Source organism: Capra hircus, chromosome 6 (genome assembly GCF_001704415.2).
Source record: "Capra hircus breed San Clemente chromosome 6, ASM170441v1, whole genome shotgun sequence".
Classification (NCBI taxonomy): Eukaryota; Metazoa; Chordata; class Mammalia; order Artiodactyla; family Bovidae; genus Capra; species Capra hircus.
Window position 1 is genome coordinate 117,086,893 of NC_030813.1, and position 68,224 is coordinate 117,155,116.

Here is a 68,224-nt window from a genome sequence, read left to right on the forward strand (position 1 = left end):
TCCGGTTTTGGGCGCCGGATCTCGGGGTGCAGGAGGGCAACACAAAAGAGAGTACTCGGGCCAGTTCCCTCCATGGGAGCGGATGCGCTGGGCGCCGCGTTCGCGTGCGGGGACTGGAGAGCCCACAGAAAGGTCCCCAGTCAGACCCCAGAATATACGTCTTCTGTAGGGTATGGGCCAGAGGCCCGGGGCAGGAGGAATGGGCGCTGGTCGCCAGATGGGCGGCCGAAGAGGCTGAGAGCAGGAGAACAAGCAGCGGCAGCAGCCGCGGTAACACAGCCATTGCTACCCTGTGCTCTCTTCTGGGAGACCGCGGCGACGCCGGGCCTTTATAGCGGCCCGTGCGTCACTGGCTTCTCTGTGACGTCACGTGTAACTCCAGCCAGTCGCCAGGCGGCTTTCATCGCTGAGTAGAGCGGACCAGTTGCGGGGAGGTTCTCAGCATCTCCCTCCAATCTGGCCCCGCCCCGCTCCGCCCCCACCCCTGCCCATGGTCCCTGAGGCCCTGGGGGGCGGGGCGGTGCATCTGTGACCCTGTCGGGGGATGGCGCTCCAGCGGTTGCCCTGGTGACCTTAAACCTGCCTGGATCCTGGTGCCCCATTTGGTGTCTCAGCTTCCTATAGCCTCTGGTAGCGGAGGGAGGACAGGCGGTCCGCCAAACAGAGGTGGTGTGCAGGGGGCTGGGCTGCAAGAGACGTAGAGGAATGGAGGAGGTGAGATGCTGGGCAGGGAGCCGGGACTCCCGCCGGAGGGTCCGGGCAAGAGGAATCCGGCGGCCCATCTGATCCGGCGGGTGGGTGTTCCCTAGACGGATCCCAGCACGCCCGTGCAGGTCAGTCTGTGTGCCACTGGCACAGCGAGGCCGAACATACTGAATCCTCGGAATCCGCAGCAGAGAAAGGTTACTTGCTGCACGATGCGAGGAGACGCGAGGCTCCCACCTTAAAAGCCACAAACTCCCCAAAGGTTTCAGCATAGCCCTGTCCTGAGAAAAGGGAGGGAAGGCGTGGTGAGTCTTGCCAACTTCTTGGTGTCAGATTCTTTGTTCTTGAGGTCAGGTCAAGGTCAGATAACAGTGTTCCTGCCGGGAGCCAGTGTGAGGAATCCCGCCCGTGACAAGGTCATGAGGAAGGAAGCTGACATACGCAAGGCGTGCTCAGACTTCAGGGACCTGCTATCTCAAATGGGAGTGTTACTTTTTAGCCCTGATGTAAAGTGACCTCTCAGATGTTGCAGATGGGCTATAATCCATCAAAAGGATTGGGTAAACAACAGACAGGAATAATTGAGCCAATTTGCCCAACTCCTCGCAAGCTACGTGCTGGATTGGGATATCCAAATTTATAATGGAGGCCATTGTTTTTGCTGCCGACCCCATTACATGAAAATCTCAAGATCCGGTGTGGATAGAACAATGGCCTCTGCCTAAAAAAAAAAAAAAAATTACTGACATATTAATTTAAAAAATTCATTCAAGTATACTGATTTATTAAATTGTTTAGTAAAGAGCCATCAAAAATTGTAATTCCATATAACAAAACAACTTGATGCTTTTCAAATGTTTGATGATTTGCAGATTGCTATAGGAAATTATTGTGGTCAAATCTTGCATCATATACCCTCACGTGCTTTGTTAATTCAAAAATTAAAAAAGGAAAAATTAAGTATAGTTTTCCCCCATCAGATTTTACAACGTGCTCTTTCTGTAATAAATCAAATGCTGATTCATCTGGAACAGTAAGATGTAAAACCATTGATGAAGTGGAAAGATCTCCTCACCAGATAACGAAAAGATCCCGACCCAGAATTTACTGCGGGTCGAGGAAGTGTTTATATTTTTTCCACAGGGTGCAGATTCGTCAATTTGGATCCCGGACAGACTGACTCGCCACAAAAGAAAAAGGGAACTTCTCTGCCGCCACCGCCACGGGAAACAGCCGTGCACTGAAAGCCGCAGGCGGGGCCAGCCTGACTGACTGACGGGACCCAGTGCTCCGCCAGCGTCCGTCTGCGAAACTATGGGATAGAGACTTGATGCGGAAAGGAGATGTATGGGAACTGTATACTATTTGCTCAAATTTTCGTGTAGCTTGGCTGCCACGCGCGATGGCAGAAGAGGCAAAACAAACATCAAGATCCCGGCGGGACTGACAGCTGCTGCAGCGCAAACTCCAACCAGAAAATGACTCTACTCACTCTATTTTGGCTTGTCTATCCTCTCCTTATGTTTTTCTTTTCACCAAAGATTCCAGAAAACTTAACGCACCTAATGTAGCGACTTGTGAGCCATGGATGCTTTCATCTTGCTTAACTCCTCAAAATAATGTCTGCTCTTCTGTGGTTTTAAAGATGTCCTGTAACTGTAACCACTTATTGGTATGATAATCATGTTCTTGCTGTGTTACAACAACTGTATGGCGGCAATCATTGACTCAACAAGCGTAAATGCCCAATATGTTAAAAAATCAAGTTTTAGGTGTTTTGGAACAGCTCAGATATTGGTTTAGACTTAGGGAAACTGCATAATCAGATTCAGACCTTGGAACACTCCCGATTAGATTTTACCACCGCAGGAGAAGCCAATGACTTTCTCCACACTTTCTCTAACTTCATTTCTGAAAAGACTGTTCTGTCTACTCTTTATAATCTTGCTCCTCATAATCATACTTCCCTGTATTGTCTAGATTCTTCGGCAGAGCATTCGGAATCTCGAGACCGAACTGCACCTGATTTTAAACATAAATAATTAATTATTTAAAATTAAAAAGGGTGAGATGCCGGGAGCCAGTGTGAGGAATCCCGCCCGTGACAAGGTCCTGAGGAAGGAAGCTGACATACGCAAGGCGTGCTCAGACTTCAGGGGCCCCTCTGGAAATTCCTAAGCATGTACCCCAACAAAAATCTGCCGGCTTTTGTGCTCTGCTTTTCCACTCTTCTGACATTTTCTGGAAAAGTCAATTCAGGGCTTTAGTCTTCTGCATTTGAAAGAGTGTTTCAATCCAAAAACCCCTCCGATGGCTTTCTAGCCTGCCTGCAGAACTCGTACAGCTGCGCGTGTGATTGTTTGAGGCCTCCTGACCGCAGGAGGCACAGGAAGCTTAAAACATCCTAGGAATGTAGGGGCTTCCGAGGAGTCAAAATCTTTAGAATAGGACTGATTAAAAGTTTCATTTGTTGAGTCAATGCTTGCTGCCAAATTTTCGTATCCTTTATTTTTAGATACAGTTGGTATATAGAAAAACGAGTAGTAGACCTGGTATTAGCAACATTAGATCTTTGAGTTAAGTACCTTCTTTGTTATAACCCACTGCACCTTTGTTCTATAGAGATGTAACTTTAATGCTTTAAGGAGATGCAGATTAAAGAAAAACACTTCAGGGGAAACAAAATTAACATTCATTAAGGAAGAGAGCCAAAAAGTGTTAACAAGCCTCTTGGCCAGAAGATAATGTAAATCACCTGAGACCTTCTATATACAAAATGATGTACAGAAAGAGTCTGGGCTGCGAACGCTACATAATTTTGTGTTATCCATTGATCTCCATGTTTTATCAAAAGTATAAAAGGCCTTCTGAACAATAAAGGATGGGGCCAGGGGCCAGTTTCTCGGACCAGTTTCTCGGACCAGTTTATCGAACTAGTCTCTCGGCCTGGTTTCTTGGGACTCTGGCTCCCCCCGTGTCTTTCTCTCTCTTTCTTCTTCTCTCCATTTCCTTCTCTCTGCTCTTTACTTTAACTTCAGGCTGAATCTCCACCTGGGGCACGGAGGCTCGCCAGGTCTACTTACTTGCCCTGGCTGTTAAGACCCGCACGAAAGGGAGCTTAAGGCGAGGCACCCTTAGATATTCAAGCGGGCGCCGGTGGCCCAACGTAGATGGTGCAGATTCCTTGTCTGGAATTTTATTGGTCTTCCACGTAATCCAAGTTATTCAGCCCTCTTCCTCCACTTAATCTTCCTACTACGCTACAGTTTCTTAATCTAATCTTATATTAATAAATGAACAAGTCTTTCCACGCCAACGCCGTCCACCCTTCGAATTCCCTGGATCCACCGGGGCTGGACCCCGGCATCTTCCTGTAAATGTCTCCTGAATGAATACCATTTTCTGTTCTGACGAGAAAAGACAAGGCCCAGCTTGCCCCCTCCAAGGCCCAGGTCCTGGCTAAGGGCTGGGGGGGGTGGGGGTGCGCTCCCTGCTCGGCCAGTCTCACTGCCCAGGAGTCTTCTCCAGCACCCAGTCTGGGTCCTCCCACGAGCACCCAGGCCGGGCTGAGGAGGCAGGTCTCGGCTGGTGGTGCCCTTGGAGCCAGGCCCCCGGACCCTGTGCACTGTCCTCTCTGAGGCAGCTGGGCGCCCAGGACCCAGCTGGTCGCCGGTCTCCTCAGGGCCTCCAAGCAGCAGGGGCGCAGGCTCCTGGCAAACTGCAGCTGCCCTTAGGTCCCAGCGTGGGGACTGGGAGCCCTTCACTGTGGCCTCTCGGCCTGGGCCCGGCCAGCGGGCAGCACTGGCGAGGGCTGTGGAGCCCAGCAGGACAGAGCCCTGGCCGGTCCCCCACCCCCATCCACTGGCGAGCGCCAGGTGAGCAGGAGGGCTCCGGGGTGAAGGCTGGGGTCCGCCTCTTACCTCCCTCTCTGCCTGACTACCACCACAAGTGTCCGTGAAGGTGTGGACAAGACGGAGCCTGCTCACTTGCCAGCGGGCCGGGCCGCTGCTCTGGAAGCCAGACTGGCAGGCTGCTCACCACGTCACACCGGAACCAGCAATCGCTCCCGGCGGAAACCCCCAAGAGCCTCCCAGAGAACCCAATTCAGTGTGGTCTGTCCCGCTTTACCGTGGGAAGCCAGTCCTGGAGGGTGGCCGGGGCCGGGCCTGGGGGCTACCAGACCGCCCAGTCCCGCTCGGAAAGACGGGTCCTGGTGCACAGCTGGCGGGACCACAGTCAGCGTGTCAGGACGTTTGGCTGTTGCTGCCGAGATCGTCCACAGCCACGCCTCATCAGTTCTGGAGCATGGATGGAAGCCACGTGCCCACAGGCTCTGTGCCCATGACAGAGAACCCTGGCCGGGGGAGAGGCCTCGAGCCGCGGGGCCACCACGCTCAGCCCCCACGCAGACGCCTGGCCAGGCTGCGGCTTCCCCGGGCTCCAAGCACCTCCCTTCCCAGGACTGGAGTCTGGGCTGAGTGGACAGCCGGGTGGCGGCCCCCACCCTGAACCTCCACATCCTTCTTCCTGGGACTGCCTTGGGCCCCGCCCCAGGGTGCGCTGAGCGCGGGCCATCCGAGCCGCGGACCCCCCCCCCGGAGTTCTGTCCCCACGAGCCCAGGGCAGCCGGCGCCCCGACCTGTCTCCAGCCTGGCCTTGCCCACCCCCCCCACCACATTTGCTCCCCGGAGGTCTGCGTGAGCCTGGCACCTGCTGCCACAGTGTCGAGGTCCAAACCCAAGTTCTGCCACCGACTGGCTGGGATGCCTGTGCCAGAAAGGGTCTCCGTTGGAACCCCCGGGTGGGGCTCCCCTCTGCTGCTTTCCCTCCCGTCAGAGTGGCACCCGGCACTGGCCGTGAGCCCGGGGATCTGCAGTTCCGAGCCGGCTGGCTGCAGGGCGAGGACACGTGTGGGCTGGAGCAGCCCTTGACCCGGCCCAACCATCACAGGACAATGTCTTACACAGAAAACTGTTTATTCAGGCCAGCTCCTTCCCGGGGTTGGGGGGACACAGACAACCTGTCCTGGGGCACAGGCTTCCAGGAGGCCCCGGAAGTTGAGGAAGAAGCCCTTCAGTTCTCGGACCCATGCCTCCTGCTGCCCCAGGTGTTCGGCTTCTTTTTTAAGAGACTCCACCTCCTCCTCCAGCTGGGAGAACCTGTCCCTGAGTAGCTCCAGCTCATCCCAGGAACCATGTGTGCCTGTGGGCGGGGGCTCTCCTGGGACACGGCCTCGGGTGCCCTGCTCACCTTCAGATATTCCTCCAGAGAGGCTTATCATCCTCTCCTGCTGGAGGGCAGGGTGTCCCTCTCGCCCTCTGGAGACAACTATCAACAACACATAAAAAACGAAGAGCCTGCTTAAACTGGTCCCAGGCCAGCGGTCTCCAGGCCTGGGGCCCATCAGCGCCTCGGCACTGAGACACACCAGGTGGACCACACCCTGCACAGGCCCAAGCGCTGGCCAGGAGACGCTGGCGTTTCCGACTCTGTCTCCCACGGATGCAGCCGCCACCCAAGCCTACAAAAACAGCCTCCAGGCCAGACCTGGCGGTGGTAGGCCGAGGTACGCCGGGAACCGGGGTCTCGGGGTGGTCCCACCCAGGTGAGGACGCCCTGCTCCTCTGGATGGAGGTGGCCTTCCCATCCCCATTTCCTGGCCTCCCGCCAGGCTCATGATCATCCAAGTCGGTTTGGGGTTGCCCTCTGTTCTGCAGCGAGCTGGAGGCCCGGAGTCTTTTGAGGGCGCTCTGCGGCCGGGTGCGGAGCCAGTGTGCGACCCCGGAGGCCTGAGGGTCCCCTGTGTCCGGTTCTCGGCGCCCGATCTCGGGCTGCGGGAGGGAAGACAAAGCACAGGAGTCGTGCCAGCTCTGTTGACTGGAGCGGGTCGCCGGGCGCCCCGTGCCGGTGCGGGGACTGGAGAGCCCACAGAGGCCGTACAGTGGACCGCATCGTGAAGGTCGACTCAACGGTATGGGCCAGAGGCCCGGGGCAGGAGGAATAGGTCCCAGCGTGGGGACTGGGGAGCCCTTCACTGCGGCCTCTCGGCCTGAGCCCAGCCAGCGGGCAGCACCTGAGAGGGCTGTGGCGCCCAGCAGGACAGAGCCCTGGCCGGTCCCCCCACCCCCATCCACTGGCCTGAGGCCGGGTGAGCCGGAGGGCTCCGGGGTGAAGGCTGGGGTCCGCCTCTTTCCTCCCTCTCTGCTTGACTACCACCACGCCCCTGGTGGTGGCCTAACCAGCGTTTAACCACCACCCTTCTCAGTAGTGGCTGCCTGGTGACTGCTGCCTGGTGACCACAGGAGCTGTACTGGCCGCTGCGCCCGTGCCTGACCCCCCACACGCTTGTCCTCCTCGGCCGCGCACTCGTCCTTGGAGATGTCAGCCCCGCTCGCTGGCACCGCGACCCTCCTGTCTGTATTTCCCGCCAGACAGTCTGTCTCCTACTGAGCTTCTGGCGCTCGAGCGTCTCGCCTCTCGTTGCAAACCCTGCTGCTATCTGCCCAGCAGCTGGTTCTTCTCTGCCGAATACAGTAAACAGTAATACGAGAGGAGCGCTGTCCTGGCCTCCTGATGAAGTGGGCTCACCGAAAGGAGGCCCATGCCCGGGGCTGAATCTTGACTGGAGGAAAGCAGGCATGGCCCGCTCTTTCCTCTGCTGGAATGGTGGGGGTGGGGAGAACCCAGGACCCAGCTCTGCCCAGTGGAGCTGAGAGGAGCCCTGTTTGGGAGGCAGGTGGCATTTGGGAAAGTTTCACATCTCCTTTAAGGAAGGTGGGGGCGGGGGGGGGGGCGGTGGAAATCCATCGTCACTGTCTTCCTTCAATCCGGGAGGGGGAGTGTGATGGGAGCAGATGTAGCAGTCACAGCGAGGCCGAGACGAAAGCGCTAAGGAGAGTCCCAGAAGGTCTGGCTCTAAGGCCTGCCCTTGCTGACCAAGTAAGCTAATCAGCCCCACAGCCTCCAGACTCGACTCTTGTGGGCAAGATCGTCACCGCCTGCACTGAAGCCATGTTGGGCCAGAAGTTCTGTTATGGGATCCATTTCACTCCTTAATTCAGAATAATTAAGTATCTTATTAAATATTTCTTGTGCTGATTTCACATTCTAACCAGCAAAATCTGACATGCACAGAGACAATGAGGGCCAGTGGAGAGGATGAAGGCGCCAGGAAGAGGCCCCGGAGTGGACAGACTGTGGACAGAGCCTGAGGACACGCAGGCCTGGGGCACCTCGACAGCCCTGCAGTCCACCCCAGTGGGCCGTGCGCAGCCTGCTAGCGGGTGGGAGAGACATTGGGGATGGCTAGGCGGCCTGGAGGTGGTGCTGGGGTGGTGCACCCTGGGAGAGAGACTGGGGAGGGTCACCAGGCGGCCCTGGAGACCAGCCCAAAGGCAGAAGAGGGGCAGCCTCAGGGCCGACCCTTCAGGGCACAGGTGAGGATCTCCTTGGAAATAAGCCCTTTCCAAGTCCACCCTATGGGAAAGAAATGCATACAAGCAAAATGGCTGTCTGGGGAGGCCTTACAAATAGCTGAGAAAAGAAGAGAAGCAAAAAGCAAAGGAGAAAAGGAAAGATACAAGCATCTGAATGCAGAGCAAGGAGCGATAAGAAAGCCTTCCTCAGTGATCAGTGCGAAGAAATCGAGGAAACAACAGAATGGGAAAGACTAGAGACCTCCTCCAGAAAATCAGAGATACCAAGGGAACATTTCATGCAAAGATGGGCTCAATAAAGGACAGAAATGGTATGGGCCTAACAGAAGCAGAAGATATTAAGAAGAGGGGGCAAGAATACACAGAAGATCTGTACAAAAAAGATCTTCACGATCAAGAGAATCACGATGGTGTGATCACTCACCTAGAGCCAGAGATCCTGGAATGTGAAGTCAAGTGGGCCTTAGGAAGCATCACTACGAACAAAGCGAGTGGAGGTGATGGAATTCCAGTGGAGCTCTTTCAAATCCTGAAAGATGATGCTGTGAAAGTGCTGCACTCATTATGCCAGCAAATTTGGAAAACTCAGCAGTGGCCACAGGACCGGAAAAGGTCAGTTTTCATTCCAATCCCAAAGAAAGGCAATGTCAAAGAATGCTCAAACTACCGCACAGTCACACTCATCTCACACGCTAGTAAAGTAATGCTCCAAATTCTCCAAGCCAGGCTTCAGCAGTTCAGGAACCGTGAACTTCCAGATGTTCAAGCTGGTTTTTTTTTTTTTTAGAAAAGGCAGAGGAACCAGAGATCAAATTGCCAACATCCACTGGATCATCGAAAAAGCAAGAGAATTCCAGAAAAACATCCATTTCTGCTTTATTGACTATGCCAAAGCCTTTGACTGTGTGGATCACAATAACCTGTGGAAAATTCTGAAAGAGATGGGAATACCAGACCACCTGACCTGCCTCTTGAGAAACCTGTATGCAGGTCAGGAAGCAACAGTTAGAAATGGACATGGAACAACAGACTGGTTCCAAATAGGAAAAGGAGTACATCAAGGCTGTAAGCCCTGGGGTCCGTGTTCCACTCCGGACGGCAGCAGCTTTCCACAGGACTCAGGTAGAAGGACACGGATGGGCCAGAAATGCCGGATAACCATCTGGAAGGAAAGCGGAAGTTTATCTTAGCAGAACCTAGGAGTTGAGAACGGGAGCAGAGATCGGCAGTGGCCGTGTGAAAGGCCTCCTGGAGGAGCGGGGACGCAGGGGACAGCACTTTCCAGGGACGTCATCTGGATGTGGGCCCTGCTGGGAGCGGCCGGCAGACTCTGGCTCATCCGCCCCTGTCTGCCCACCCGAGGAAGAGACCCTTTCCCAAGCCCCGATGCCCACTGGTGCCCACCCCCCACCCCCAGGCCCGGGGAGCTGGTGGCGTCCCCAGCTCCTGCGTGGTCAGCACCTTCGGTGGCCTTGGTTCCTCGGGTGCTCAGCGCCTCCCAGAAGGCTCAGCTCTCATCTCACTGAACAATCTAAGCTTCAAATGGGGAAGTGAGGGTCTAAGGGCCGGGGAATCTTCATCGACCCTCCCAGCAAGGGTCTGCGGGGGAGACAGCAGCTCTCCCAAGCCTGTGGGAGCGCTTCCGTGCCCGACAGGGTAGGGGCGGGGGAACCCAGGGTCTCCCCCCATTCATTCCCGAGTCACGGCCACAGCCATCCCCAGGCACCGCCACCGCCCGTTTCCTGAGAAGGAGAAGCAACTTCTGTGCCATGAGAAAGCTTCCTCGCCCCTTAGCCCCCCAGCAGACCAACTGCAACGGCACCCAGTGCTGCTGGAGGCCTCTTCCACCCTCCTCCCTTTTGGCCAAACCCTGACCTGCCATCTGGCCCCCTGGTCAGAGGCCCTGTGTCCTCAGCCCACCTGGGCCCCTCAGGATGGACTGTGACGGAAAGAGGAGGCCGCTTTCTGGGAGGGCCAGCCCCGAGGAAGGCTGGGAAGGCAACAGGAGCTGCGTAGAGGGCTCTGCAGGTGGGCGGGTCCCCAGGTGGGCGAGCGAGCGGCTGCAGCGGACGGTGGGGCGGCTCAGAGGGTGTCTGTGCCAGGTGTGGGGGTGAGGGAGAGCGGAGCCTCGGGCAGGAAGGGCCCGAGGAGCGCCAGGCCAGCTGGTGTCTGTGCACCTGCCCCCGGCAGGAGCGGTCTTCCTTCAGGGGGCCGAGGGGAGCAGGTCTGGAGAGGCGGCCAGTACACAGCAGCCGGGGACCCTTGCGGTTGCAGGCATGCCTGGGCCACAAGGGCTGCCATTCTAGGGCCACTCTGCACCCGACTCGACCCCCATGCCCGAAACACCGTGTCAGCAGGAGGAGTTCTGTCTGCACAACCAGAGCAGCGTGGCGTTCCGAAGAATCCATTGCCCACAGAGACCACGCTCTTTTCCGCTCAGCCAGGTTGGTTGGAAGGCGTGGCTGAGGGGCCAGGGTGCCAGCACGAGCACGCAGAGGCGCTTTTCTGGAACCCAGTGCTTGGGGACAAACAGGTGAGAAGGCGAGAAGGGCGAGTCCCAGAGCAGCCGTCTCCAGCAGCGCTGCAGGGCGGGCAGCGCGCGCGCAGGGCCCAGAGGAGCGGGGTCCTCTGGAACTCCAAGCCGCGACCCGCCGGCTAGAGGGGCCGCTGGCTGCGCAGGGGACAGAGGACAGCAGAGCGGAGAGGCGGGGCGGCCCTCAGCCTCGCCTGCTGAGGCCCTGCTGCCCGGCCCTCGAGGCCCTCCGCAGAGGGACGTTCGGCATGCCCCGAGTGCTCCCGGAGCTGCGCTTTCCTGGCCTCCTTCCTGCCCTCGTCGGCACCTGGCATCATGGGGTCTGCTCTCTGCACCCCCAGGCTCTCTCTCTTGTTGCCGGCCACGAGCCCAGCCACTGGAGCGGCCCCAGCATCTGGGAAGCGCTCAGTTCACATTTCTGAATGCGTGGAGTGTGACAGCAATTCCCAGCCAAAGGGCCACTGGAGGTCCAAGTCCCAGCCAAAGGGCCACTGGAGGTCCAAGTCCATCGCCCACAAACGGATGGTAGCCTCACTGGCAGCAGACTTCTCGCACCGCCAAGCAGCAGCTCCAGACGCTGCGGGGAAAGAGCATGCGGCTGGAGTCCTGTGCCCAGCCGAGGGGCCCTTCAGGGCCGGCCAGGAGACGCCAGTTTCCCGCATGCAAGGGTTCCGAACGCTTACGCTCAAGCTCCCTGAAAGAACCGTCGAAGCAAAAAGAAAACCAAGTCTTGGATGCAAGGAGCAACAATGAGCAACTAAATCGCTGATGTTTACGGCTGTGTCTAAGGCACCTTAGTGAGCTGGAGGGCTTTACAAATAAAGTCTTAAACAATTGTCCACGCCTTTAAAGATGATGACTTTGATTTTAATAATGATAATGATTCTACATGATATCAACACAGAAAGGGCACTCGAGCAGAGGTCCTGGGGGCAGCCCCACGTGCACAGAAAGCCCTGTGAGCAGGGCGCCCCCGGAGCGCCCTGCGGCGCTGAGCTGAGGGCACGCGGCCAGCGCACACCCGCAGACTTCTCCACACCTGGCATCTCCACCAGCTCTGACGCACGGGCTCATTGTTATGCTCCCCAAGTGCGGTACCCTGGACTTGTGGAAGCGAGCCCGAGCCCTCCAGCCCACGTGCAGTAAGCCCATCCACGGCCCCAGTCGCAGTGAAGGAGAGTGCAGCGTTTGTCGTCGGGTGCCCAGCACGGAGCCCACCAAGGGGAGTGGGCAGCCTGGGGGTGGGGGCTGCAGGCTGCCTGCTGAGCCTCTGCAGGTTCTCGGATTGGCTGCGGGTGAGGCAACCGGGAGACGTTCCCGGAATCTCAGAGATCAGGTTTCCTGTTCCAAGGGGCCTGGGGTCTGCGGTGCATCTCCTGGTCGGCAGGGTGTGTCACGTCTCCCACTGGGCGGGGCGTTCAGCGTGGGCATGACGGCTCAGAGACAGGGCTCAGGACGCTAGCTGCAGCCTTGGAGGAAGAACCCGAGGTCCTCGGCTTCACGCCCAAACTGCTCTTCTTTTGCCTTGCTGACTGTTTTCGTTTCTGCATCTGTCACTTCAGTTAAATTTGCTCTTTGAAATCCAGGGAAGGCCTAGGAGGCTGAGGCTTGTCTGTAAACAAGAGGCAGGCTGGGGACGTGGCCCCCCCAAGGCCCTGCAGGAGCCTGCTCGGATACGCTAGGGAACCAGCACACCAGTTCAAGATGGTTTTCTCTCAAGATTTTTGAATCAATGAAATGGTACAAAACAACACTTAGCCGTGAGAAAGAGGGGCTTCTGGAGGGCCTTCTGTGGGCCCTGGATCCCGAAGGGCCTGCGGTCCTGCCCGGCAGCAGGCTCCACACCTGCAGCTCCCAGGTCTGTCCGTGTTCTTTAAATCTGCTCAGATAGTGCTGTTCTTAATAAAAAATTATGCAAACTTATGATAGCAACCCAGGAAATCGAGAAGTACCAAACTTCCAAAAGCAGCTGCCAGCTCCTCACCCTCCGTCCACCTCTCACCTCGTGAAGGTCCTTTTGGACGGCACTTCCTGATGTTCAAGCTGGTTTCAGAAAAGGCAGAGGAACCAGAGATCAAATTGCCAACATCCGCTGGATCATGGAAAAAGCAAGAGTGTTCCAGAAAAACATCTATTTCTGCTTTATTGACTATGCCAAAGCCTCTGACTGTGTGGATCACAATAAACTGTGGAAAATTCTGAAAGAGATGGGAATACCAGACCACCAGACCTGCCTCTTGAGAAATCTGTATGCAGGTCAGGAAGCAACACTTAGAAGTGGACATGGAACAACAGACTGGTTCCAAACAGGAAAAGGAGTATGTCAAGGCTGTATACTGTCACCCTGCTTATTTAACTTCTATGCAGAGTACATCAGGAGAAACGCTGGGCTGGAAGAAGCACAAGCTGGAATCAAGATTGCTGGGAGAAACAGCAATCACCTCAGATATGCAGATGACACCACCCTTATGGCAGAAAGTTAAGAGGAGCTAAAAAGCCTCTTGATGAAAGTGAAAGAGGAGAGTGAAAAAGTAGGCATAAAGCTCAACGTTCAGAAAACGAAGATCATGGCATCCGGTCCCATCACTTCATGGCAGATAGATGGGGAAACAGTGGAAACAGTGCCAGCCTTTATTTTTTGGGCTCCAAACTCACTGCAGATGGTGACTGCAGCCATGAAATTAAAAGACGCTTACTCCTTGGAAGGAAAGTTACGACCAACGCAGACAGCATATTGGAAAGCAGAGACATGACTTTGCCCACAAAGGTCCATCTGGTCAAGGCTATGGTTTTCCCAGTGGTCACGTAGGGATGTGAGAGTTGGACTGTGAAGAAGGCTGAAAGCCAAAGAAGTGATGCTTTTGACCGGAGGTCGAGGCCCCCAGCGGCTCCGGGGCAGCCCTTCCTGCCCTCTGGCTTCCAGGTGCCCGGCGGCCTGGGGCGGTCCTGGGCCGGCCCTGGGCCGGCCGCCACGGCCCTGCTCTCCCCGCCTCCCTCGCCAGGGGCTTCTCTGCGCCTGCGTGCGCGTTCCCTTCTGCTCACGAGGCCGTCTGCTGGCGGGGCTCGAGCCCACCTAAGGACCTCGCTCCAACTTGCCATCTGCAGAGACTCCCGCGTCCGCAGCAGGCTGCGCCCGCCAGAGGGCGCAGGGTGGGACATGCCTCTGGGCAGGACCCCGGTGCCTGCGCACCGGTCGTTCTGGGTCTCTCTCGGAGCGAGCTCCCGGTGGGAGCCAGGGCCCTCCGTGCGGCCCGGAGCCCGCCCCCGCCCCGCCCCCGCCCCCCCCCCGCCGGCGGCCCGCGCTCCTTCTCAGTTGCCTGCGCCGGTGCCGCCCCCCCACCCGACGTGGCCGCTCTCTGCCTTTGGTTCTGTGCCTGAGGGTTCGCAGCACAGTCTGCTCCCGATGACTCCCGGGCCCGGAGATCCTGAGCGGATCCAGGCCTGCAGGAGCGCCCTGCGGCCCGGGGGAGAACCGGCTTCCCGCCCCCGGTGGGTCTGGGGGTTCCGGCGGCACCTGTGCTGGGAGAGGAGCTCTGCTCGCTGAGCCGAGGCCCTGGCGACTCGAGTCGGCGGGGCTCTGAGCAGGCCCCGCTTCGGCTGCCACCGCCCAGTTCTCGGCAAACACCCCCTCACGGGGAAGCGCAGTCTTTCCTTCCCTGCGGATGAGCCCTGCTGAAGGAGGTCCAGCTGTTGCTGTGGGGACAGCGCTTGCTCTTCCGCCCTGCAGGCAGGACCGTCCCGAGTCAACTGTCTTCAGGGCCGCAGTGCTGGGGCACTCATACCCCCCAGACTCCTGTCACAGCGGGAGGGGGAGGAAAAGGAGGCCGGAAGGCAGGAGGCAGAGGGGGAGGAGGGTGGCAGGAGGGGACATACTTAGCATGATTTTTGTAAAAAGTGAAAACGGAGTAGCTGTGGTCCAGGTTGCAGGAGGAAATGGCAACCCGCTGCAGTATTCTTGCCTGGAGAATCCCATGGACAGAGGAGCCTGGCGGGCTGCAGCCCACGGGGTCACAAAGGGTCAGACACGACTGAAGCGTCTGAGCACAGCGCGGCCCGGGGTCCAGGCGCCCACAGCGCGGCCCGGGGTCTGGTGTGGGTGTGCTGCAGACACTTCCTGCATCGCTGAGTGCGTGCAGTTCTCTGCACTGCATCAAACTCAAGAACCCCACCAGCCCTTTTCAAAACAACACCCGTGAGCAGCGGCCAGCTGCAACCTTGGGCTTCACAGTCCCCCACCCACACTCACTTAGCTTCTTCCAGCTCCGGCCCGGATCCTGGGGAAGCGTGTTCTGCCAGCAAGCCACGTGCTGTCTCGCTGAGCCCGCAGCTGTAGGCCGCAGCTCACAGTTCCAGTGCTTGGACCTGGGCCGCAAACCCCAAGCAAACTCCGAATAAATGCCTCCTTACGACAACCAGGCCTTCTTTCTTGGGAACCAGAGGGAAGAAACAAGCAACCGTTAGGGCTTTTGGTCCTGGGGGACTGACAGCTCTGGCTCCGTCCTGCCTTCCTTTTGGCACTGGGCTCTTTGCCATGGACATGTGTGACCCTGGGTGGGGTTGAGATTTGATGTCAGGTGATGAAGGAAGTGCATCAGAGAGGCCCCTCCTCCCCTTCGCACCCTGACCCTGGCCCCGGCAGGACCCCATGGTCCACACACTTGTGATCTGTGACGAAAACAACCTATGGGGGTGGGGACGGGACTAGGCAGGAGCACAGTTTTGTGAGCTATTGAGACTGTGCACATTAACTCAGACTAGATTGCTGTAAATTAAGATGCTGCTTGTGACGCACGGAACAGCCAAGAAGATAACAAAAAGCGTATGTCTATGTCCCCTCCTCCCCAGACCGAAACTACCTAAGACAAAGAGAAAGCAAGCAGCAGAGCTGGCGGGAGGAAGTCCTTGTGTATCAGTGATCACACTAAATATAAATGTGCTGAATTCTCTAAGAAAATAGGCCCCCAAAGTGGAAACCGCTCAGATGTCTATCAACTGAGGAAGATAACAAAATGTACGTCTATACAGTAGAATTTTATCCAGCCAAAAAAAGGAGTGATACACTGACGTACGCCACAACACGGATGAGCCGTGAGCACATCCTGCTAAGTGAGGAGAAACAGACGCAAAGAGCTCGGCACTGCAGGACTCCACTCAGACAAGGTATTACACAGGCCACGAAACCACAGAGCCTGGACTCGGTTATTGGGCCATAAAGAAGGCTGAGCACCGAGAAGCTGATGCTTGTGAACTGTGGTGTTGGAGAAGACTCTTTAGAGTGCCTTGGACTGCAAGGAGATCCAACCAGTCCTTCCTAAAGGAGATCAGTCCTGACTATCCACTGGAAGGACTGATGCTGAAGCTGAAGCTCCAATACTTTGGCCACCTCATGCAAAGAGCCAGCTCACTAGAAAAGACTGTGATGCTGGGAAAGATTGAGGGCAGGAGGAGAAGGGGACGACAGAGGATGAGATGGTTGGAGGGCATCAGCAACTCAACAGACATGAGTTTCACCAAGTTCTGGGAGATGGTGAAGGACAGGGCAGCCTGGTGTGCTACAGTCCACGGGGCCCCAGAGTCCACGGAGCCCATGGGGTCAGACGCAATTGAGCGAACAACACCATCACGACTATAAGCAAGTTCACGGAGATACTCACCTGTAGAGCGATCTGAAGTCGTCAGGGTCTGCGAGCTAGGGGAGATGCGGAGAGCCTGCTGCACAGACACAGGGCTCCTCATCAGCTCTGTCCGCTTGCTCAGTCATGTCTGACTCCTGGCGACCCCATGGACTGCAGCACGCCATGCTCCCTCGCCTCTCACCAGCGCCCGGAGCTTGCGCAAAGTCATGTCCACTGAGTCGCAGATGCCATCCAACCACCTCCTCCTGCCTCCAGTCTTTCCCAGCTTCAGGCTCTTTCCTAGTGAGTCAGCTCTTCGCATCAGGTGGCCAAAGCTTTGGAGCTTCAGCTTCAGCATCAGTGCTTCCAATGAATATTCAGGACTGATCTCCTTCAGGATGGACTGGCTGGATCTCCTTGCAGTCCAGGGGACTCTCGCGAGTCTTCTCCAACCACAGCTCAGAAGCATCAGCTTCTCAGACAGACGTGTCTGAGACCAGGGGAAGCACCACAGCTGTGCGGCCCCTTCCCCCACCTGCTGGCTCTCCATCCTCACCCTGTGCTCAGCCCCTGGCTTATGCTAATCAAACTAACAAAAATTAAACACAAAGAAAGAATATTAAAAGCAGCAAGTGAAAAGCAACAAGTAACATACAAGGGAAACCCCATACAATTAACAGCTGATCTTTCAGCAGAAACTCTGCAGGCCAGAGGGGACTGGCAGGATGTGTTTAAATACTGAAAGGGGAAAACCTACAACCAAGATTACTCTAACTTGCAAGGATCTCATTCAAGATTCATGGAGAAATCAAAAGCTTTTCAGACAAGCAAAAGTTAAGAGAATACAGCAGCACCAAACCAGCTTTACAACAAATGTTAAAGGGACTTATATAGTCAGGAGACACAAGAGAAGAAAAAGACCTACAAAAACAAGTGCAAAACCATTAAGAAAGCTGCAATATGAACACATATATTAATAATTACTTTAAATGTAAATGGATTAAATGCTCCAACCAAAATACACAGACTGGCTGAAGATAAAAACAAGACCCAAATATATGCCGTCTACAAGAAACCCACTTTAGACCTAAAGACGCATATAGACCGAAAGTGAGAGGGTGAGAAAATATATTCCATGCAAATGGAAAGCAAAAGAAAGCTGGAGAAGCAATCCTCATATCAGGCAAAATAGACCTTAAAATAAAGACTATTACAAGAGATAAAGAAGGACACTACAAAGTGATCAAGAGATCAATCCAAAAGGAAGACATAACAATTGTAAATATCTATGCACCAGGTCATGGCATCCGGCCCCATCACTTCATGGCAAGTAGATGGGGAAACAGTGGAAACAGTGTCAGACTTTATTTTTGGGGGCTTCAAAATCACTGCAGTTGGTGACAGCAGCCATGAAATTAAAAGACGCTTGTTCCTTGGAAGAAAATTTATGACCAACCAAGACAGCATATTCAAAAGCAGAGACATTATTTTGCCAACAAAGATCTATATAGTCAAGGCTATGATTTTTTCCAGTGGTCATGTATGGATGTGAGATTTGGACTATAAAGAAAGCTGAGCACCAAAGAATTGATGCTTTTGAACTGTGGTGTTGGAGAAGACTCTTGACAGTCCCTTGGACAGCAAGGAGATCCAACCAGTCCATCCTAAAGGAGATCAGTCCTGAATATTCACTGGAAGGGCTGATGTTGAAGCTGAAACTCCAATACTTTGGCCACCTGATGCGAAGAACTGACTCATTGTAAAAGGCCGTGATGCTGGGAAAGATTGAAGGCAGGAGAAGGGGACAACAGAGGATGAGATGGTTGGATGGCATCACCGACTCAATGGACATTCTTTGGAGGGAATGGGATTTCTTTGGAGGGAACGATGCTAACTAAAGCTGAAGCTCCAGTACTTTGGCCACCTCATGCGAAGAGTTGACTCATTGGAAAAGACTTTGATGCTGGGAGGGATTGGGGGCAGGAGGAGAAGGGGACGACCGAGGCTGAGATGGCTGGATGGCATCACTGACTCCATGGACTTGAGTCTGAGTGAACTCCGGGAGTTGGTGATGGACAGGGAGGCCTGGTGTGCTGCGATTCATGGGGTTGCAAAGAGTCGGACACGACTGAGCGACTGCGCTGAACTGAACTGAGCTGAGCGGACATAGAAGGAGTAATTGAGTGTGCTGCTGCTGCTGCTGAGTCGCTCCAGTCGTGTCCTACTCTGTGTGACCCCAGAGACGGCAGCCCACCAGGCGCCCCCATCCCTGGGATTCTCCAGACAAGAACACTGGAGTGGGTTGCCATTTCCTTCCTACAATAATGGTAGGAGACTCTAACACCCCACTCACACCAATGGACAGATCATCAAAACAAAATTACTAAGGAAAAACAGTCTTAAATGATACATTAGATGAGACGGATCTCATCGATATCTTCAAGCCTTTCCATCCAAATGCAAATGAATCCACCTTCTTCTCAAGTGCACATGGAACATTCTCCAGGATAGACCATACTTGGGTCACAAATCAAACCTTAGTAAATTTAAGAAAATTGAAATAGTATCAAGCATCTTTTCTGACCACAATGCTTTTGCATTGTGCAAAATTGAAATAGTATCGATGCATCTTTCCTGACCACTTTTGATATCAATTACAAGAAAAAACTGTAAAAAAAAAAAAAAACCACATGGAGATTAAATAATACATTTCTAAATAACAACCAGGTTACTGAAAAAATCAAAAGGGCAATCAGAAAATGCCTAGAAACACATGGCAAGGAAAACACAACAAGTCAAAACCTGTGGGACGCAGCAGAAGCAGCCCTAAGAGGGAAGTTTACAGCAACACGATCCCACCTTTGGAAACAAGAAAAGCGTCAGACAGACAAGCTAACCTCACACCGAAAACAACTGGCAAAAGGAGAACAAGCACCCCCAAAAATTAGCAGAAGGAAAGAAATCATAAAGATCTGAGCAGGAGTAAATGGAAAAGAAATGAAAGAAACCATAGTTGAGGTTAATAAAAGTGAAAGCTGGTTCTTCGAGAAGGTAAACAAAATTGACAAACCTTTAGCCAGACTCATCAAGAAAAAATGAGAAGAATCAAATCAACAAAATTAGAAATTAAAAAGGAGAGGTTACAACAGACAATGAAATTCAAAGGACGATAAGAGACTCTTTGGAGAAGGAAACGGCCCCCACCCCAGCACTCTTGCCTGGAAAATCCCATGGATGGAGGAGCCCGGCAGGCTACAGTCCATGGGGTCGCAAAGAGTCGGACACGACTGAGCGACTTCACTTCACTTCTTCACATGTCTACTGGCATGTAATCCCTACTCTCAAGAAAATCATGGGGAATTTTATATTTTTGTTTTGCCGTTACTGGGTCTATTTTCTTTGATAATGGTGTCTATTAATAGGATATCTATTTCAAGGAAAGTACAAAATACCATTTCATCTCAGACCTTCAGTTTTAGCCAGATCAAGAAGCCAAGGCCAAGATGTGCTAAATATTTCAAGGCTTCATAATTCCTTGGCAAAACTTTAAAGTTTGATGATCCATTATCAAAATGACCTCCATCATTTGTTTAGTTATAAATAGGGAATCTATATTGTAGAGGAGTCAAAAGACCAGCCCATATATATATGGCTAGTGAGTGAGAATCAGATACTTTCCAAGCAAATTTGTTTCAGAGATCTAACAGCTGACTTGTTCACAAAACAAAACTTTCTGTACACATTATCTTGTATTCTGATTTAAAATATCTCAGAATTCACTTGACTAAGAAAATTCTTAGCACACTATAAATAAATTTGTATATAAATAAAAAAATGAGGCTATTATGAACAACTATATGACAATAAAATGGATAACCTGGCAGAAATGGACAGATTCTTAGGAAAGTGCAGTCTCTCCCACGACTGAACCAGGAAGAAATAGAGATTATGATGACCCAACTACTAGCATTGAAATAAAAACTGATAAAAAATCTCCCAAAAAACAAAAGCCCAGGACATGATGGCTTCACAGTTGAATTCTATCAAACATTTAGAGAAGATCTAATGCCTATTCTTCTAAGAATCTTTCAAAACATTGCAGAGGAAGGAACACTTCCAAACTCATTCTACGAGGCCACCAGCACCCTGATACCAAAACCAGACAAAGACAACACACACACAGAAGAAACCAACAGGCCAATATCACTGACGAACATAGATGCAAAAATCCTCGACAAAATTCTAGCAAACAGAATTCAACAACACATTAAAAAGCTCATACACCATGACCAAGTTGGGTTTATTCCAGGGATGCAAGGATTCTTTAATATATGCAAATCAATCAATGTGATACATCATATTAACAAATTGAAAGATTAAAAACCAAATGATAATCTCAATAGATGCAGAAAAAGCCTTTGATAAAATTCAGCACCCATTTTTGATTAAAACTCTTCAAAAAATGGGCCTAGAGGGAACCTACCTACACAATAAAGGCCATATATGACAAGCCCACAGCAAACACTATTCTCAATAGTGAAAAACCGAAAGCATTCCCCCTGAGATCAGGAACAAGACAAGAGCGTCCACTCCCACCACTCTTATTCAACGTAGTTTTGGAAGTCCTAGCTACAGCATTCAGAGAAGAAAAAGAAATACAAGGAATCTAGACTGGAAAAGAAAAAGCAAAGCTCTCACTGTTTGCAGATGACATGATGCTGTACACAGAACACCCTAAGGACACCATCAGAAAGTTACTAGAGCTCATCAGTGAATTTAGCAAAGTCACAGGATACAAAACCAATACACAGAAATCACTCGCGCTCCTATATACGAACAAGGAAAAGTCAGAAAGAGAAACTAAAGAGTCGATCCTGTTCACCACTGCAACAAAAAGAATAAGACATCTAGGAAGAAACCCACCTAGGGAGACAAAAGAGCTGTGCACAGAAAATTATGACCCTGATTAAAGAAATGAAAGACAAGATAAACAGATGGAGAGAGATTCCATGTTCCTGGGCAGGAAGAGTCAATACTGTGAAAACGACTATACTACCGAACGCAATCTACAGATTCAACGCGACCCCTATCAAATTACCAGTGGCACTTTTCACAGAACTAGAACAAAAAATTTCACAGTGCATGTGGAAACACAAAAGACCCTGAATAGCCAAAGCAGTGTTGAGAAAGAATGGAGCTGGAGGAAGCAACCTTCCTGACTTCAGATTATACTACAAAGCTACAGCCATCAAGACAGTATGGTACTGGCACAAAAACAGAAATATAGACCAACAGAATCAGATAGAAAGCCCAGAAATAAACCCATGCACCTATGGGTACCTTATTTTTGACAAAGGAGGCAAGAATATAAAATGGGGCAAAGACAGCCTCTCCAATAAGTGGTACTTGGAAAACTGGACAGCCACATGTGAAAGAATGAAATTAGAGCACTTCCTAACACCATACACAAAGACGAACTAATTGGATTAACAACCTAAATGTAAGACCAGAAACTATAAAACTCTTAAAGGGAAACATAGGCAGAACACTCGATGACATAAATCAAAGCAAGATCCTCTATGACCCACGTCCTAGAGTAATGGAAATGAAAGCAAAAGTAAACAAGTGGGACCTGATTAAACTTAAAAGATTTTGCACAGCAAAGGAAACTATAAGGAAGGTGAAAAGACAATCCTCAGAATGGGAGAAAATAATAGCAAATGAAACAACTGACAAAGGGTTAATCTCCGAAATATACAAGCAGCTCATACAACTCAATACCAGAAAAACAGACAACCCGATCCAAGGTGGGAAAAAGACATGTCTCCAAAGAAGACATACAGATGGCTAACAGACACCTGAAAAGACGCTCAGCATCACTCGTTATCAGAGAAGTGCAAATCAAAACTACCATGAGATATCACTTCACAGTGGTCAGAATCAGCTCAGTTCAGTTCACTCGCTCAGTTGTGTCCGACTCTTTGCGACCCCATGAATCGCAGCACGCCAGGCCTCCCTGTCCATCACCAACTCCCGGAGTTCACTCAAACTCACGTCCATCGAGTCGGTGATACCATCCAGCCATCTCATCCTTGGTCATCCCCTTCTCCTCCTGGTCAGAATGGCCATCATCAAAAAGTCTACAAACAATAAATGCTGGAGAGGTTGTGGAGAAAAAAGAACCCTCTTTCACTGTTGGTGGCAATGTAAATTGATACAACCACTATGGAAGACAGGATGGAGCATCCTTTAAAAGCTAGGAATAAACCACTCTATGCCCCAGCAATCCCACTCCTAGGCATACATCCTGAGGAAACAACATGGAAAAGGATACGTACCCCAATGTTCACTGCAGCGCTATTCACAATAGCTAGAGTGTCGAAGCAACCTAGATGTCCATTGGCGAATGAATGGATAAAGAAGCTTTGGTACGTATACACAGTGGAATGTTACTCGGCCATAGAAGGAACACATTTGAGTCAGTTCTAATGAGGTGGATGAACCTAGAGCCCATTACAGAGGATGAAGTAAGTCAGAAAGAGTAAGATGAATATCGTATACTAATGCATACATGCGAACCTAGAAAGATGGTACCGAATAACTTATTTGCAGGGCAGCACAGGAGAGGACAGACTTATGGACACACGGAGAGGGCAGGAGAGGGTGAGCTGTATGGACAGAGTAACACGGAAGCTCACGCCACCATGTGTAAAACAGACAGCCAATGGGAATTTGCTGTATGTCTTAGGGAACTCAAACAGGGGCTCTGTATCAACCTAGAGGGGTGGGAAGGGGAGGGAGCTGGGAGGCAGGTTCAAGAGGGAGGGGACATATGTATGGCTGATTCATGTTGAAGTTTGACAGAAAACAACAAAATTCTATTAAGCAGTTATCCTTCAATTAAAAAACAAATCAATTTTTTAAAAAAGCAACAACTCTTCAGCTCTCAGCTTTCTTTATGATCCAACTCTCACATGCGTACATGACTACTGGAAAAACCATAGCTTTGACCATATGGACCTTTGTTGGCAAAGTAACATCTCTGCTTTCTAATCTGCTGTCTAGATTGGCCATAGCTGTTCTTTCCAGGAGCAGGCATCTTTTAATGTCACGGCTGCAGTCACCGTCACCAGTGATTTGGGAGCCGAAGAAGAGAAAGTCAGCCACTGTTTCCTCTGTTTCCCCATCTGTTTTCCATGAAGTGATGGGACCGGATGCCATGATCTTCGTTTTCTGAATGTTGAGCTTTAAGCCAACTTTTTCACTCTCCTCTCTCACTTTCATCAAAAGGCTCTTCAGATCTTCTTTGCTTTCTGCCATAAGGGTGGTGTCATCTGCATATCTGAGGGTATTGATATTTCTTCCAGCAACCTTGACTTCAGCTTGCACTTCTTCCAGCCCAGCATTTCTCATGATGTACTCTGCATAGAAGTTAAACGAGCAGGGTGACAGTACACAGCCCTGACGTACTCCTTTCCCAGTTTGGAACCAGTCCATTGTTCCATGTCGGATTCTAACTGTTGCTTCTTGATCTGCATACAGGTTTCTCAGGAGGCAGGTAAGGTGGTCTGGTATTCCCTTCTCTTGAAGAATTTTCCACAGTTTGTTGTGACTCACACAGTCAAAGGTTTTGGTGTAGTCAAAGAAGCAGGTTGTTTTTCTGGAACTCTCTTGCTTTTTCTGTGATCCAATGGATGTTGGCGATTTGATCTCTGGTTCCTCTGCCTTTTCTAAATCCAGCTTGAACATCTGGAAGTTCTCGGTTCACATACTGTTGAAGCCTAGCTTGGAGAATTTTGAGCATCGCTTTGCTAGCGTGTGAGATGAGTGCAATTGTGAGGTAGTTTGAGCATTCTTTGGCATTGCCTTTATTTGGGATTGGAATGAAAGCTGACCTTTTCCAGTCCTGTGGCCACTGCTGAGTTTTCCAAATGTGCTGGGATATTGAGTGCAGCACTTTCACAGCATCATCTTTTTGGATTTGAGATATCTCAGCTGGAATCCCATCACCTCCGCTAGCCTTGTTCGTAGTGACGGTTCCTAAAGCCGACTTGACTTTGCACTCCAGGATGTCTGGCTCCGGGTGACTGATTGTGCCATCGTGGTTACCTGGATCACTGAGATCTTCTGTGTATAGCTCTGTGTATCCTTGCCATCTCTTCTTCGTGTCTTCTGCTTCTTTTCAGTCCTGTTTCTGCCCTTTTTGTGCCCATTTTTGCGTGAGGTGTTCCCTTGGTGTCTCTAATTTTCCTGAAGAGACCTCGTCTTTCCCATTCTGTTGGTCGATTCCTCTTTCTGCACACTGATTTCTTCTCTCTCTGTGCTCTTCTTTGGAACTCTGCATTGAGATGGGCGTATCTTTCCGCTTCTCCTTTGCCTTATGCCTCTCTTCTTTTCTCAGCTATTTATAAGGCCTCCTCAGACAGCCGTTTTGCTTTCTCTGCATTTCTTTTTCTTGGGATGGTTTTGGTCACCACCTCCTGCACAATGTTATGAATGTCCACCCATAATTCTTCACACACTCTGTCTACCAGATCTGATTCTTTGAATCTATTTCTCACTTCCACTGTATAATCATACGGGATTTGATTTAGGTCATACCTGAGTCATCTAGTGGTTTTCCCTACCTTCTTTCGTTTAAGGCTGAATTTTGCGATGGGGAGTTCACGGTCTGAGCCACAGTCAGCTCTTAGGGTCTAGTGGTTTTCCCTACTTTCTTTCGTTTAAGGCTGAATTTTGCGATGGGGAGTTCACGGTCTGAGCCACAGTCAGCTCTTAGGGTCTAGTGGTTTTCCCTACTTTCTTTCGTTTAAGGCTGAATTTTGCGATGGGAGTTCACGGTTTGAGCCACAGTCAGCTCTTAGGGTGATGAAAATGGTCTAGAGTTGCAGAGTGTGATAGTTGCATAGCACCAAATGTACCAGAAGCCCCTGAATTGTCCACTTCAAGATGATTGAATTTTCTATTATGTGGATTTCCTCTTCATGGAAAAAAAAATGTTTGTTAGGTTTTATGAACGTTTCTTGCATTTATTGTGATGATTCAGTGAAAATTTTTCATTCATTGTTAACGTGTTCAACGTTAATGTTTTCTAATGATACATCACTCTTACTTCCCTGAAATAAACTTAATTTGGTGCAATTATTTTTGATACATATTGATAGATTTGATTTGTTAATGTTTTATTTGACAATCTCATATTTCTGTTTCTCAATATGACTAGTCTGTATTTTTAACAATTTCATCGTAACATCTGGATTTGATGTCTCAAGATTATTTGGGTAGCCTTCCTACTTCTTAATTACCTGAAATACTTTTACAAGATTTGGATTACCTACTTGTTAAATGTTTGATAGAACTTTTCTTTAAGCCATCTGCATTTCTGAATGGGGGTAGCTCTTTACACTGGTAATTCACTTTCTTTGCCGTTATTGGGCTATTTGGGCATTCTATTGTTTCTTGAGTTTTCTGCTTTGTGTTAGTGGTTTTCTGGCCTCATGGCTTGCAAGATCTTACCTCCTCAACCAGGGAGGGGACCCACATCCCGTGTTGGAAGTGCGCAGTCTTGAACCACTGGATCGCTAGGGAATCCCCTGACTGAGGGAGTTTTGATAAGTTTAATTTTTAAGAGAATATTTTGTATTTGATTTAAGCTTTGAATGTGTTGGCGAAGTCAGTTGCAGTGTCTCCTTTTGACTTTAAAATCGGGTTTGTCTGTGGTTGCATCTCACTGTCCATGCCTAGTATTGTTTAGCGCAGGCTTATTTCCTCATTTCTTCTTCAATCTTGCCACACTCTGACTTTGTAGCTCGTATTAGTTGTCAATTGTTGTGTAATGAGGTTACATCCAAACCCAGTGACAGAAAATCAGTAACTGGGATTAGGCAACAGCTGGACTTGGTTTTCTTCATCCACTCTGGCAAGTGATTTTAAAAAAGTGGCCAGTTTTCTCTGTTTAGTTTTGATGTGATTGTTGCTTGCTCTTGTTCAGTCCCTAAGTCATGTCTTTTTGTGACCCGTGGACTGCAGCACACCACGCTTCCCTGTCCTTCACCATCTCCCAGAGTTTGCTCAAACTCACGTCTGTTTAGTCAATGAGGCCATCCAGTCATCTCATCCTGTCGTCCCCTTCTCCTGACCTCAATCTTTCCCAGAATCAGGGTCTTTTCCAATGAGTCAGCTCTTTGCACCAGATGGCCAAAGTACTGGAGCTTCGGTTACAGTATCAGTTCTTCCAACGGACAGTCCGTGTTAGTTTCCTTTAGCATTGACTGGTTGGATCTCCTTGCAGTGCGAGGAAGTCTCAAGTCTTCTCCAGCACCACAGTTCGAAAGCATCAATTCTTCAGAGCTCAGCCCTCTTTACGGTCCGACCGCAACAGTTCAGCTCGCTCGGTGGGACACGACTGAGCGACCGAGTGTGCAGCTCCAGCAGGGCCTGAGCCCCTGGCCTCAGCAGCCCAGGCCCACGGGCCTCCTGCTTTGTGTTCCTCCAGAGGGTGTCCCCCGTGAGGGCCCTGTCTCAGGCGGGCCGGTGTGGGTGTCAGGACCGACGCGCTAAGGTTCTGAGAGCGGCTTTCCGGGCCTGCGGCGGCTTCCTCATGGGTCGGCTCCATGTCTTGTCTCTGCAAGTCCTGCGGCAGCAGGTCTGGGGAGGCTTGTCACGGGTAACGCCGGAGCTGCAAGTCTCTTTGCTTTACTTCTGAGATCACTCTCTGGTCTTACCTTCAGCACGCTCACAGTTGCCCTCTGTATTGGCTTTCTAGCATTGCCATATCAAAGCACCGCAGACTGGCTGGCTTACAGAACGGACGTTTGGCGGCTCGGTTCTTGAGGCCACGGGGGCGGCACGGGGCGCCTACTGAGCTGTGAGGGGGGAACTCCGTCCTGGTTTCTCCCTTCACCCTGAGGGATGCTGGAAGCCCTCAGCTTCACTGATCTCTGCCCACATCCTCTCCTCTTATGAGGATACCGGTCACGGTCAGGGCCCACCTTGCTGACCTCACCTCTCTCCAGACAAGGAAACACTTGGTGGTATACGGGGTCGGGGCCACAGCACGTGACCAGCAGGGCTGGGGCACAGTTCCATCCGTAAGTGTCCCTGTCATCCGGACTCAGCAAATAACTCACGAGTTCCAGGCTTTTGCTGAACTCACCCACGGGACGCATCTCAAGAGGACCTGCACGGCAGGACCCCTTCTCCCTCACCACCCAAGACGGCATCCTCACACTCAAGGAGAGCCTCCTCAGCCAGGAGCTGGGCAGGTGGCTTGCTGTGTGTGGGCCCTCCACATGCCTCGCACACCAGGGCGTTAGAAGCAGCTTTGGGGCAGCACGCCGTGTCTCATGGAGTCCTAGCCAGCCTGCCAGACCACCGACATTTACCTCGCTTATGATCGAGGAGATGGGACCTGGTCTGGCAGGGGAGAGCACCACCCCATGGCCACAGCTCCCGTCCACCGCCTTGGTGCCCCCCACAGCTGGCAGTCCCCCTGATGGGAGATGTCATGAGCCTCCTCCTCTCACAGCCCAAACCTCGAGGCTCGTACACAAGCTCTGGGGCGCTTTTCAGGCTGGACCACGAGTACTGCGGCATCTGTCCGTCTCTGCTTCAAGTGCGCCCGCGGCTGGCTTTGTTAACCTGGCCGGCGCCTGGTTGGCAGCCTGGTGCTCCCTTCCAGCAGCTCATCGAAGTTTCCAGGCCCCGCTTCAGCGGACCATGCGGTGATGCTGAGGTGGTACGGACCAAGACACCTGAAGCTTGGGATGCAGTGACGGGCCCGGGGGGAGGCGCTGGCCTTGGAAGGTTGCTCAGGCAGTGGGAGCGAGGAAGCGAGGTTCCTCCCGGTTGGTTCCAGTGTGAAGGGACCCGAGAGGGAGTGTGGCTCCCACACACGGCCGGTGCAAGTGTTTACGTTGAATTCAGGGTCATGAACGTGGCATGTCCACGCCGACCACGAGATCCACCTAGGCCTCACAATCACAGCTCTGGGCACACGCGGTGGGGAGCCTGGGGCTTTGGGGCCGGAGCCCCGGTGCAAGGAGGGGTGCTTGGGACAGAGGGCGGGGGCAGGAGCGCACTCCTGGGCGCAGGACACGTGGGGGGACACGCGCCCGTCTCAGCTGGACCTGGCCCCTGGCGCTGGGGCTGCAGCACAGAGCCCTGGCGGAAGGGCCCCTCCTGCGGGAGTCCAAAGTCCACTCAGGCTGTGGGAGCCTCTGCTCTCTGCCGCCCTCTCCCCACTGCATGTCCGGGGCTGCGGTTTCTCCCCCACTGACCTGCTGGCCCTCCAGCTTCTGGTGGAGGTAGACGGCCGCCTGACCCCAGGGTCCCAGCCCCAAGTCCTCGAGGCCCCACCACCTGCAGCCACGGCCAGCCTCTCCCGCTGCTCTGGACTTCTCCTGGAGGGCCGGGAGGTGCCCCTGCCCTGTGCACTGTCCCTCCTGTCCAGGAGCAGGAGCCAGGCCCAGGCGCCTGCCCTTGCAAGCACGGTTTCCTGCCTCTCCCAGCCGTGCCCTGCCTCCTCTTCTGCACTGCCTTCCCAAGATCCCTGCGGGGCTGCCCCTTCCCTGCCTTAGACGCCAGACCTGCTCCCTCCTCCCACTTGCCACAACCCTCTGCACAGCCGTTTCTGCTGCCTGCCCGCGCCCAAGCAGACCCTCAGGCACACTGACCTCAGTGGTGGTGAAAGTGGGGAGCGGCCCGTGTGCCCTGATGCCAGCGAGGGCAGCCAGAGCCACTCCTGTTCAGCCAGAAGCTGCTTCTGAGGCTGCCTTTCAGGCCTGCCAGGGAAACAGCTTTCCTGGGGGGCACCCATGATGTGCCTGCTGAGCCCAGGGAGAGTGGATAGCCCACAGCAGTGATGGACACGGGGCACATGGCTGGTGTCCACGCTGCCCACTATTTTAAAAATTCTGCAGGATCTGAACAACATTCAGAGTGACTCAGAGACAGTACCTTTTCTTGTTCACAGAAAGTAAAATATTAACTTTAGGCGTTAGAAAAATTCTAGCATTCCTTAAGAAGCCCGGACTGCAGGGGCAGCCCCTCTGGAGACCTGGTGGGGGGATCTGGTCTCTTCCCGAAAGAACCAACACATTCCAGTCTCCTTGGGCCCATCTCTGCAGAGGGCTCAGTTAGGGAGGCAGAGCTGAAGCCCCAGGACGTACTCTGGGTGCACACGCAGGCCCAGCTGAAGGGCTGGGGCTCCTCCCAGGCCCCCCTTCCAGGGGGTGAGTCCTCCCGGGACGGGGCTTCACCAGGAGGTGCCAGCAGAGCTGGTCGGGTGGGTGGGTGCTCTGTCCTAGGTCCAGGCTTGCCCTGTGCTGTGGGGAGACAGGGGTGAGCTTCTACCGGCCTCCTTGCCCGCCACCCCGGCCTTGGTCTGCAGGGCAGTTCTCTGCAGGTGATTCCGGATCCTTAGGGCCATGCTCGAAGGTAGGGAGGGGTCAGGGGCGTTGGCGCATCAGAGGCGGGAGCCTGCAGCCTGGGTGCCCTGGACTGGTCCTGAGGATGCAGGGAATACGTGTGGGACAGGCATGTGTGGAGAGCTGGTCAGTTCCTCCCACGCCTCCATCCAGCGGTCTCCCACCTCGAATGCAGAAGGGCAGGGGTGCAAACACCCTGTCCTCAGGGCACTCACAGGGCAGCGGGAAGGAGGCTCAGACAAAGCTGAGTTCAACAGCAGGCATGGGGCATGGAGGAGAAACCGACCACGGGAAGCGGGCAACTGGAAGGCATCAGAAACAGCAGATGCGGCAGTGGGGAGGAGGACGCCAGGATGGAGCACGAGGCAGGCGCGGAAGGAAGGCTGGGGGAGAGGCAGGGGGCGGCCGGGGCTCTCTGACCCACCCCGTGCGATGAGAAGCCAGCAGGGCTCTGAGCAGGGTATGGCGGAATCCGATTTCCGTTCTCACGCTCACTGCGCAGCTTGCTGGGCTGGAGAGGGGCAGGTGACCCTGGGCTGGGGCGCGGGGCGGGAAGGAGAACCCTGGTCTCGGACAGCAGGGGCTGGAGGAGTCGCCTCAGGGGCCCCATCCTGTTAACTGAGAGAGCCAGAGGGGTGTGCGGGCCAGACACGTGCCCAGGTCTGGGGGTCCGGGCTTTCCCTCGTGAGTGGTTTTGTCTGTGTTCAGGAAAGTTCTCTGAGACTTGCTGAATGTTCGTTTAACCCTGTTTTCCCATTTCCCCTAAATGTTCTAATTAACCCAATTTGGGAGGTAATCTCACAGGTGAGTACCAAGCACGAATTTAAAACCATCTGTTCTGTGGCTAGATGCCCAGTTCCCCTATCGACGCTTATCAAACCCACCCACACTTTCTCACTGGCTTGTGGATGTGCAGGATGTTGGAGGCCAGCTGCGCTCAGCACGGTTCCTCGCGTTTCACCAGCCCACTGCTGTCCTGCTCAGCGTGCTTTTCACCTGTGAAGACAGGGGCACTGCCCGTCTTCAAGGCCACCTGCCAGCATTCCCACTGCCAGGATACCCCTGCTCCAGACATCACGGTCTCCCAGGGTCAGCCTCCTTCCTTGCCCATGACCGGAGCACCTTGACCTTGGGGCCTGGCGACCTCCCACCCTGGAGAGCCCTCCTGACCCTCGAGTGCCAGGACCCCTCGGGAGTTCTGGAACGAAGCACAGGTCGCTCGCTGGGGCTGGGGGTGGGGTGGGGGAGGTCGGATTTACACCGACTTCGGCCACATACCTGGCCGCTTCCCAGGGACCACTTCCACCGCCCCGGTTCCGGGGGAGCTGCCCCGCCCAGGCCTGTGCCCTCCTCGGTCCCCGGATCTCAAGCACAAGGGCCGGTTATCTCAGAGGAACCTCCGGGGGCGGCGCCGCTGCCTCCCCCGACCTCGTGGCCCCAAGGAGCCCAAAGGACCCTTAAAACCCGGGGTCGCAGACGCCGCTCGCTCGGCGGCCGGCGCGTGGGTGCGGGGATGGGAGCACGCGGGAAGGTGCACGAGGGGCTCAGCGGGCTCCAGGCCGGGGGGCCGCGGCGAGAGCGCGCGCGGGGCCCGCGGGGCGCCCGGCAGGTGCGGCCGGCGGGGCGGGGCGGGGCGCCGGGCCCGGGGGGCGGGCGGGCGCGGCCTGCAGCCGCCCGCGTGGTCTGCGCGGCGCCCGCTCCTGGAAACAGGAGGCCGCCGCGCCGGAAGCCCCGCCCGCGCGCGCGCCCTGTCCCCGCCCGGTGGAGCGGCTGCTGGCGCGGCGCGGCGGCTCGGCACGGCGGCGCCCGGGCGCAGGCAAGCGGGCGGAGCGGCGGACGGCGCCCAGGCCGCGCCACGCGCCGGGCTCGCGGCGGAGCGCGCCGGACTGGTCGGGGCCCGCGGCCGCCCGCACCTTTCCATGGGCAGCTCGCACTTGCTCAACAAGGGCCTGCCGCTCGGTAAGGCCGCGCGCGCGCGCATTTCCGGCCGCGGGGGCGGGGCGGGGCGGGGCGGGGCCGCGGGGGCGGGCGGGGCGGGCGCGGGCGCCGGCTTTGTGTTCGAGTGCGCGTGCGCGCCGGCGTCCGCGCGCCGGGGGCCAGGGCCGCGGGGGGCGCCGTGCGCATGCGCGGGCTGCTGCGTGCGAGTGCGCAGCTCCCCCGCCCGTGGGTGGCGCCGTGCGCGTGCGCGTGCTGCTGCGTACGTGCGCGCGCCGGCGTCCGGGGGCGGGGCCGGGGTCAGGGCCGCGGGGGCCGCCGCGCGCGTGCGCGGGCTGCTGTGCGCGAGTGCGCGTGCGCCGCCGCCCCGCCCGCCCGCCCGCGCAGGTGACACAAAGGGGTGCGGGGCCCTCAGGACCGTGGCGGCCGGGACTCCGCGCCCGAGGCGGGGGCCCTGCCGGCCTGTCCGCCCTGCGGTCCCGGCTGGCGGGGCTCCTGCCGGCGGGGCCCCGCAGGGAGGCCGGGCGCGCCGGTGGCCCCGAGTCCTCTGGGGCTGGGCCTTCCGGGGCTTTGCGCCCCCGTGCACTGCGGACCCGCTGTGGAAACGTCCGACGGCGCGCGGCGGCGGGGGTGACACCCGCCCCGGGCCCGTGTCCGCCCGAGCGACCGGACGGTTGTGGCCGCGTCCGTCTCACCCTGTCCCCTCCTTGCTCTGTCAAGTGTGGGGAGCAGGCACGCTCCGTGCCCGGGCGGCGCCCCGAGCCTGCGACCGGGGGCGGCCCGCGGTGGGGCTTTGCTGGCCGCCGCCGGCGGGCCGGGCCGTGTCCGCCTGTCACTGCCCCCGAGCAGGCCCAGCTCCCCCGGCTGGGCCCCCCTCGCGGTGGGGGCGCGTCCGGGCCCCGGGCTCCGAGGTCTGTGGACGCAGGAGCGGCCGTGGGTTCGGGCGGGGCTCCCTCTGGCCGGTGCCTGCCTGCCGCGGAGGGCCCCCCGGCCCTGGGCTTGCCGGGAGGGCGGCCTGTGGCGGGCAGCCTCCTTTCCGGTGATGCTCTTCTCTGTGGTTGGTTAGGACAGGCTCGCTGTTGGGGCGTGCGATGGGATTGGTTTTCTTCCGAGTCCGCCCCAGGAGTGATACCACCCCTCCCGCTTCTCTGGATGACTGGACAGTTGGGTCGCACATGAGGGGTCCAGAGTGAGGTCTGCAGGTCTTATCCCATGGGGGCACCTTCTCCCTCTCCAAGATCCCCCCACCCAAGTCTCAAATATATGTACGCAGAGGCAGACAGATACTCAGGAGAAAGCTTGCCTCCAGCAGTGTGGACGCGCGGGTGCCCTGTGGGTTAGCGCCTCCTGTCCATTCTCGCACGGGGCGGCATCTCTGAGCCTCTGGACGAGTGGCCGCAGCCGGCAAGAGCGCAGGCCTGGCCCTCAGGGAGCCCAGGCTGAGCCCCTGCCTGGTGCATGGTCGTGGATGCCTCGTGCTCTCTGCGCTGTGGCTGTAGAGGGGCTGGAGCGTGAGAAGTGGGGCCCGGTGACTGAGCGGGTGCCACCTGTCAGGTGGAGGGGCAGGGCGGGGGGTGGGGAGGGTGCTAGGCCCTGGAGGCAGGGGGCAAGGCTCAGGACCGGGGTCCCTGTGCAGACTGTCCCTCCGGAAGGCAGGAGGGTGGCGCGCAGGGCCACGGTTCGTTTCACAGTGAACCTGCCCCTCTCTGTCCCCTGATTCGGGTGAAGCTCTTCCCGGGACTCTTGAGCATCATGGAGGTAGCAGGGCACCCGTACACAGGTGGGCGCGAGTGAGGACGGTGGGGGAGGCGGATTCGAGTGGCGAGGAGTCTTCGTGACACACACGTGCCTCTCGTCACGGCTTTTACCTAGCACGTGTGCGCGGCGCCTTTTGGTTTCTGAGGAGCTGAGAGGACCCTGCGGTGTGAGGCTGACTCTGGGAGGGTGGTCCTGCTGCAGGTGCTCTGAAGCCCTGTGTGCCTGGGGGAGCCCCCTGGCCTTGCCTCCAGGGGCTCAACATCCACCACAGCCAGACCCGCCCTGTCAGTGTGGCCAGACCCCTGCTCAGACGGCTGTGCTGGGGGCGGGGGTGAGCTGGAGAAGGTGTGGCTGCTGCCGGCTCTTCCGACAGAGTGACACGGGGGTGGGCAGGGGGCCTTGGTGTGTCAGCTGTGACTCGTGGTCAGCCAAAGGGCACATCCTGACCGATGGGCCGGCTTTGCAGAGGAGGATGGGAAGGTACCAGGGGCAGTGACGTGTGCGCTTCCTGCTGAGGAGGCGTGTGCAAGGGACTGCGGTGACCAGGGGGCCGCAGTGTGCAGGCCGGAAGCCTGGTGGAGTGTGGGGGCCGTGGGGCCGGGGAGATGGCTGGAGGGCTGGACGTGGGGTCAGGGACCCTGTTCGTGGCTGCAGAGTTTGGAAGTTGAGTTTGAGGCGGCAGTTCTGGGGCTGGAGCGGAAGCAGAGGCTGTTCGGCGGTGAGCTCTGGGAGTGTCCGCTTTGCGATGCTCCGTAGCCCTGCACCAGGCGGTGTGAGCCAGCGCGTGCCCCTGAGCCAGTGCTGCGGGTGCGCTGAGGCCTAGCCCCGGGCTCTCAGGAACCCGGGGCGTTCTGCAGATGCAGGGATGTGCTGTGACCAGTCTGGGGGCTCAGCGACTCTGGTGACCCTGGAGTCTGCCAGCCACAGCCCCGGTCTCTCCTGGAGCAGCCGCACCCTGGGGAGCTGTGCGCGAGGGTACAGCCCAGGCGCGTGGTGGCTGGGGGGGCGCAGGGCCGTGCGCACGGTGTGTGGCACGGGCGGGAGTGAGCGCGAGATGGTGCAGAGTGTCTGTCCCCCACGCAGCTCCCCGCTGCCGGCAGTGCCCCTCAGCGCGGCTGTCAAGTCACAGCCCGTGTCCTCAGCCTCCCCCTCTGGTCCCTTCCATCCCCGCTTGCTGCTATGTGGTGTCGCTCCAGGGCGCCATCTGCCTGTCCTGGGGTCTGGGAGGGGTGTTGACGCAGGTGCCTGCTGGGCCTTCGCCAGTGCCCTCCATCCTGGTGGGCCCGAACTAGGCAGCGGCTGGCGTCGACGTCCGCCTTGGCCCTGCAGGTGCAGTCATCCCTCTCTCCCAGCATTTGCCTGGGAGCCGGGGGAGCTCAGGGCTGTGTCCAGCTCTCAGAGGGCCTTCCTCTCTCACCGGCCGCTGCGTCCCCCTCACTGTGCCGCTGGATGCAGGCGTGCACGCTGGGCACTGCCCCCCGTGATTGGCTCCTGGTTCCCGTGGCCACGCTGCCCATGAAGCCTGTCCTCTGCCATGGGGCCAGCGTGGTTCCTGTGTCAGGCTGGTCATCAGAAGTCCCTGCCTCCCCATGTACTCACCGAGTGCCCCCAGAAGCCCAGCCCGGCAGAGCTTGTGTCCTGGTCTCAGGACCCCAAAGGTCGACTGGCACCCATGTCCATCCCTGAGCAAAACCAGAGAGGGCAGGAGGGGACCAGGGAGGCTGGTGGGGGGTGAGACTGGGAGGAAAAGGAGAGTGAAGTCTAGTGGGGAGGCTGCGGACCAGCAGGTGCGGCCCCTCCCCCTCCAGCAGGTGTGGCCCTCCCCCAGCAGGTGCGGCCCCTCCCCCTCCAGCAAGTGTGGCCCTCCCCCCGAAGCATGTGCTGCCCCACCCAGCAGGTGCAGCCCCTCCCCCTCCAGCAGGTGTGGCCCTCCCCCAGCAGGTGCGGCCCCTCCCCCTCCAGCAAGTGTGGCCCTCCCCCCGAAGCATGTGCTGCCCCACCCAGCAGGTGCAGCCCCTCCCCCTCCAGCAGGTGTGGCCCTCCCCCAGCAGGCGTGCCTGTCTCCATGCCTCTCCTCCCACCTCCGGCACACCTACCCCGAGCGCCCACAGCACCTCCGTGGGGTCAGCAGCTGCAGGGAGGGAGGGGAGGGGGCCGGGCCCCTCTGCCCAGGGCCCCCCTCTGCCCAGAGCCCTGGGTCTGGAGCTGACCGGGATGGCATGTGGTACCTGGGAACCTGGGGCTGTCAGGAGGTGACCCACCTGCTCCTCGCAGCCCTGCCACTGAGGGGACGGAGCCTCTCCCCTGGCAGGTGCCCTGACTGTCAGCCACCTGCCTCCAAGATGGGCCCTCCCCACGGTCACTGGAGTCACCCAGGGGCAGGGGGATCCCCATCGCTTCTGTCCCCAGAGCTGCTTTGAAAGGAGCCAGCTGTGCGTCAGCTCCAGACAGGGCCCGGTTTCTGCAGAGGGTGAGGGGCAGGTGTGTCTGCAGTCTGCAGGGTGAGGGCCCTCTGGCTGAGACCCCTTCCCCTCTGTCACTCCCACCCCTGCTCCCCTGGGGGGAGGAGTGCAGACCCCCATGTCTCCCCTGACATGGATGGCTCGAGGGCAGGAGCCCCTGAGCCTCGTCCAGTCAGAGTGGGGTCGGGGGCCCGGCAGGACAGCCCTGCACCCACAGGGGGCATGGGACGTGTCTGGGTGCCACCACGGGGCCATGCCTGCTGGCCACGGGCCTCGGTCCCTGCGGGCGTCCTCCACCCTCCTTAAAGGGGCGCCATTTGCCTGGAGGCCGGGAGGCGCCTGTGCAGGGCAGGGGTGGCGCGGGGCCCTGAGGCTAACTGTTGGTCCGCCCTGGGCGTGACCGCGACCCCCCAGGCTGTCCCTGCAGCCCCGAGTCGGGCTCTGCTGCGGGTGTGCTGAGCAGTGAGGTCACTTACGGGCTGCTGCGTGCCTGTTTCTAGAAGCCAGGCGGGGCTTAGCATTTTCACCCCACGAGTGTGCCCAGCGCTAGCCTGGAAGTTTCTCGACCATGGTCTTGCGTTACCTCCAGCACGACTGGACAGTCGAATGCCCGTCTTGGCCGCTGGACCTTGCCGTCTTGCCCACAGGGCCCTGGGACTGGCGCAGAGCAGACTCATGGGGTCTATCTGCCGTGCCCGCCAGAGGGCGCCTCCAGTGTGTGGGTTGGGCTACCTGGGCCTTCCACCTGTCCAGACTGGCACTGGAGCCCCCAGGCCCACAGAGGGTGGGCACCCCCTGCCCCGTGGGGAGGGACGTGCCGGTCCCTGGCTGCTCGGCACGGCAGAGTTTCCTTTTGAGGCCCTTTTCACAGCGGGTGGCCCGGCGGTGGGCACAAGAGCCCAGGGTCCCGGCTGCCGTACCAGGGCCGGAAGGGCGTGGCATGGGGCCTCGCTTGAGGGGCGGAGCCCAGCCCTAGGTGGGCAGGGCGCTGGTGCCTGGGGGCCCATGAGTGACCGCGTAGGCCTGTCAGACGCCCCCCACCCGCTTCCTGTTTCTCTGGGGTTTAGGGCGGAGGTTGGGGGAAGCCTCCTGCCAGGAGGCCGGCTGTAACTCCTCTGGAGTCCCATCACCTGCACACGCAGGTTTCCGTGGGCAGAGGGCCGCACAGAGGCTAGCCCCACTTGGCCGTGCAGAGGTGACTGCCGGGGTCCAGCCCCGGTGGATCCAGGGAATTCGAAGGGTGGACGGCGTTGGCGTGGAAAGACTTGTTTGTTTATTAATGTAAGATTAGATTAAGAAACTATAGTGTAGTAAGAAGATTAAGTGGAGGAAGAGGGCTGAATAGCTTGGTTTACGCGGAAGGCCAATAAAATTCCAGACAAGGAATTTGCACCATCTACGTTGGGCCACCGGCGCCCACTTGAATATCTAAGGGTGCCTCGCCTTAAGCTCCCTTTCGTGCGGGTCTTAACAGCCGGGGCAAGTAAGTAGACCTGGCGAGCCTCCGCGCCCCAGATGGAGATTCAGCCTGAAGTTAAAGTAAAGAGCAGAGAGAGGGAAGGGGAGAGAAGAGGAGAGAGAGAGACATGGGGGGAGCCAGAGTCCCAAGAAACCAGGCCGAGAGACTAGTTCGAGAAACTGGTCCGAGAAACTGGCCCCCGGCCCCTGGCCCCCATCCTTTATTGTTCAGAAGGCCTTTTATACTTTTGATAAAACACGGAGATCAATGGGTAATACAAAATTATGTAGCGTTCGCAACCCAGATTCTTTCCGCATATCATTTTGTATACAAAAGGTCTCAGGTGATTTACATTATCTTCTGGCCACGAGGCTTGTTAACACTTTTCGGCTCTCTTCCTTAATGAATGTTAATTTTGTTTCCCCTGAAGTGTTTTTCTTTAATCTGCATCTCCTTAAAGCATTAAAGTTACATCTCTATAGAACAAAGGTGCAGTGGGATATAACAAAGAAGGTACTTAACTCAAAGATCTAATGTTGCTAATACCAGGTCTACTACTTGTTTTTCTATATACCAACTATATCTAAAAATAAAGGATATGAAAATTTGGCAGCAAGCATTGACCCAAAAAATGAAACCTTTAATCAGTCCTATTCTAAAGATTTTGACTCCTCAGAAGCTCCTACATTCCTAGGATGTTTTAAGCTTCCTGTGCCTCCTGCGGTCAGGAGGCCTCAAACAATCACATGCGCAGCTGTACGAGTCCTGCAGGCAGGCTAGAAAGCCATCGGAGGGGTTTTTGGATTGAAACACTCTTTCAAATGCAGAAGACTAAAGCCCTGAATTGACTTTTTCCAGAAAATGTCAGAAGAGTGGAAAAGCAGAGCACCAAAGCCGGCAGATTTTTGTTGGGGTACATGCTTAGGAATTTCCAGAGGGGTCCCTGAAGTCTGAGCACGCCTTGCGTATGTCAGCTTCCTGCCTCATGACCTTGTCACGGGCGGGATTCCTCACACTGGCTCCCGGCAGGTGACTGCTGTGGCTTGTCCCCTGCTGCCCCTGCAGTCTGGGCTGTCTGAGTGCCCTCTCCTGGCCCTGCCCATTGGGGCACAGGGGTGGGCCAGGGGGCCATTGCACTCGGCAGAACACCCCCCACCCCTGGTTGTGATACGTTGTTGGGCATGAAGCTGGGGCCCCAAGGCAGCTCTGCTAAGCCAGGGAGACCCCCAAGGGGGGCCAGCGTCCCTGGCGGCTGGCTCGCCACCTGGCCGGGCATCCCCCGCCCGTCAATGTCCCTGAGCGCCTTCTGAGAGGCTGAGGCCTGGGGGCTGGCAGTGAGGTTGCTGCGGTTCGGTGGGGTGACGTCCTGTCCCGGGGCCGTGTCTGCGGTGTTGGGGGGTACTTGCTGTCTGGCGGCTAGTTGAGGATGGTTTTCACGGAGTGAAGTTCAAGCAGAGGAGCGTCGCTGTTGGCGCCATGGAAACGTCAGTTTCCTGCGTTCTGTGGTTCAGAGAGGAGCACCACTGCTCTGTATGGAGGGAACCCAGTGAGTGTCTGAGGCTCCGGTAGCGCAGCTCTGGGGCACCGAAGTCCTTTCACGACGGGGCTACCGTCCACGCTGTGGGGACTGGGGCCCAAGGCGTCATGACCCCCGCTCATGGGCATGTGGAAGGTGGCAAGCAGAACCCAGATGCCAGGGGGCTTCAACCCTCACGGCCACGTGGGGGTGACCCTCAGGCCACACAGGAGCTGGTGATGGGATTGGCTTGGGTGCTGGCCGCCCGTTGAGTGGTGGGCCTGGAGAGAAGCAGCCTGCCGATGGAGGGGCTGTTGGAAGTGGGCTGCCTCTGCCCTGTATTCTGGCTTTATGGCCTGAGCCTGGTCTGCTGGCCAGGACTTCTTGGGAGGAGCCGGATCAGGAAGGATTCGGGCAACCCAAGGTGTGGGTCGTGGCTGGGTTGTCCTGCCCTCAGGAGGGCTGTGCGCAGATGGGAGTTGGGGCAGGGGACCTCTGGACGTCACTGTCCGCGGGTCCCAGGAGTCTGTGGGGCTGGCCTCCTGCAGCCCGACACAGCTGTGCAGCCCAGGGTAGGGTGAGAAGGAGGCCTGCTTGGCGCTCCCTGTGGACACAGGCCCTTTTCCTGGCAGCCGCTTTGAGGGGCACAGGGCGCCTGGGCCTTGGGAGGCCCCTGCCCCGTAGCAGGTGCCCGTGGTCTGCCCCATGCTGGGGTGGCCTCACCCCAAGAGGGTGAACCGGGCGCTCGGGGTGGGGGCTGGGCGGTCTGTGCTCACCCCAGCCCCCGATCCTCAGCCCACATCCCTGATGGCGTGTGACCCGCGTGAGGGCCCCGTCATGGCCCAGCCACTGTCCAGGGTCGTCCTTCCCCCTGGAGCTGTCTGGGGAAGACCACCTCTAGATCTAGCCCCGGCCGCAGGATGCTGCCCAAGGGGGCCAATGCGTGCACTGGCCTGGGGAGCCCCCGCCTCCAGGCCTGCAAAGGGGTGTCCAGGTTGGGGTCTGCGTTCCAGGGGCCTCTCCCCAGCAGCCTCCACGGAAGCCCAGTCTGTTTGCCCCATCCCAGGCTCAGGAAGCGATGGGCCCCACAGACGTGTTCCCTGGGCCGTCCACCCTCCACCTCTCCCAGCTCACGCACAGGGTGACGTCTGGGGGGTCCCGGGCATGTGGGTGCGACCTTTGGGGTGAGCCTCTTGCCTCTGAGTCGTGGCCGTGGCCCGGCCGGTCACCCCCACACCAGGTCCCGCCCGGTGGCCGTGGGTCGAGGATGCGGGAAGCCGGGCTCAGGAGTCCGGTCGGCCCTTGGTGGCGCTTAACGTGTCTCTTGTGTTTGATTTTTAGTCAGACTTTGACCCCGCGCGGGCTTCCGTGGTCGCTGTGGACGGGCGCCTGGGAGCTTTGGTTCAAGACAGTTAAAGACGTGGGATGAGGATGCAGTGACAGGCTGCGGTTCTGCCGGGGGACTCTGAAGACAGCCGCTTTGGACAGTTGAATTCATGGTCGCGGGAGCCGCGCCCATACTGAGCGATGGCAGGTTGGTTTGGGCTCGGGAACGCGAGGCTGCCCAAGGAGGAGAGCCGCCCGGTCCCCGAGCGTGAGGGGTCAGGCCAGGGGCCCTCACCTTGGCCCTGGGCTTTGCTTCTGGAAAGGGTCCCGGGGGAGGTGCCGGCCAGGCTGCAGGAGGTAGCAGGCTTCTCTGGACCTCCCTGCAGACTCACTGTGGCCGGGGGTCACAGCTGCCCCGGCACTGCCAGTTGGTGTCCTCTGGCGGGGCCCCCGTCCGTGCCCCCCGGTCAGTGTCCTCTGGCGGGGCCCCCGTCCGTGCCCCCCGGTCAGTGTCCTCTGTCGGGGCCCCCGTCCGTGCCCCCCGGTCAGTGTCCTCTGGCGGGGCCCCCGTCCGTGCCCCCCTGGTCGGTGTCTGTCAGGGCCCCGGTCTGTGTGCCCCGCCGGCTGGTTCACTCAAGGCTCCATGAGCGCCTTCTGGCTAAGAGGCCCCTGGACCCGAGGGCGTAGTTCTCAGGGCTGCGTGGGTCGAGGTTTGCGAAGTTGAAGCTGAACGCAGCCGTGGGTGGGCGTGTGCCACGCCGATGTGGGTGCTGTTCCCGAGTGAGACGCTCTGTTCTTGCGGGGGGGTGGGGGGTGGCTGGAGAGACCAGGGCGGCAGTGACTGTGTCCCCCGCGGACGGAGGGGCCTGGCGCTCTGCTGGAGGCCCAGGGCCGGGTCCGATGCAGGCCGTGGAAGCGGCCGCCTCGCGTGTCTGCTCGCCCTCCCGTGTGCACCTGGGCCTCAGGAGGAAGGAGGGAGTTTCTGACAGCCCTTCCGGCTCTCGTTTCCGGAGGTGAGGGGCTCAGGCTGCCTTCCCGCGTCTTAACACCCTGCTGCCTTTGCTGTTCCCTGCTAATCAGACGTGCGGGCAGAGGTTGTTCCGGCTGCAGCCGGCTGGGTTGGGTTCGGGGCAGCAAAGCTGCAGCCTGGTCCGAGAGAGAAACGTGAGGCACGCCCGTGAGCCCCCGTGTTCCGGCCTGCGTGTCTGACGCCGGCTGCAGTGCAGAGGACCTGGGGCTCTGTGTCCCGGCCCTGATTTGTGGCGGGGCGTCACTGCTGCCAGTGGTCCCTCAGGTGGCAGTGAGCTGTACCGACCGCCCCTGGCTTTTTTTAGTTTATTTTTGACAAAGATCCCGGTGGCTGGATGCACACAGCTGGAAGTCCTCGGGTGGGCTGCGAGAGGTCCGAGGCGGGTGGGCTGAGGCCCCGGCAGGGAGCTGAGCGTCTGGGCCTGTCGTTGCAGGCGTCCGACCCCCGATCATGAACGGGCCCATGCACCCCCGGCCCCTGGTGGCGCTGCTGGACGGCCGGGACTGCACGGTGGAGATGCCCATCCTGAAGGACGTGGCGACCGTGGCCTTCTGTGACGCGCAGTCCACACAGGAGATCCACGAGAAGGTATGCTGGTGGGCGGGGAGCAGCTGCCTCCTGGGCTGCCGGGGGGCATGGGGGCGTCTCTGTTGTAACCAGGTCTTCCCCAGAAAGTGGCACCTCAGACTCAGCTGCGGTGGACGGTGCTGGCAGGGGGCAGGCGGTGCCCCCGCCCGGCCCGCACTGATGACAGCGGAGGCGGTTGCTGGGGTGCCCTGATGCCCCGATCCTGTGCCGTGTGGCTGCAGCTCTCACGACTCGAGTCCCGGAAGCTCCAGGCTCCGCGGGACGGGAGTACGTTAATCTGGTTTCTGTCTAACAGCCAGCTAGACGTCAGACCGCCTTTTCCTGAGTCAGGTGAGGAAGCTGGACGAAGGTTTATAAAACCCCGGCACTTTGGAGAGCCGCAGTGTTGGGAGAGGCCCAGATGCTGCAGGGTGAGCTTAGGCGGTGGCCAGGCCACGCCTGCCGGCCTGGCACGCCTGTTGGGCTGGCAGCAGCGGCTGAGAGGGGCGGCTTTGGCACCTCGTGAGCCGGTGAGCATGGCGCCCCTCCGGACCCCGGCGCTGGGCTGGGCCAGACCCGCCCTCACGTGTCCACATCTGGCCTGGACCGCCCACAGCCTTGAACGCTGGTGATCGAGGCCCCCGCCCTGTGCCTGGGAGGCTAGCAGGAGGGAGGGGACGGTTCTCTGTGGGGAGAGGCTGTCAGCCTGGGCCCCAAGTCATCGTGCAGGACACGGCTAGTGCACCACCCAGCGCGCAGACGAAGACAGCCGGGCCTCGGGCGGGGAGAAGTGAGTGAGGGCGTCCCTGTGGCTCAGACAGGAAGGGACCGCCTGAACGCAGGAGGCCCGGGCCCAATCCCTGGGCCAGGAAGAGCCCCAGAGAAGGGCATGGCAGCCCACTCCAGCGTTCCTGCCTGGAGAGTCCTGTGGGCAGAGGAGCCTGCGGGGCCACAGTCCCCGGGGGTGCAGAGTCAGACACGACTGAGCGACTAACACTCCACTTTCACTTTCTCGGCTTCCCAGATGGCATTAGTGATGAAGAATCCGCCTGCCAGCGCAGGAGGCATTAAGAGACACGGGTTTAATCCCTGGGTCAGGGAGAGCCCCGGAGAAGGGCATAGCAGCCCACTCCAGTGTTCCTGCCTGGAGAGTCCCGTGGGCAGAGGAGCCTGCGGGGCCACAGTCCATGGGGGCGCAGAGTCAGACACGACTGAGCGAATTAAAACTAAACAAACCTGAGTGGAAGAGAGACAGTTGATAGGGGCCCCACAAGGCCAGTGGGCGGCTGCTGCCACAGCCACGATGTGGAAACCAGCCTGAGAATCCAGGAGGAGCCGAGAGCACAAAAGGTGTCGGGAAGATCTGGAGCGAAACAGCAGCGCTGGCGTGAGAGAGCGGAGCATTCGCTGGCCGCGTGGGTGGCCTAGGGTGGGAAGGCAGCAGCCCGGGCAGAGGCTCTGGGTGGGGGCCCGAGGCAGGAGCCAGCCTCCTGCGGGAGCCTCAGGGACCCAGGGCGGTGACGGGCCAGGAGCAGAGCCGACGGAGGGGGCGGAGCCCGGTGCTGACGGGGGCACGGACTGCAGGTGAGAGAAGCGTCACGGTCCCCGGACCCTAGGGGGTTGGGCCCCCGAGCCGAGCAGGCCCGGGCTGCCCGCCCGGCGAGCCCCCGGCCAGTGTTTCTCCTCGAGAGGCAAGCCCCATGGCCACCCTAACCTGCCTGAGAGCCCCCAGCGGCTTCGTGCCTCGTGGCTGGAACCAGACGGAGCCCAGCCACCCTCGGCCCGGGACCCAGGCCTGCGGCGTCTGCTCGGCCAGCAGCAGGAAGAGCGAGCCGGGCTCTGGCCTTGGCCGGCAGGGGCGGCCAATCATCACCCTGGCCCGTCTCCGTGACCGGGAGGCCGAGGTGCCGGGTTCACGTGCTGACGGGAGGGCGTTTCTCTGTGGCGACAGCAGTTCTGCGTGGAGGCGGCGGCTCCTCCGATAGAACGTGACCCGTGGGCAGCTTCCTGTGAGTCTTACGCTGTTTCAAACTGAAAAGATCCGTTTAGAAAGACCAGTAGAGGTAAGAGAGAGAGAGTACAGGGAAAGCTTTCAAGAATCAGGAGCCGGTCTTGCCCGGTGGTTCAGTGGCGAAGAGCTGCCTGCCAGCGCGGGGACACAGGCTCAGCCCCTGGTTCGGGAAGGTTCCACGCGCCACACCTGGAGAGCAGCCTCTTTGCTGCCACCAGAGAAGGCCCCCACGCAGCACCAGAGACCCAGCACAGCCAAAACTGGACCACCCGATTAAAAAAAAATTTAAAATTTTAAGCAATATTAAAACAAGTTTTGCCAACGAATTGGAAAAATAAGATAAAACGTGTCTTCTAAAATTGTAAGTTATCAAAACTATTTCAGCCAGTTACTATAAAACCCAAATAAGCTACTCAGTAGGCCCCTGGGCAGGGGCAGGGCCCTTGGCTTTGCAGCAAGCTCTGCCCACCCCCCACCCCTCCAGGCAGGCGGCAGCCCCCGCAGCCGGCCCTCTACGTCCTGAAACCCATGGGAGCCACACCAAGGCCCCGCCTGTCAGAGAAGAGGCAGAAGTGTCGGGGAACAGAAACTTCTGCTTCAGACAGAAGAGACGTTAGGGCCGTGTGACTGCTGTTCTTAGGCCGGAGGGCTGCCTGACTGTACACCGCGCAGGACGCAGCAAGAAAGGAGTCCCAGGAGGGCTAGAAGAGCTCTTGGAAACTAAATGCAGGAGCGAAAAATTTAAGTTTTAGCAGGAAGCTTGGAAGACATAGTCCTGGGAAGCCCAGAGGGAAGGTGGAAGCGACGAGGAGCGTGGAGAGACACAGGCTCCCCGGGGTGCCGGACCCCAGTGCAGCCGCCCGCGGGGACTCCCGCTTCCGCCCCCACTTTGAGCCAGGGCTGCTCGGGTGACCCAGTCCTACCAGGGGGCTGTGCAGCCTGAGCGCAGGGCTGTGTCTCCTCTCTGCCAGCCTGGGTGGCACAACGGCGCCGAGTCCGTCTTCCAACAGAGGAGCCGCATGAGACGCTGGTCTCACGCCGGGGTTGGGAAGATCCCCTGGAGAAAGGCGCGGCCATCCACTCCAGTACTCCTGTCTGGGAGATCCCGTGGACAGAGGAGCCTGGCGAGCTACAGTCCAGGAGTGGCAAAGAGTTGAGCACAGCCCAGAGGCAACCAGATGTGACAGCTGGAGCCTGGGCAGCCACCCAGACCTTGAGGGGAAGCTACACGGAGCTTGGGGACAGCAGGGCAGCAAGACAGACGTCCAGGACCCCGATGGCTATGGAGCTGATGGGGTCCCTAGACCACCTGGCTGCAGGCACTGGGGAAACACCAGCTCGTCTTCATAGCTGGTTGGATGTTGGACATTTTCACCACAACGTGAGAGAAACTTCAGAGCTGAAAGGAGGCTCCCATGTTCCCACCACGAGCCCAGGACAAGTGGCAGGGGCACTCGGAGGCCCTGGTTCAGGGTTCAGACTTCACCAGCGCCAGGGTGGGGAACAGGAATCAAAGTGGCCCCAGGTGGGTGCACCGCCCCTGGGAGAAGGGTTTCAGCTGGGATTGCTCCGTGCTCCCCAGCACGCAGACCCTGAGGGGGCGTCTCGCCCCTTGGCCGCTCCCTCTGAAGCTCTTGGAGGAAAGTCAGGCCCCTACAAGGTGGAGGTGGCCGTGGAAGAGGGAAACCTGGGGTCCTGTCGAGGGCCAGGCCAGCTGGGAAAGACGGGCATGCTCAGGGAAGGGTCACGGGGCTCCAACGGGGACCTGTTCAGCGGAGTCCCAGCAGGGACGTGCCGAGGCCGGGTGAGACAGACATAAAGCGCAGGGGAACTCAGAGCAAGTTGTGCCAGTGGGGGCCTGCTCAGGGGACCTGAGGGACACTGGTCAGCGCCCTGTGCACGCGCCACACCCGGGAGTGAGGAGCGTCCGCAGGGGCCGTCCCCCTCCCTCGCCCCCGACAAACCAAGTGCGGCAGCTCTGCAGGTCCTGTGTGGGAAGGAGGGGCCATCTGGCTGTGAGGCAGCCCAGCGGTCTCCCCACGAAACAGATCACATCGAACAGGGAAGAGGCGGGTGATGGAGGGATATCTGCAGTGCGCGCACCAGCTGGGGGTTAGCAGCAAACAGACCCCTCAGCGGGCAGGAATAACAGTCCCAGCGGAGACTGAACGAGGGCGGGGCGTGGACCCGGCCTAGCAGCCTGCAGGAGTGGATGACCCGGCCCCACACTGGGGGCTCACAGACACCCGGGGAGCCGGGCCCCCACGTGCCCGTCTGGCGGTGTTCCCGGCAGGCCCCTGAGACTCCCTGGGCAGCCGGGCCCCCGCGTGCCCGTCTGGCGGTGCTCCAGCAGGCCCCTGAGAATCTGGGCTGCAGTCCTCAGCCCACCGCCCTTCCACCTGGGCCGTCATCCGGAAACCCCTGGGGCCATCTGGGAATGTCAGCCCTGGGCCTCACTGAGGGTTTGTGCACACCCGTGCGTGTGTGCACGCGCGCGTGTATTTGTGTGCAGGTGTCTGTGTATGTGTACACGTGTGCGTGTTTCTGCATGTGTCTGCATATGTGCGTGTGCATGTGTGCTTCTGTGTGCAGGTGTCCGTGTGTGTGTGCATCTGTGTATACACGTGTGTGTGTGCATCTGTGTATACACGTGTGTGTGTGCGTCTGTGTATACACGTGTGTGCACATGTGTTTTGTGTGCAGGTATCTGTCATGTGTGTGCATGCATGCATGTCTGTGTGTGTGTGTGTGCGAGATGCTGGGAGGGGAGCCTCGAGGTGAGGAGGTGCCCAGCCCCCCAGCCACGCCCTGGCCCACCCCTGGGCTGGTGCCTGGCGAGCACCCCTCAGGCCCCGCTGTTCCCAGTGCCTGGCCAGGCAGGCCGTTAGCCCTGTGGATTTGAGAGCATTGTCGGTGACAAGCTGGTCACACAGCAGGTGGAGTTTGGTGGGAGTGGACCCTGGGAGGTTGATGGCATACTGGGGGTGTTGTGGCCACTTTGCAACCAGGAAAAGGGTCACGAGGAACCAACAGGAGTGGGGCCCTGGGCCTGGGCGTGGTGCAGTGGCCCTGCGGTGGGCTCACCCTGAGGTTGATGTACCGCAGGACTGCCCTGGGAGGCGTCCGGGCTCCCCTCTGAGAACGCTGCACCTAGTGCCGGTCCCAGGGATGCTCGGTAGAAAAAGGACCAGGCGTGGAAAAAGGGATTTACCCAGAACCGTATGTGTGTGAGCCACACCAGAAGTTCAGATCAGTTCAGTTCAGTCACGTCTGACTCGTGACCCCATGGACTGCAGCATGCCAGGCCTCCCTGTCCATCGCCAACTCCTGGAGTTTACTCAGACTCATGTCCGTTGAGTCGGTGATGCCATCCAACCATCTCATCCTCTGACGTCCCCTTCTCCTCCTGCCCTCAGTCTTTCCCGGCATCAGGGTCTTTTCCAATGAGTCAGCTCTTCTCATCAGGTGATCAAAGTATTGGAGTTTCAGCTTCAGCCTCAGTCCTTCCAATGAATATTCAGGACTGATCTCCTTTAGGATGGACTGGTTGGATCTCCTTGCAGTCCAAGGGACTCTAAAGAGTCTCTTCCAACACCATGGTTCAAAAGCATCAATTCTTTGGCACTCAGCTTTCTTTATAGTCCAGCTCTCACATCCATACATGACCACTGGAAAAACCATATCCTTGACTAGACGGACCTTTGTCAGCAAACTAATGTCTCTGCTTTTTAATATGCTGCCTAAAGTTAAAGCTAAAATCATGGTGCCCACTGGCGTGCGCCTCTCATGAGGTTGGGATCGCCGGGTGTTGGGTGGGTAGTGCTGATGGGCAGATGTGCGTGGGGTGGTAGCAGCAGGGCCGGAGCCTGAAAAGGTTTGTGGGGAGCTGCCCGCTCACCTCAGGGAGACCAGCAGACACACTGGGAGCCACACGGTCTCCCAGGTTTAGAACCTTCCAGACGGCCCCGGGCCACACCTGCTGCCTCGTGGCCCAGGGTGCTCCAGGACCCCTTCCCATCCCACCTGCCTCAGCCCGCCCCCAGACACACACCCCCCTCATCCCGCTGTCCGGGCCAGACCAGGCCTCACGCGGGACCTCCCCTCCCGATGCTGGCAGCCACGTGTCTGCCTCTCTGGTTCCAGCGCCTGCCCGTGCACCCACAGTGGTCGCTGAACTCTGCCCACACGCAGCCCGCCCCCAGCCTTGGAGGCCTCCTCACAGCCCCAGCCACACGGCGTGGGGTGGCCAGAGGGGCCTTCCCAGGGACCTGCCGGCTGAGCCTCCTGCCCCGCCACCCAACCCGCCCCAGCCATGTGCCCTGCCCTGTGCCCCTGCCCACCCGCGTGCCCCCGTAATCCCTCTGCCTCTGATGCCCGCCCACTGCCTCACGCCGCCCTCACCAGGCCTGCGTCTGACTCCTTCCTAGGAGGCCAGGGTGGCTGTCAGGACTCGCCATGGTCCCGCAGGCCCACTCGTGTGCCCGGGGCTGGGATCCCTGGGTCCTCTGAGCAGGGAGGGCCCAAGCCAGGCTGTCCACACCTGTAGGACCAGGCCCCAGGCCTCTGCCGTGCTGACGGCCGTTTCTGCCTTGGACCTTTCTCCCCTGTGCTGTGTCCTCCGGGCCCCCTCGGCCAGGAGGATGAGAAGGAAGGCCGCGCCAGCCTCGAGGAAGCTGCGTTCTGGGGGCCCTACGTCTGGCTCCACTGGAGGCCCCGTGATCATAGGACAGATGAGCCCGGGGCCGTTGGCCGTCTGACAGGCTGCTGGCTCCTGCCCAGGGTCCTCCCTCAGCACCCACACCCTGCACTCGCTGTGCCCGCTGCAGGCCGGCCGTTGCCTCGGCCCCTTGCAGCCCTGGGAGTCCAGCAGCCTCCACCCTCCCGGGGACCCCGGGTGAGCACGGGGCGCTCCGTCCGGAGAGGGGAGGGTGGCCGACAGGTCCCGTGGGCACCCCATGGCCTCTGAGACGTCGCGAATTGTACCGGCCCGTTAGCGGGGGATAAACTGGGTCCCCAGCTGTGGCCAGGCTTCCATGGGCTCCCTGTGGCCTCTGAGATGTTGTGGATTGTACCAGCCCGTTAGGGAGGGGTGAACCGGGTCCCCAGCTGCGGCAGGTCCTGGAGTCTGTGATGCATTGGGTCCAGGTGGCCCAGTTCTGGGGCCCCGCCCTCGGGTCCAGAGAGAGACCTGGTAGGTCCCTGGCTGTTCAGAGCACATCTGGAGCAGACCCTCCTTCCTGGCCCTGGGCTGTGGCCCCCCACCCCCAGCCAGGCACGTCCCGCTGGTGGCCTGGTGCTGGCAGCACGTTGGGTTCAGCCAGCGGTGGGGTGGGTGGGGCTGTGCACGCGTGCAGGTAGGGGCTTTGCTGGGGCGCAGCGCGAGCAGACCCCTCGGGTGCGGAGGACTGTGCACCAGGCTCTTGGGAGACCCTGGCAGCTATCTGCTGACGTGGGCCTCACCTGGGGCGGCCCTGCTGAGACATGCACACCCTGTCCCCGCAGGCATCGTGAGCCCCCGTGGGTGGGGTGATGTCCCGGCCATGCTCCGCGGGGTAGAGGCCGAGCTGGCAGGCCCCTCGCAGGGTCTGCACTGGCCAGGCCAGCCTCTTGGCTGAGCGCACATAAAACCTGTGCCAGCGCTCGACGCCCCTCCAGTGCGGGGCCAGGGGAGGCCACCCCCAAGGTCCGCAGTGCCCAGGACAGAGGTCTCGGGCTGCAGCCGCTCCCCAACCCTTCCTGGGGGAGTGGCCTGACCAGTGACGGTGAGGGGTGACCACGTCTGCCCCTCCCAGTGTGAAAGGGTGCCGTGTGCCCTGCCCCGCGGCGGCTCCTCTTCTGGGAGCGGGTTGTGCATGGCGGCATGGCTCCCCCCCATCGCTGGTTCTGGGGGTCTCGGATCCTCCCAATGCCCCTGTTTTCCATCTGTTGGGGTGTCCAGTGCCCAGGGAGAGGGCAGCCCCCTCCCCACCTCCCTGTGTCAGTCAGGCGAGCCCCGTCCTCTGTCGACCCGGCAGGTGTCCTTGGCGTGTCTGCTGGGTCGCCGTCACCCTCGGGTCACGGCAGGTGCTCGCGCGGGGACCGGGCGGCCTCCCACCCAGACAGCCTGCTGTGCCCACGGGGGCGCAGGCTGCTCGGGGCAGCGCCAGTCAGCACACTGCCCTCGCTGCAGGTCCTGAACGAGGCCGTGGGCGCGCTGATGTACCACACCATCACGCTGACCAGGGAGGACCTGGAGAAGTTCAAGGCTCTGCGGATAATCGTGCGCATCGGCAGCGGCTTCGACAACATTGACATCAAGTCAGCCGGGGACCTAGGTAGGCCGCTCGGGACCCTACCCCACAGCCCTGCCTGTCGCCCTGGGCACGGCCTCACTGCTTTCAGTCCGCCGCGTGGAGGGGGCCTGGGGGCCAGGGTCCACGCGGCTCTCTGCATGTGGGCCCCGCGCCAGCTCCCCTCGGGCAGGTGTGGGCTGGCGGCACCATCCCTCAGGAGGCCTGGGCCTCTGGCAGCACACCCGCCCTCCTGCGGAACCCCCCCTCCCCGGGACCCAGGCAGGAGCCTCGTCCAGGGGCGGCCAGCACGCCTGTGCCAGGGTTCTCACAGCCCTATTCACTAGATGGGCCGGAAAGGAAGTTTTTGCTGTGAGTCAGGACACCCGGGAGCGTGTACACGCTGGTGTGCCTATGGGGGTATGCGTGTGCTCGTGTGCCCGCACGCTCGAGCACACGTGTGTGCCTCGCACCTGCGAACAGACTTCCTCGGGCTCTGTTGGGAAGTTTCTGCCTGCAATGCTGCTCGGCCGCGGCCTCTCGGTCCCCTTTGAGTTGGTCACCGCCTTGCGGGAGGCTGGGACTCACTCAGCCACGGCACCTGGTCCCTGACAGCTCAGAACTGCAGAGAGAGCCGCTTGCACCGTCAGCAGCCATGCGTCTCGGTCCACCCTGCCTGTGCCTGCTGAGCTCTGTCCCCCCAGTGCCCACCCCCCATCTCCCATCTCCACAGAGCGCCCACCTCCCCGTCTTCCGTCCCCCCAGCATCCACCCACCCCCCGCCCCGTCTCCCGTCCCCCCAGCGCCTACCCCGCCCTCTCCTGTCCCCACACAGCATCCACCCCACTGCCGCCCGGCAGGCTGGGTGCTTTCTGAGCTGGCGTGTCCCTGGGCCTCGTGCCTGCTGACGGAGGTGGTCCTCTCTGCCTTTCGATTTCACCAGCTGGGGCTGCATCCTTCTTGCAGGGATGTCTGAAGTCCTGCAGGGCCTGGTCTCTGTTGGGCGCCGCCTTTTTTCCGAGTCTGATGGGGACTCCAGCTCCTCCTCCTCAGTTTTCCGTGCACCGGCGCCCCCCCCAACCACCCCACCCCCGCCCACGTCCTCCCTTATGCTGAGGGGCGGCGGGGGGAGGAGCAGGGGAGGCCGCTGCTTGGGGAAGAGTGGCCTGGCTGAGACCCATTCCAGGAAGGTCCAGTGGCTGGGGGTCCAGGGCAGGGGCAGGTAACCTGCCTTGATCTTCGGCCTTCAGGCCAGGACGTGTCCCTGGGCCTGTCCCAGGTGACACCTGAGACCATCCCAGTGACCACCCCGCGTGCCTTGCATCTCCAGGAATTGCCGTCTGCAACGTGCCAGCCGCGTCCGTGGAGGAGACCGCCGACTCCACCGTGTGCCACATTCTCAACCTGTACCGCAGGACCGCATGGCTGCACCAGGCGCTGCGGGAGGGCACGCGCGTCCAGAGCGTCGAGCAGATCCGGGAGGTGGCCTCCGGGGCCGCCAGGATCCGCGGCGAGACCCTGGGCGTCATCGGACTAGGTGCGCTGGCCTCTGCCCGCAGCCGCCTGTGGACGGAGAGGCCGGCCGGGCCGGGCTGTTGGCAGGTCCCCGGCCTGGGATGGCTGTCCAGCCACGGAGCAGCGCTGGGTGGCTGGGTCTCTTAGCTGCCCCAGGAGCAGCAGGCGGGGCCACACGCCCACCCGGGTGCTAAGTGCCCTCGGGCGGGGTCACATCTGCTCTGTGGCCGGGGTCATGCTAGGCCTGTGGGCGTCCACGCTCATGCCCGCTCAACCTGCCGAATGCTCAGGGCTGTGAGGTGGGGGCGAGGGGGCCGCCCTGAGTCCTGTCCGGGGTGGAGGGAGGCTGCTCGCTGCCCCCCTCGCTTGCTCTCGTGCCCTGCTGGCCAGCGCCCTGGGCCCAGGGAGCAGACCAGGGAGCAGAGGCGTGCTGGGGCAAGAGGGACGAGTGGGTCGGGCCTCGGGGGCTGAGGAAGCAGGGGAGGGAGAGTGTGGACGGAGGAGCCTGCCCTGCCTGGGGGCATAGCTGCTGTGCCCCCATCTGTGATCCCCAGGGCACATTCTCCACGGCAGAGGCCCCCGCTGTGCAGCCGTGGGGAGCTGCTCAGGTCAGGACCACGGGCGTCGGAAGACGTGGGGACAGCCCACTCCTGATGTGACTTGCTGTCCTGCTGGACTGCTCACACAGACACTGGGCTGGTCAGAGCCCCATAGCTGTGCAAGCACCCTACACTCAGCAACGGGGCCCCTGTGCACGGAACCAGCCAGAGTAGGGCCGGTGGGCCCGCTCGGTGTGGTGGAGGAGGAGGAGGAAGGGGTGCGGGGTTATGTTTCTGGCGGGTGGGTTTGGGGCCACATCCCATCTAGGCAGTGCTGGTGCAGACATTGCTGGGTGGTCAGGCCCTGGAGGCTGCATCCTAACCGGCTCCTGGTTGTCCTTGGAGGCCGTCAGACCGGCCTTGGGGACCCCGGCCCTGGCTGGGTGCTCCGGCCCTCCCCGCGCCCCTCTAGGGACCCCCAGAGCCTGTGTTCCGGTTCCCTTGGCCTGAAAGCAGAGCGGTGGCCCCAGTGGCATGAGCTGAAACGGGGATCTTGGTGCCTGTGCCGCTTGCAGAGCCCAGGGTTGCAGCCGGGGTGGCTCCACACTGAGGCGCTGCGTGCAGCTCCCGGGGACCCAAGACCCGTGCAGGGGCAGCTGCCGGACACACAGTTCCACTTTCCACATTTGTCCGTGAAAACGGAAGCCCTCTTTGGGCTTCCCTGGGTGTGAGGAGCCGGGTGCCGCAGTGCAGTGGCCGAGCGGGGGCTCCTGGCCTGCATCGCCCGCCCGCAGAGCCCGTGGCTGCTCCAGCCGCTGCGGCGCCGCCTGTGGCAGGTCCGCTGGACTGCTGGGTGCCCTTGCTCCCAGGGCCCCGGCCCTTCTCCCTGAAACCTCGTTTCCCACGCGCCCACTGCCTGGCCTCTGGGGTCAGGCGCATGGGGTGACGCCCGTCTCCCCCTAGGGCGTGTGGGGCAGGCGGTGGCACTGCGGGCCAAGGCTTTCGGCTTCAACGTGCTCTTCTACGACCCCTACCTGGCGGACGGCACGGAGCGAGCGCTGGGGCTGCAGCGGGTCAGCACGCTGCAGGACCTGCTCTTCCACAGCGACTGCGTGACCCTGCACTGCGGCCTCAACGAGCACAACCACCACCTCATCAACGACTTCACCGTCAAGCAGGTCTGCGCCCGCGGGCCCGCCGGGGGCGGGGCGGGGCGGGGCTGGGGGCGGGGCGGGCGGGGCTGGGGGCGGGGTGGGGCTGGGGGGCGGGGCGGGCGGGCCGGCCCCTCCTGGGTCCCGGGCCTCTCAGGTGACTGTGTGTTCACAGGCTTCTGTGTTGTGAGCACGTGCAGTGCACACACCTGGGTGTGGGCAACTTTGGATGGCAGTGGCCCTCCACGTGTGTGCACGTGGGTTGTATAGATGTGTGTGTGTCCATGTTTCTAGGCTTGTGTCTGTCCACACGTGTATACACACATGCACACATGGTTGGGCTTCCCTTGTGGCTCAGCTGGTAAAGAATCCGCCTGCAATGCGGGAGACCCGGTCCCTGGGTTGGAAAGATCCCCTGGAGAAGGGAAAGGCTACCCACTCCAGTATTCTGGTCTGGAGAATCCCATGGACTGTACAGTGCATGGGGTCGCAAAGAGTCAGACACGACCCAGCGACTTTCACACACGTGGGGACGCACGCACGTGTGGTCACATGCACTTCTGTGTGTGTACACGTGTGTGCATGGGAGTGCCTGCACGTTCTGGGGTGCGCACGTGGAGCTGTGGCTGTCGTCTGCCCCACGCCCCCAGCCCTGTGGGGGGTGAGGCCGGACACTGTTCCCACAGGCCGGGCCGGCCTCCAGGGGCCGGGGGATTGGTCAGGCCGTGCCATCCGTGAGAACCAATGAGACCTGGACAGACGGGAGCCTACCAGGGGAGAGCCCTGCGGTGAAAGCGGGGTCACAGGCAGTGCCGCATCTCGGAGCAGGGGGAGCCCCCTTCACAGGACCAGTGAGGGGGCGTCTGCAGGCCCGCTGTCTGTCCTTCCCAGATGAGGCAAGGGGCCTTCCTGGTGAACACGGCCCGGGGAGGCCTGGTCGACGAGAAGGCGCTGGCCCAGGCCCTGAAGGAGGGGAGGATCCGCGGCGCGGCCCTGGACGTGCACGAGTCGGAGCCCTTCAGGTGCCTCCCGCCGCTCCTGGGGCCCCCAGCCTGGGGCCCGCCTGGCTCCTGCGCTGCGCTAGCCTGGGCTGGCCTGGTTGGGGTGGGGCCATGCCCACACGCGGCCTCCTGGCCCTGTCTTTGGGCAGCCGGAGCTTGGCCTAGGGCAGGCCTTCCTCCAGGGCCAAGCCAGGTCTCGGCGGGAGGGGAGCTCAGCTCTGCGGGCCAGGACAGCCCCAGGTCCTGCACTTGGGGGAGGGGGAGGGCTGAGACCAGGGCCCCCTGCCAAGTGTCCAAGGCCGCTGGCCCCCAGGTGGCTGTGTATAGATGCCCCGGCCGAGAGGCTGTTGGGCAGCAGGGCCTGGGGGGGTGGTCCTCACCTGTGGAGCCTGCAGGGGTGTTCAGGGGCCCCAGGTCTGAGAGCTCAAATCACCTACAGGGAGCTGGGCGTGTCCCCAGTTGAGACCCTCCCCACTGTGGTCAGGGAGGGGCTGGGCAGATCTGACAAGTGGGGGTGGGCTGTGGCCAGGGTCAGGCTCTGACCTTTAGCCTCTGACCTCTTTGCAGCTTTAGCCAGGGCCCCTTGAAGGACGCGCCCAACCTGATCTGCACCCCGCATGCGGCCTGGTACAGCGAGCAGGCCTCCATCGAGATGCGTGAGGAGGCGGCCAGGGAGATCCGGCGAGCCATCACAGGTAGGCCGGGTGGGGCCTCGTCTGTCTGCTGGCGGGGTTGAGGGGGTGTGGGGCATGGGAGTGGGGGGCCCAGGCTCCTGTGGGGGCCTTGGGGGTGGGGCGCGGGGCGGGGTGCAGGTTGGGCGCAGAAGGAGACAAGACCCAGCAGAGCCTGACATTTCCACGCCGCAGACCCTGAACGCAGGGGTTCTTGGCTTCGTGTCTCTGACCCGCCTTCGCTGTCCTGGGGGTGTCAGCTCGTGTGTCTTTCTCCTAACCTTTGACGAAGTCTGTGTGCGAGCTTCCCAGGCGGGCCCATCAGCTCTGAAACCTCTGCTCTGAGCAGGCACCAGTGAGCTGAGGTCACCCGCCTGAGGCTGGGGGTCCCTGAGCTTCAAGGGGGACCCTGCCCAGACAGGCGCAGCCCGCTCTGCCTGAGGGCTGTGCGCCTGTGGGGGTGGCCCCGTCCCGATCAGAGCCCCACCGGGCCCTGGCGGCTTCGGGACGCAGGCCCCATCTTTTGCCCCCGCCCCGCCCCCCGCGTTTCTCAGGCCGGATCCCTGACAGCCTGAAGAACTGCGTTAACAAGGACCACCTGGCAGCCGCCACCCACTGGGCCAGCGTGGACCCCGCCGTGGTGCACCCCGAGCTCAATGGGGCCGCCTACAGGTAAGCGGGGCTCTGGGCCGGACGTGTGCTCACTGGGCCCCCAAGGCCCTGGGCAGCTGGGGCACGCGCGCCCGAGCAGGCGGCAGCCTTCGGGGTGGTGGATGGGGCGCCGTCCTGGGTCTCAGCTGCACGGAGCGGGGCGGGACTGGACCCTGGACGGGGCGCCCCCCGGGCTCATGCGCCGCCTCCTCCCCCAGCAGGTACCCCCCGGGCGTGGTGGGCGTGGCTCCCAGCGGCATCCCGGCCGCCGTGGAGGGCATCGTCCCCAGCGCGATGTCCCTGTCCCACGGCCTGCCCCCCGTCTCCCACCCTCCCCACGCTCCTTCTCCCGGCCAAACCGTCAAGCCCGAGGCGGATAGAGACCACGCAAGCGACCAGTTGTAGCCGGGGCGGAGCTCTGCAGCCGGGGCGCCGGCCGAGCCCTGGGCGGGTGTGTGCAGGCGCGGTGCCTGCGGTGGCCGGGTCTCCGGAGGCGGGCCGGACGCCGGGGCTGAGCTGGCGCCGCTGCCCGCGTCGACTGTAGTTGCCCCGTCCCGAGGGCCGGCTGCGCCCCGCACCCCGCGCCCCGCGCCCTCCGCGTCCTCGTTAAGCAGCAGAAGTTAGTAGTGCGCTCTCCCTGAACGTCCTCGTCTGTGTACAGTCTCCAGAACATCGCAGGTGTGTTTGCTCGCTGTGGGCAGGAGGGCCGGGCGGCCGCGGCGCCGCTCGCGGCCGCCCCTCCTGCGTGTGGAGCGCCCCGCACGGGCGGCTGGCAGACTTCTCAGGACAATGATCCTCCCGTTTTCTTTTTACGCCACACAGCGCATTGTTTTTTCTACCTGCTTGTCTTATTTTTAGAATAATTTAGAAAAACAGAACCAAGGCTGTCTTTCCTAACTTTGGCATGAACCCCTTGTTTCCAACGAAGACGGCATCGCGAGGCAGCCGGGTGGGAGCGCCAGGCCTCCCTCCAGCCGCGGGTGCAGCGCCCGGCCCGCGGTGCCGTCCTGCTGATGTGGTAGGCTAGCAATATTTTGGTTAAAATCATGTTTGTGACCGTAACCATTTGTATGAATTATTTTAAAGAAATAAAAGTCCCAGAAAGAGCCAGCACGCCCAGCCTCTCTTTTAGCAGCTTCGTCTCACGGGCACACTGGCGAGGCCAGTCCTCTTCCTGGCCAGCGCTGGCGGCCTTGGAGCTGGCCGGGTGGCTCTGAGGGTCCGTGCTGGGCTCCGCTTCCTCTGGCTTCCGGAGCTGCCCGCCCTTTGTGTCCTCGCTGGAACCTGGGGGTCCTCACTGCTCTCTGCTCAGTGCCGCCCGCTTCCTCCTGGGGGTCCTGAGCCTTGGTGACCGCCACTGCTGGAGCGGAGGCTTAGGAGAACACTGAGAGGCTTGGTACAGGCTTTAGAAAATGATGTTGGTAAAGCTGTTCCCTTCAGATAAAGGAAGAGAAGGAGGCAGCTACAGCCAGGATCAGGACTCGAGGAGGTTGCCGAACAGTTCCCAGTGTCCATCAAATCACAGAGAATGGGATGAGAACTTGCTGATGAGAATCTAAGAGAGAACGCTTGCTAAACCAACACAAAGTAAAAGATCTGAATTGCTCTATAACTTTCTAAGAAATTAGACTTAAAAAACTTTCTCAAAGGAAATTACAAATGGCTTCAAACCTTAGTTCTAAAAAATACTTAAGCAGAAAAAACCCACTGATTTCCTATTGACTTGAGAGGACAAAAAGGAGGTGCACTTTCCAATCACGCTGAGATTAACTTTCCAAATCCTTAGAGGAAAAAACGATAATCCAGCCCCATCTGAAGGAGTGAGCCAAGTGGGGGGCTGTTACCCTGTGAGCTCAGCTGGGGCGACTCATATGTCCTGAGCTAAGGTGGGGTGACTCCCACACAGTGACCCCGGGCGGGGTGAGCCCTACACTGTGAGCCCGGGTGGGATATAGGCTGCTTATGGGGACCCGCCCCCAGGTCTCCCCCAGGAAGGGGGTGGGCCCTGTAGAGACCACCTGACCTCAGGACCCTCCATGGGTTGGAGGGTGACCGTGTGAAGTGGGTGCCTTTGCCCTCAGGCCCAGGCCTCTCTCCCCAGCTGTGGAGCGCCAGCTGCTGCCGGCCCGGTGGGGCCCTGGCCTGATGCTTTCAGGGTGGCTGCGCTGAACACAGGAGCTTGTTTCCAAAATGCTGCCCCTCCGACTCCACTGAGGATGGTGTTGAAGGGAGGTCCCGAACCCCGAGTCCCCGTGGACCCTTGACCCTGGCCCAGGGATGTTCCCACCATGCTGTGCAGGGGTTGGGGCGGGCATCGCTTGCCGTGAGCCATGTGCAGAACCACCCGCGTCCCTTCCCCAGGCCCAGTGGTCGCCCCCCACCCCGTGTCACCGCAGAACTGAGACACGCGGTGCTGGAAGGCGGGTCCAGGGACTCCGCAGCACTTCTCACGGCGACCAGGATGGGGCATCCTGTCTGTCAGCCCTGCCCTGGGCTCGCCTCTGTGGGCCTGGCCCAGCAGTGGAGCCAGACCCCGGGCGTGTGCACGGAGCTGGGTGCACGTGTGTCAGCGGGGGGCCCAGTGACCGGGGCAGCAAGGCCTGTTTCCCGGAGCCGGCCCCTTGCCTGCCCACCCAGCCTCCAGCAAGCCCCACAGCCCCCGGATACCCCCGCCCCGTCTGCTCCCGCGGCCTCCACTCCCAGGGAGCAGCTCGTGCCTGGACGTGGCCGTCAGCCCTCCTGGAGACTGCAGGGGTTGCTTGGCCCCCTGACCTTGGTTCTGTGTCCAGGAAACCCTATTCAGAGCCGTCAGAGCAGGGCTGACGAGTTCTGATCTTGTCCCCTGTCAGAGCTGAAACTTTGTATTTTACGTCAAGCTTTTCTTGGTTTAACTTCCTTTGCAAAAGTGTGAGTTTCAGGAGGCCCACCCAGTGGCCGGGGCGTGAGGCTGAGTGCACCGGTGGCGGGGGCGTTTCCTCAGCCCGGAAGCTCGGGTTGGCCCGCGACCTCCGTGCTGGCCGCCCGCTTCCCGCTGCCACGACTGTCTCTTGGGTTTTCACGCTCCGTGTGCTAAAGTAGTTCCCTGAGAATGGGCTCGGGCACTTGATTTTGTAAAACCCTGTGTGTCTGACACACACCCCCGGTCTTGTGGGCAGGTGGGGCTGGGGCTTAACACTGAAATCCCCAGCGCGTTCCCTCGGTCAGAACACCAGCTGCTCGTCAGCAGACTCTCACCTCCGTGTGGATGTGGACTCACAAGGCTCTGCGAGCTTGGGACTACGCTACTTTGAGGCTTCTCGAAAAGCTGACACAGCAACAGAGACAGACGGGGCCGAATGGAGGGGAAGCCGGAGAGCTGGTGTGTGCACGTGCACGCGTGCACACGTGTGAGCCTGTTTGGGGAGACTTGGGCGCCAGGGCACAGAGCAGCACGGTGGGTCTCTGTGCCCGGAGGGTGGGCAGAGCAGCCTCCCCGACGACAGGACCGCAAAGGGGCAGAGCTCGAGGGGGAACCGGCTGGCGCTGCCTGCCCCCACGGCAGGTTCAGCCTCGGAGGGGCTGGGACAGCCGAGGGCCAGGCATGCCCCGACGGTGGTCCTGCCATCCGCAGCACCGAGCGGAACCCGGCCTCCCCTCCATCAAGCTGCCCCCACCGTGGTCCCTTCAGGAGCCCAGGGTGGCTGCCTCAGCCCTCTGCCCTTGACCTGGGCCCTGGGTAGGGCGCTGGGGGCCAGCGGTCTGGGGTGGCCGACCTGAGCAGGACAGTGGGCAGGGGCAGGCCCTCTCCCTGTGGCCTCCGTGTCTCTGCCTAGCTGGCCCCATCCTGCCTGGGCCCAGCTGGATCCGCAGAAGTGATTTTCCAGCAAAAAACAACATCAGGGAGAAGCGTGGAGAGCAGGGCCAGCTGCAGGCTCTTCCGGGCTCTCTGCCCCGGCCGTCAGCGCTCCCCTCGTAAAGAGAACCATCTGGCCCCCTGGGCTGGCAGCCGGCACTTAGCAGAGGACCTCAGGCCCCCGTGACCAGCCCAGCCAGCGGCTCACCACATGCAGCCCTGGAAGAGACACCCCATTCCTGTCCTGAGTCTCTGACCCTCTGGCCTCAGACCCAAGGCACACTGAGTTCCTGGGGGGGGCCGGCTCTTGCTCCCCGAGACCCCCACACAGCTGACCCGGCTGTTTCTTCTGGTGATGCCGGGATCTGGCGACGGCCACGTGGGGCCGCGTCGTGGGGATGAGTCACTGTTCACGTCCCCTCCTCGTGCCTTCTGCCTTTCGCTGTTACAAACAGCAGCTCAGCCTGAAGCTTGTCCTTGGACCACTGTCCTGAGGGATTCCCAGGAGTGGCAGCTCATGCAACATCCACCCCGTATAGTCCGGGGAGATGTGCCCACACTGGCCAATTTAGACGTGTGTAAGCGCTGCTGCTCCTCAGCCACTAGGACACCCTGGCCGTCGAGCTTCCCAGCTCACAGTGATGTCACGGCGGGACCCGGAGCCTCTGTGTCTGCTTGTCTCCTGTGAGGCTGCACACTGCCCATGGCTCCGGGTCCTGGGATGTATCTTTGTTCATCTCCTATTTGGGAGATTACGGATGGTCTTTTTCTTATTGACTTCTAAGAGCTCTTTATATATTAAGGAATCAAACTTATCTACAACATGATTTGTGAATAGTTTCTTCTGTTGTTGGTTTACAAACACATTGGGCTTCCCTGGTGGCTCAGCTGGTAAAGAACCTGCCTGCACTGCGGGAGACCTGGGTTCAATCCCTGGGTTGGGAAGGTCCCTGGATAAGGGGAAGGCTCCCCACTCCAGTATTCTGGCCTGGAGAAGGCCATGGACAGTCCATGGGATCGTGAAGAGTTGGCCACGACTGAGCGACTTTCGCTGCAGACGCGCTTTCTGCCTTTTCTCAGGAAGGCTGGCCCCAGGGGGAGGCCTGGTCTGGCTAGCCCCGTGCGTGCTGTCTTCACCTGGGAGCTGGCCCCACCCAGGCCCGGGGCCCAGGCTCAGGTGAGACCCTCCTCCCCTCGTGCCAGGAGCTTGCCAGGAGTGGAGGCGGGAGGAGGGCCCCAAGGGGGAGGCTGCCGGGCCCCCAGGAGACTCACTCCGATGGAGGCAAGGGGCTTCAGTCCAGGGCGGCTGACGTCTGGGTCCTCCTCAGTCCAGAAACTAAGGTGTCCCCCGGGGGAAGACAGCCCCCAACCCACAGCCGAGTCAGGGCTGGTGGGCGGCGCCCGAGCGCAGAGCCGAGCATCTGACCGAGAGAAGGGGCGGCACCCCCCCTTTCCTGTCCGTGACGGCGAAACGCACTGTCCTCGGCAAACGTCCAGCCTCACAGGCTGCTGCTGGGCCCCCTGCTGGCTGTGTGTCTCCTGGCTGTCCCAGGGCGTCCCCCAAATCCACACACACAGCCCTCCATCATCCTAGAGCGGCTCCCCCCGCCCTCCCACCATGGCCCTGTTGGAGGAAGCGGCTCTTCCCAGCTCCTCCTCCTCGCCTGGCCCCGCCTGTGGCTGACCCTTGTGTTCCGCCTGGTGTGAGCGGGGCCTGTCCCCTGGGTCGGTGCTACAGATGCAGTGGGCAGGGGTCAGACCTGGAGTCAGCCCTGCCCCCACCCCCAGCACAGGGACGAGGCCAGGGGCTGGGCAGGGGAGGGGCGGGCAGAGGCATCCCTGTGAAGGGGGCCAGGCTGGGCCCTTGGGGACGAGAGACGGGAGAGAGGCCACCTCCATCTCTCTCGGGAGGCCCACCCGAGGCCTCGGCTGGCCGCCCCGTGCCCTGTCCCAGGGGGCCTTGTAACCGGGTGGGGGCAGGCTGAGGCGGCAGCCCCCGGTCAGGGCTGGGGACTACCCTGCCAACAAAGCCATGAGTGTTTTAACAGATGGAACATCCTGGAAATTGGTGAGGAAAAGCCGGTCCTTGGGCCCATGAGGCTTGGCTGGGGCGACCACAGGAGGAGCAGGGGGGAGGGGCGCAGGCTGGACACGGTGGGGTGTCCGATGGCCTGGCCCCACCCCAGGCTGTGCGTATTTGCAATGGAATTCCTAGGCCTGGTGTTCATGCCCCCGGAGCCCCGAGGAGCCCCCTGGAGTCCCCCAGGACCCCCCCAGCCAGTGCCAGGCGTTGAGCCCGTCCAGCCACTCCGCACAGCTTGGAGCACCCTTCACCCCACTGCCTCCAGGCCCCTGATGGGGGAATTTGCGGTAACCTGGTCTGTGCTGCTGCTTAGCTGTGCCCACCACTTGGGGCCACCCACCCCGGGCCAGTCACGTGGACCCCACGGACCCTCACGTCCCCACTCGGACCAGGGTGGCCTCTGTGCCCTCAGCCCCTTCCCGGCCGGGGCACGGGGTTTGGGGGTAGAGAGGACAGGGTGGGCCATCATGTCCACCTGGTACCCCCAGGAGAGCTCCAGGTGGGGCCAGGGGCCAGAGGGCTCCCCAGAACCCCCTCTGGAGCCTGGGGAGCAGCTCCTGCAGGCTGCTGGCTCTGAGCCCCCAGCCTGTGAAAGGCTTGAGTGGCAGGAGCAGCCCCGCGGGGCCCACTGTCCGGGGCAGCACATGGGGACCTGTGCACTGGGTGCCCGGGTGCTCCTGGCAGGGGTGTTGGGTGAGGGGACGTCCACCCCTGGGTCGACCCCACCCTCTCTGAGGCCTGGCCAGACGGGGTGGACCCAGGGGTGCCAGTGGGGTCCAGGGTGGTGGGTGCTAGGCTGTGACCTGGCTTCCCCGAGGGAGACGCAGGCTCTTGTTTACGACACCCGCCACGCGTCCCCAGTGCAGCTCCCCTAAGGACGAGGGGGGAGGAGGATGGGCCTGGCCTGCAGCCCCTCCCCCGGTGATGCCAGCCCAGACCCAAGTCTCCCCTGGACCAGCCCTCGGAGCCCACTGTGTGCTGTCCGCGAGCCCCCCAGAGCATGTGGACGTGTGCGTGCACACGCGTGCACACACACACACACACACACACACACATGCCCCACTGCAACCTCATGCAGCCCAGGAACCAGGAGAAGCAGTCAGAAGCCACAGGTGAGCTCACGAGAAAGTCTGTACGCTAAACTAGCGTTCAGACAGCAAAGCAACTCCCAGTTAGAAACGCTGACAAGAGGAGCATGGCATTTACGACAGCGACACCCGTCGCAGATCTTCAAAGCTCAGACTCCTCGCCAGATCTCCTGGGAGAAAACCCCAGGAGGCGGCCGGCAGCCCGCTGTCCTGGGCAGGAGTCCTCGCCACCCGGAGACAGCTGAGCTGGTCTAGATGCACCTGGGCCCGCAGAGCAGAACAAGGCGGGAACAGCGGAGAGGGGCCTGAAGGCGCGGGCGGGGAGGACCGTCTTCACCAGATGTCAGCGCTGGTTCCCCGCCCAGAAGGTGGGTGGAGCTGACACCCAAGGGGCTCACACGCCCCGGGGGGCGGGGGGCGCCTTCTCCTCTCAGCAGGAGGCAGGCCACCCCTCCAAGATTCCAACCCAGCTGTTGCTGCTGCTGCTGCTGCTAAGTCGCTTCAGTCGTGTCCGACTCTGTGCGACCCCACAGATGGCAGCCCACCAGCTGATGCCCCTCACACATGCCTCGTGCCCCCTTCAAGCAGGGTTCAAGAGGTCATGTGACTATTTCTGGCCAAGGACAGAGGCGATACTTGTGAGGCTGTTATAAACTGACACACCAACCGTCTCCTGCAAGTCAACAATCAGTAGATGAGCAGCTGTGTGCACAGCACACGCAGGCTCCCGATGACTGACACGAACAGCCAGCAAGCACGTGAGCGATCGCTCAGTGTCTGCAGTCATCAGAGAAAGCCGATCAGCAGGTCAGGGCTTCATGCCCACCGGGTCAGCAGCCGCTGGGGGCCCAGGGGGTTGCTCCGGAATGTCAGAGAGCCGCCCCCCAGCCCCGCAGGCCTGTGCACACACGGATGTCCGCACGAGGCCACAGGTGTCGTCACAGATGTTCCAGCAGCCAGGAGGCGGGAACAGCGCGCTGTCGTTGGCAGATGAGTCGATAAACAAAACGTGGTCCGTCCACACAGGGAGCACTCCTCAGCTCGTCCACACAGGGAGCACTCCTCAGTTCGTCCACACAGGGAGCACTCCTCAGCTCGTCCACACAGGGAGCACTCCTCAGCTCGTCCACACAGGGAGCACTCCTCAGCTCGTCCACACAGGGAGCACTCCTCAGCTCTAGTGAGGAGGCCGGCCCTGGCGCCTGCAGGAACAGGGAGAAAGGAACCTCAAAATCACGAAGTGGTGTGAAGGACGAGCCCCAAAGGTTGCACGCAGGCTGCACGTGTGTGGACGCCCCGCACGGGCTGACCCCGCGAGGCAGAGCGTGGGCCCCAGGGGCAGGGAGGGTGGGTGGACAGCTAGAGGGGACAACCGCTGTGATGGACACGGGGACTCTGGGGGGCAGTGGGAAGGTTCTGGACACTATGAACAAGCCAAAGGCCACTGAAGCGCATGCTTTCAGAGGGTGGGTCTCTGTCCTGTGAGCGGCATCTCCGAAAAGCTGGGGTGCTGCCCCATCCGTCTTCAGGGGCCTACGGGGCCGCAGAAGGTGCGCTGGGTCCTGAGCGCAGCTCCTCCCGGGAGGACGTGCAGAGGGTGGTGGCCCCGAAGCCGTGTGGACCCCGGCTCTTCTGCCGGTCAGGCCAGCGTGACCGTCTTCTCTGAGGGCCTCTGTCCGCCCCCGTGGTTTCTGAGGCCTGGACTGCAGGGCAGAGGCCTGTGCTCCGGAGCACCCGCGGCCCGTCCAGAGAGATGTCCGGGTGGGGACGGCCAGCCCCACGCTGCAGGCTGGCAGAGAGCCGGGTGGAGAGCAACGCCTTTCCAGAGAGGCTCCAGCCCAGGGAGGGGTGTGGGGAGGGGAGCGGGGGCCTGGGCTCCTCCCCGCCCCTGCCCCCCAGGGCCCTGTCTGTCCGTGAATCCATGAGTCCTCCCAGAGGGTTGCTGGGTCCGGGCGGGTGGGGGGGCGCCCACACCTGGCTTGCAGCTGCCGGGCCTCAGGCTTCCTGCTGAAGAAGGGCCGCCTGGCAGGGCGCGGCGGGAGCCTCGTCCCCGGGCAGCTCGCTCACGGTTCACACGTCCTCTGCAGGCCGCCACGTCGGGCAGCTGGCGGTGCGGTGCTGCGCCGGCAAGCCGCCCGGGACCTCCTCCTCTGATTGGCATCCTTGCTTGTGCCCAGTGCTGGTCGGTCTAAGGCCAGACCTCCTCACGGCAGCCTCAGTCCCTCACCTGGGGCAGGGCGCCCCATCGTCCGGCGCCTCAGCTCCGTGCCACTGGAGGACTGCTCCCAGCTCCTTGTGCAGGATGGCACACGTGTGTGTGTGTGCGCGTGCAGGCTCAGTCGTGTGCAACTCTGTGAGCCCGGGCCCACCAGGCTTCTCTGCCCCACAGAACTCTCCAAGCAAGAACGCTGGAGTGGGCTGCCATCTCCTCCCCCGAGGATGGTGTTTATGGCTGAATCAAACACCGTTTGACGCACTGGCTCTCTGTGTGGCCTCGCTCATATATTCCGGAATCCTGCTCTGGGCTCCATTCTGGGCACCAGGCTTAGTCTCTGTCACCAGCACACGGATGGGGTTTCCACGGTTGCAGGTATATTCTGAGTCATGTGAACACTGGCCCCCAGATGAGCTGATGTTTGTCAAGCCCTTGCCCGGCGTCGCCTGCTGCCACAGGTCCCCACGCCTCGCGTGGGACCGCCCACCACACCCCCTCGACAGCCGCGGGGCCCAGAGCTCTGGTCTCAGTGGCACCCAAGGCCAGTCAGCTGGCTCTGGACTGCGCCGGCCCCTCGCCTCCCTCCCTCCCTCCACAGAGGCCCTCCACGGAGACCGCAGGCTCCGTGGCGGGAAAGGCTGGGGCCCACCAGGAGCGTGCGCACCTTCTCGGCGGCTCCCCAGGCCTCCGGGAGCCGGCGTCTTTCCATCCGGTCAGGTCTCGGCTGCTCAGCGCCCAGCAGGTGTGGGTCTCCTGCTGTGGGGGAGTCTGACTTATGGGCAGACTGCCGCTCTCCACGTTTGGTGCCCCTGTGGGCAGACTGCCGCTCTCCACGGTTGGCGCCCCTGTGGGCAGACTGCCGCTCTCCATGGTTGGCGCCCCTCTGTGGCGCCGTGCCCTCGCCACGCACACGGCAAGGCTGTGCCCAGGCCCCTGGCAGCCAAGCGAAGGCTGGCTGAGCAGCGACCAGGAGGCCCCAGCGGGCTGGCGTGGCCGCCTCCAACACACAGCCACAGGAGAGGTGGCAGCCGCTCCCCCCCACGCTCCCCCCCTAGGCTGGGCCCTGCCGCCCAGGACACAGCCCCAGGGGCCAGAGGAGAGGTGTGGCGGAGGGGGCGGTTCCTGGGCCTGGGGGAGCAGAGAGGACCTCAGATGCGAGAGCTGCGAACGCCTTGCCCGCTCCATCGCCTCTATGCTCGGGCTGACCCACCACGCTGTCGCTGCTGCAAATGGAATCTCTGCTGCCTCCGCTTCTGGGTGCTCAACGTTCAGGAAATTACTGGCTTTTGCATATTTATCTGGTATTATTTTATTATTCATTTTTAATTTTTTAAACTAGGGGATATGTGGAAACCTCTAGATTTATAATCATAGCCGCACTAAGAATTTCACCTATTTTTTCGAAGGTTAGGGCCACTTATTTTTCTTCTCTTACTGGATTTGCAAGAACCTCCAACAAAATGTTGAGTTACAAAGACGAAGGGCACTCAGCGCTTTCTCCTGCGTTTCTGAGACAGTTTTGTGTTTCCCACGTAGCCTGATGTTGGCCTTTTGTGGGCCAAATTGTTACCTGTTCTTTTTCTATTTTAATCGATATCATTCTTAATAAAATTGCTGAATTTTGTCACGTTTCTTTTCGGCACTTACTGGTCTGGTTTTAGCAGTTTTCTGTGCTGATCCGTCCATGGAAGTTATCTGAGTGGGTCGCTGAGCCGCTCCTGGGAGGCTGGCGTAGGCCCTTGTGGCGTGCAACCCTGCAGACTCACCGCTAGGTGCTCTGCCACCAGCTTGTTCAGACTTCTCTCCATTCATAAGCGACATCTGTCTACAGTTTTCTGAAATACATCAAGTTCTTGTGTTAAATTTTGCCGGTTTCATGAGGTGAATTAGTTTTCCACGTTTTTATGTGTCTCAGAAAAGGTAAAGTGACGGTGGAATAGCTTTTCTGGTAGCTTCAGGTCAGCTCGCAGTCAGCTGTGAGCATCTGTCCCTGGCGCTTTTCCCCACTCGTCCATTTTAGGCCGCCTTCCCAGGTCCCTGCGTCCGCCGGCTCCTGTCTTCCTTGCTGTGAGTTATTTTGGTGGCTTGCATTCACTATGAAATTGCCAGTTTGCCTCAAGTTTCTGACAGCTGCCCCAGACGGCAAGCGGTGCCCTGTGTCATCCCCAGCTCTTCTGTCCCCGAGTCTCCTTTCTCGTTCCTAATTATAGGCGGTTTCTGAATTTCATGTGCAAAGTCTAAATCCAGACTGCCACCCCTGCCTCAGGCTCTCGGGAGCAGCGGCTCCTCTGATTCTCTTTTAGAAGAAACGCTTTATCATTTCTCGTTTTTACTCATTCTCTGCTTCACTGATTTCTGCTTCTACCCTCATAATTTCCTCTTTCCGCTTTTTGAAAGGTCTCTTATTCGAATTCTAATTCCCAAAGACGGTCAGGAAATCGCTCACTGCTGTTCTTTCCTCAGAGAATCTGAGCCCGGGTCGGCAGAGCCCAAGGGCTCAGCTGAGACGCTAAGATTTCCAGAGAGCCTGCGTGCTCAGATTTCATTTCCTGCTTTATCTAAGTTTCCCTGGAAATGTCTTTCTTAGTTTCCGAGTAATCAAGATCGGGGGATGTGTTTAAAATTTATTTAAAATTCTGTTGGATTATAATAAGATTTTTGTTGAGCTACTTTTTTAGCTCACTGAGGTTTCCTTTGCGGGCGAGTCGACGTCACAGTCTCATAGTACAATGTTTTCCCTGTGGAGCGTGAAGACTGGTTCCTACACCCACTTCTGCTGGTTTTTCAGCTGCCAGGAGCCCCGGCCGTGATGAGGGCCGGGAGCATGTCCGCCTGCACCCACAGTCCCGCTGCTTCCCAGGCTGCGCTGGCCTTTTTCTGGAACTCTCCCTGGATGGGCCACGTGGGTGCCAAGCTCACAGCAGCTGCTTCTGGGCTCGCCAGGATCCTGGGCGGCGCCCCCTTGCCCCCGTGACCCACAGGGGTGACATCGCAGTGTCCTCAGCTCCCGGGTTGCTGATGAGAACTCCAGGCCTCTTCATATTTTCTGTCTTGAAATCACATGTTCCGATGACAGGCTTGAAAATTTTCCCTCCTGCGGGTTTGTGAGACCGACGAGGGTGCCCGCGAACCCCCAGCAGCTTCCGCGGGCCTCTGCCTGGTACCCGCCGGGCGGCCCCCCACCTTCCTCTGCGCTCTCGCGGTCAGTGACCCCCGCTGGACATCGTGTGTTTGCTCAGAGGTTGGTGGTGGAGGTGAGCGGTTGCGACCTAGGAGGGCTCCTTAGAGCCTGGCAGACCCCGTGTCCAGACAGGGGAGGGGAGGCCGCGAGAGGCGGACAGCCCCCCTGAGGGCGCACAGCTGGTGCGCGAGGGGCACTGCGCCCCTTACCCTGGAGCACTGGACCTCCCTGGGCTTGACCCCGTGGGC

At 59.4% G+C, this 68,224-nt stretch overlaps 2 protein-coding genes across 7 annotated transcripts; one reads left to right on the plus strand and one right to left on the minus strand.

Annotated features, from left to right (window-relative positions):
- Positions 9,143-31,248, minus strand: LOC108636246. Of its 3 annotated transcripts, none has more exons than XR_001918234.1 (2): positions 28,964-31,248; positions 9,143-9,303 (listed from the first exon to the last, which is right to left on the minus strand). XR_001918234.1 is itself a non-coding variant. In XM_018049870.1 (2 exons), the coding sequence occupies exons 1-2, from the start codon at positions 10,547-10,549 to the stop codon at positions 9,147-9,149; spliced, it is 645 nt and encodes a 214-aa protein (XP_017905359.1). In that variant the 5' UTR covers positions 10,550-10,939; the 3' UTR covers positions 9,143-9,146. The 3 variants fall into 3 exon arrangements, 1 of the variants encoding a protein (XP_017905359.1); XR_001918235.1 differs by lacking the exon at positions 28,964-31,248 and adding an exon at positions 14,921-15,465; XM_018049870.1 differs by lacking the exon at positions 28,964-31,248 and adding an exon at positions 10,062-10,939.
- Positions 31,543-56,690, plus strand: CTBP1 (C-terminal binding protein 1). 4 transcript variants are annotated; one of them, XM_018049873.1, is made up of 10 exons: positions 31,543-31,675; positions 40,188-40,380; positions 41,636-41,790; positions 49,950-50,094; positions 51,380-51,586; positions 53,067-53,281; positions 54,146-54,276; positions 54,823-54,950; positions 55,481-55,598; positions 55,796-56,690. In XM_018049873.1, exons 2-10 carry the CDS (start codon positions 40,374-40,376, stop codon positions 55,980-55,982), a joined length of 1,293 nt encoding a protein of 430 aa, XP_017905362.1. In that variant the 5' UTR covers positions 31,543-31,675; positions 40,188-40,373; the 3' UTR covers positions 55,983-56,690. The 4 variants fall into 4 exon arrangements, with proteins under 4 accessions (XP_017905362.1, XP_017905361.1, XP_017905360.1 ...); XM_018049872.1 differs by lacking the exon at positions 40,188-40,380 and having other exon boundaries at positions 31,545-31,675; positions 55,799-56,690; XM_018049871.1 differs by lacking the exon at positions 40,188-40,380 and having other exon boundaries at positions 31,546-31,675.

What these genes read in the sequence shown, in the direction of transcription:
- LOC108636246 (XM_018049870.1), bottom strand. Translation starts at nt 10,549, where the DNA reads ATGGATTCTTCGGAACGCCACGCTGCTCTGGTTGTGCAGACAGAACTC. An exon ending in GTCCATCCTGAGGGGCCCAG is followed by an intron (nt 9,304 to 10,061) that starts GTGGGCTGAGGA and finishes CTTTCCTTCCAG; the next exon opens with ATGGTTATCCGGCATTTCTG.
- CTBP1 (XM_018049871.1), top strand. Translation starts at nt 31,636, where the DNA reads ATGGGCAGCTCGCACTTGCTCAACAAGGGCCTGCCGCTCG. An exon ending in CAAGTCAGCCGGGGACCTAG is followed by an intron (nt 50,095 to 51,379) that starts GTAGGCCGCTCG and finishes TTGCATCTCCAG; the next exon opens with GAATTGCCGTCTGCAACGTG. An exon ending in GATCCGGCGAGCCATCACAG is followed by an intron (nt 54,951 to 55,480) that starts GTAGGCCGGGTG and finishes CGCGTTTCTCAG; the next exon opens with GCCGGATCCCTGACAGCCTG.